Genomic DNA, 71,709 nt, shown 5'->3' on the forward strand with positions numbered 1-71,709 from the left:
GACTTGGACAACGGCTTGGATGGTTTCGGGGCTGGAAAGGTCCAGAGAAAGGTTGCAGGACGCGCAGACAACGGTGGATGGGCAAAAAATTCTGGTAAATGGGCTCCGGGCAAGTACATAAAGCTGCCAGGAAGAGCTGAGCCGCCATCATGCAGCCGTCGAGGGTCGAGTAATGACAGAGTCCGAGAGCGAGCGAGAGCACCAGGAAGGTAGAGAAAGTGAACGAGAATGAGAAAAACTCGGTGGGCGATGAAGAGGCGATGGTCCCGGTGGCGGTGGTGATGAACCAACAGCGAACGGCCTAAGCCCACGGGAACAAACGCGCACACGAAGAGGAACGCAGCAAACCTTTACCGGGACGAACCAGCGCGGTGGGCCGCAGGTAACGAACGCGGGCAAGAAAATGGCGTCCGGGAAGAGAGCACCGGGGCTGGATGGCGAAAGGGAACGAAGGAGCGAAATGCGCCGGTTAGCATTTACCTTTTACCGAGCGAGAGAAAGCTTCGGCGAAGATGGAGATTATTCCCATTTCCGTTCTCGGCAGGCCAGAACGCCTCTGTGTGGCTGCCCTTGCGAAGGTTCTTTGTAGGTCAAAGCAAGGCACGAAAGTGGTTGTTGGCGTTTTCCCGCGACATCCGCGGTCTCATTCGCCATTTACGGATCCACGGCTTAGAACTCTTCGTGGAGGTTCCAGTCTTCGCTGGCGTTGAAATCCAATCCGCGAGTGCAGAGCGACGCCTGTCCGACCAGATATGCAGGCCTCGGGGCTCGTTTCGCCCACGGATTTGGCACTTTTTCCGCCGTTTCCACAGCCGCCGGTCGTGGGATTGCTATCTCCGAAATAGATCAGTTGGAAATCCGCACACGAACACGAATCATCAATCGCGATTAGAACGGGATGCACATGAAAAGCGTGTGTGAATGTGGTTCCGCACACCGCATGTCGGTCGGATGAAAGGAAAATGGAAAATCCGGACTAAAAGGAAAACGATGCTACGAAGAAGAAGTCGGGCGTGAATTTACCGTCAAACGGCATCATTCAAACGCAAGACGAATATACTTTTTCGAGTGGTTCGCAATTCTTTATGTTGGGGGTAAATGTTATTATGTAAAAGCTTACTCTAAAGTAAAAGTTGAACCATTAATAATATACTCTGGCTAAGTGTGCCGATGAAACCTTATTTAACAAAAAAGTATCAGCGGACAACAGTTATTATCATTTCAATTTACAATGTTTACATTAAAATTAATTTACGAAAAGGAAGTTCACTTGAAAATAACAATCACATCGATCTAACTTTTTAATATAATTTTCTTCAGTAAATTCAATTATGCTACTTGAGGATTCTATGATTTTGAGCGACTGTGTTTGTAATCAATTTTGAAAAGCTTCTTGTATGTTTTAAAGAGCACTCATTTTACCAGTGTTACTTAACCGGCTCGCTCAATAAAAGCGGCTAACAATGGGAAAACGGATCTACGTAATTCGAATCCGTAATTTTTGTTTAATAATTAAATTGATGTTATATGCTTCTATACTTTGCAAGTTAATTTAAGTTCACTATTCCTATACTTTAGTTTATGGTTTTGTCGCTTCTATTAACAGTTATTTTTTAATATTTCAACTGATATTCCATTGCCATTCATTGTTTAACCTCATCGTAAACCCACCCATCACTAGCGCACTCTATCTAATTACATAAAAACGGCGCGTTTAATGTTTTGAAATGTGTTACCCCATTCGGTTCCGGCAACATTCCCAGTGCCGATTCCGGCCCGGTCGGTTCCGCGAAAGTGTGTTCCGTAAAATTCGCGAATAAACTGTAAATCAAACGAGCGGCACGTTCTGGGTCCGCTTCTCGTTGTCCATGTACGCGTGTGACTGTGTGTAACAAAAGCAAAAAAGCAACAGACACAAAAGCAGTGCCCAGGAGGAGGCAGGAAAGGATGGAACGTCGGACGGCGCTTGGTGCAAAAATAAACAAGTTTCTGCAAAACTCGTTGTAGAATGCGGACGCGAGAATGGGACGGGATGAAATTAAAACGGGCACCGGGCACGGCGAACGGAAGAACGGAACGGAATCGAGCCCGAATCTGTGGGCCAAAAATATATAAAAATATATAAACAATATAAAAAGGAGCGGAGAGGATAGAATTGGCAAATGGCAACACGAATGGAAGCGAATGGTGCTACTTCCAGAGTGTTCTGTATGTAAGCGCTGGGCCGGGTGGGATGTAAGCATAGGGCGAAGGAGCAACGATTCCGGGGCGCACTCCGCGGAACGTGCTGGCCAGCTAATGGAGTTTTGCTGGATGAAAGGGTAAAACTGGATCAGCGTGGCCACCGGGAAGCACACGCTGCACCGCCGAACGATGTGGCCAAGGAAAGCGTTGGCCGTTTTTGGCGGTGCGAAAACATGAACGCAGTCCAAAACAGGGGAAAACCCAGGTAGAAGCGTCATTTTTTAGAATCGCAAACAAGACCGCAGCAACATCAGGGCTCATCAAAAGTGAGCAAAGAACGTACAACTTTTAGAAAGTAGCTAATTACGATGCCTACGGCCGCAGTAAGAAACGCACGAAAGTGGACGAAATAAAAAAACAGCAAGAGCAAAGCTCATTACGTTGCAATAAAATTATGACATCAACACGACACGACTATGTACTTGAATGGTTTGGTCGAAAGAACGAGCAGGACAGTGAGAGGCATGAACATGAACAGCAAAATTGGTACAAACACAAGAAAGCGCAAACATTAGCACCGAAATCGCACAAGCCAACCGTTAAGACACGATAATTAAAGGCAAGCAGAAGTAAAAAGGAACCAATTTCGGATAGTAATGGATCGAGTGCAGAAAAGAAACGAAAATTTTTCGCAAAACAACATACGAGAAAATAGCGAAAATAGTCGGGCCAGCTATAATGGCCATTAAATAATGGAGCAGAAGAAAGCGAAACGGGTGCGAAAAGAGTGAAAACCATCCAACCTGACAGAGGCCCAGAGAACCAGAGAACCAGCGAACCACAGAGACCGAGAACGGTACTTTGCGCGAAGATGTGTGTGAGTCCCGGGGCGCGAATAAAACCGCGTGGCCAGCGGCGGCCGGGTGAAGGAAGACGATTGTTCTTGGGAATGCGCCGAATCAAGAGGTGGTGGGCAGTGGGAAAGCAGGGAAAACCAGGTAAAGAGGGCGAAATGAAATGAAAAACGAAAAGAGCGAAACGAAAACCACCACGAAGAGGAAGCGGAATGCTGGATCCACACGGCGGGACATAAAAAGCTACAGGAGGAACAAGAGTGACCGAGAGGGACCGAGCATAGTGCCAAAGAGTGGTCGACTAGACTAGAGAGAACGAAAGCGAGTGAGGTTGCGAATGAAACAAGCGGATGGTTGAATGGCGTAGTTTGAGCCCGCAGGGTGAGCATACATTACAAGGGGCCATTGGGTGGTGATGGGAGAAGGCCGGGGTGGTGGCTGGCGACTGGGGAATTTTCAAGGACAAAATGTTATTCTGAAACGCATCAACAAATCCCGGTACAGACGGTCGGTTTTTTGGTGTGCGTGCGCGTGGATTGCGAAATTCGAAATGTGTGCGAACGGCGGACGACGGCGCAAGAAACCACTAGTGTTGGGCCCCCCCGAACTTTGCGTACCGTTCCCCGCGTGTGTGCCGCGGACGAGTTTCCAACCCGATTATGTCATATTGCGAGGGACGTCCGCGGGAAGACACTCGAGCGAATTCTCCAAATGAATCATTTGCCTCATCGGGGCTCGTTTGCGTGTTCTGGTCTGAGGTTCAGTTTGATGGGCGGCCCAGTTGTAGGCGTCTCTCGACTTTTAGATGACTACAACAGTTTTCTATTAAATCTTGGTCTTTTCTAATTTTCATTAAATGTACTAGTGCCCAATTGAAGCATATTTTGAACCATAATTAGTGATAGACACATTAATTCTTTGATATCAAAAACAAAATGGATACTGTAAAATAAGCTGCACTGTGAAGAGTAAACCTGTACTTTTAATGGAAACAAATTTATTCTAATTGGGAAGCTTCTTTTACTAGTGATAATTTATTGAAATCAGCTCTCAGAATTCGTAGATGTTACAGCATGAAACTTGTCAATACAGATCAACATAAGCAAGCATGAAACCACAATTTAAAATAGCTAATTTAGATACACACATTTAATGCAGAAATTAATCGAAACAAATCACATGCAAAAAACTAAACTGCAATACTAACAGTAAATTGAATAGAAACTACAAAACCATGATAATAGAGACATAAATAGTCGTAGAAGTTATTATATTCAATCTAAGAAAGTAATGATTGTATAATATGCAAACAGTACAAGAAACAAAAACAACTGAGTGACCAATTTCAGCAATAGATTGAATAATAACTCAACGCAAATAAACACTAGTGGCTAAAGAGTGGAGTGAACCTGTTTCTTCGGCTCCGAAACGAGCTCCCAAAAATCTAAAGAATTTTTTAGCTTAGAGTTTTTTGGGATGCGAAAGGAGATTTGTTTGTGTATTACTTGCAAACTTGAAAAACAATCAATTCTGAATATTATTGTGACCTTCTAGACCGTCTGAAGGAGAAAATTCGTGAAAAAAGGCTCGGTGTGCAGAAGAAAATAATCTGTTTCAAGAGCATTTTGACAATGGTTAAATGACAATGGTCATGAATTTAAGTTCGAATTGTTGGAGCATCCACCGTAGTCAGTAGATTTGGCCTCTAGCGACTTCCATTTGTTTTCAGACCTAAAAATATCATACATGGAAAGTGTTTTTCATTAAATGATTTTCAATGATGATGATGATAAATGATGATGATGTCATAACAACTTTGAAAGCGTATTTTGCAGCCCTTCCAGATTCGGGGATAGAATTTATAAATAGGAATCTCGCTGGAACAAGTGCATTGATGTTCTGGGAGACTATACTGAATAAAGCGCATTTCAAACAATAGAATTTTTTTTCTTATAGAACCGCAATCCTTATTGAACAGCCTGGTAATTGAACAAAATAAACATTGCAGTAACTAGATATGAAAAGGTTTCAGAAGCGAACTTTTCACAGGTTCATAAACTTTGTTTCAATTTGGTCGAAAGGTAACCCAAAAATCCCGGTTCCATTGCCAACAGCCAACAAAAGCAGAACGTGGACCATTTTATCGAGGAAGCGTAATTTTTAATACAATTCGATCGCACGAAGGCACAACAACGTCCAAAGTGCAACGCTGCCGGTTGGTGGCAATGGTAGCCCGATTCGGAAAGTGTATTCATGTTCGGAATCCACTGCCATTCCCCACAAACCCTGGCCGCCCCGAAGTGTGGCTAATGATTTTCGATTTTTATCCCTCAACCTGACGCGCAGTCCCACGCCCGCCCTTCCCGGAGGATTAGTCTCCGGTGCCGACGGTGTCCGGTCCGGTGTCCGGAAAATGCATCCAAAACCCCAGCGCATCCCGCAGCACTCAATCCCGCCCTGGGATCCCTGGGGCTGTGGATTCGCCCGTTCCACGCAATGCGCGCTGCAAATTGAATGCATTTACACAATAACCATCATTATCGCAATGCCTGCAGTCATGCACACACAAACATCGTTTCCCTTTCCCCCTCGGTGTGTGTAGGCATACCTACACTGGCGCGAGGGGATGATTCCTGATACCGGTTCTGTGTGCCATCAGAATCTCATCAGGGCCCGCGGCCGAAGGAAATGCATATGCCGCCGATGCACATCCGAGGGGTTGCAATAATGCTGCCGCTACTGCTGCTCCCGAGGCTCCTGGATCAGGTTTGGGGCGATTAACACGTGCGTGACGCTGGCCGGCGCTGGCGATGAGGCTGCTGATGATGACGGCGACGGCGGCGGCGATGCAGCTCCGTTGCACTCGACTGCACCAACTGCTTCGCCCGCTCGGTGGGTTCTCGGTGGGTTTTTGAATAATATTTTGTTCCTCCTTTGCCGCCTCCGTGACCATCATTTGCGTGGCCGTAAATTGCACTTTTGCGTGATACGATTTTCGCTTTTCGTTTCCATAAAATTAGGCAAGCGTTTTGGCCACAAGTCCGCATCCGTGGACCGTTCGCCAAACGGCGCCAACGATATTTCGAAAAGAGATAGGGCGCAGAGAACTGCACCATAAAATGCACCCCAGGCATAGGGTGGACCAACACGCGGACGCACGCACGCATGCGGAACCTGGGAAGCAATCGGTTATCGTCATCATTAGGGGGCAGTTTCGCCACCCGTTACATAATGGGGCCGCCCACCCCACGGGGAGGCCAAAAAAGTGGGCCCTGCTCCACTGCCCTCATCCCGGTTCCCGTTTGGTCCCGTTTTCGGCCACGCCGTCCGGGGACGGATTCGGTTACGCTTTCACGAGCACCGGCAACGCGCATTGCGTTGCACATCGCGGTGCATCCTTTCGTGCTGGTCGTGGGCCCGGGGCCGCGGTGGTCACTGTGGCGTACACGCGGCGTTCCGTGTCGTGTCGGAAGAAATGTGAAGAAATTCGAAATCGAAATCCCGCCTGCTTTGAATGGGATTCGTTTTCGTTTCCACAGTGATTGAATTTCACTCGGATTGTGGTCCACAGCCACAAAAAAAAACAAAAGACTAATGGTTTCTCAGGTTCTCAAGGTCCGACCAACAATGAGCGGGTGTCGGTGATGCAAATGCGAATTAATGTTGCTCGCTTTGGCCGAAATGGAGTCGTGTGAAACCGAGCCAAACGCGTAGCAATGCATCTTCTCTACGCATCCAAAGCCACTTCTTAAACTCTTGCGCAGTTCGGTGGGATAGAATCATCATCGTCACGAAAGATAGGTAGTGTTCGTCCGAATTGATATCACATTCCAGAAATTAGCAGAAATCATTTGCGAGCATAACGAAGTTCGGTGGGCTCGCATGTAAGCATAAAAATGACAAATTAGGTACACTCTTTCGTACGGCCGCTACCTTAAACCAAACCCCTAGAATGAACGCACCACAAAAAATGGAAACGCGTAAAAAGATAATTTCGAATTCAGTCCCCAGATGGCGAATTTCGTGCGCCTTTTCATAGACCTTTTTTTACGAGCCCAAAGCGTCGTGCAGCGTATTTCCTACATAACGCACCATACAACGTTTTATCTAATCGTCGTCCTTGCATATTAATAATCTCGACATTAGGTGTGCACCCCCGGGATCGCCCAGCGTCGGCTAGTGCCGGCCAGTTCTAGCCTCCCGGTTTAGCGCTTCCCCCCATTGTTGTTGTCGCGACTCATCAACCCGGGGCGACGGCGCACGACGAAAGTGAAAACATAAAAATCACATTTAAAAATATGCATAAATCGTGCTTGGGCCGGGGTCGAGGTTTGCATATTTTTTTGGTTTCGTGTCTCCATCGACGACAGCCCGAGGGTCGCGGCCAAAAACGCTGCCCAAACCCGGCAGCGTTGCCGATTTATTATATTTTTTTCATTTGATTCGCTCGGCAAATTTAGAATACGTTTCAGGTCCCGGGTGTCCGGGTTCGTGAATAACAGCGACGAGGTGAGCACATTAAAACGGACGTCTGGAGTTTACCGGGCGTCAGTCACGAGCTCTCGGGAGGGAGGTGAACTGTTTAAGGGGTTGATTAGGAACACACTATGGAGTGCTCGGGGTCCATCAAACAGCACACCGAATACAGTGCAAAACATAAGCATAATCTCAACTTAAAATGCGTTCTTCGTTTCGGTTTCTATCTTTGCTATAGATTCAAACGGTGCCCAGTGTTGGGTCTAGTTTGTCGAGAAAAGATTACGAAAATGTGATGAAAAAACATCACGTTTTTGGCACCAATCATCATTTCCCATCTTGGAGGTCCAAATGGTCAATAAAAATGGATTCCAATTATCCTATCGCTATTCCAACAAGGTTAGAAAGGTCTTGGAATGTTAATCGACGACTTGGGAGCACTAATTTGATGATTTAATTGAGGTGTAGCTCATCAGTTGATGTTGATGGTCGTCATAGGCGGTTTCAACGCTTTCCCGATCCGTTTTGAACATTTTGTAGCAATGAAAAATTTACTCAAATGATGGACTTGAAACGACGAAAAAATGTACAAAGAATCAACTTTTAGATTACCACACTTTTAGACACACAATCCATTAGGAAGCTATTTGCTTGTCACTTGCTTAAAATAAGGATTAAAGATATTTTCCATACCCAGTTCTAAGCAAATTAGGTTGCATTCTGCCAATGCTGACTTCCTTACTGTATCTTAGAGTTCTCCATAATAATAAAAAGTAAGAAGCGCATTACTTCCGTAATAATAAATCATTTGAAGCGATATATAAATAGCTTTAATTACATAGCCCTTTCAAAATCATTCTATTACTTAAATTAAAATTTTAAATTGCGTGTCCAGGAATCAAGCTTCATAAATTCCTAATTCCATCGACGTGAATGAATGAAATTTTCTTCATCTTTAATCAGTTTAAAGTAGTCCCTTTATAATGCAAAACAGATTTGAAACACTATTCAACTAATGAGCAAATAGGAAGGAAATCACCATCAATATAGGTTAAAAAATGGGTCCCGCATTCAGATCCCTAAGCAAATTGTATTCGGATCCCCTTTTTTGGCATGTTGGATTCCAGCATGAAATAAGGCACAACAATCAACACGAAAGAATGGAACGGCGCAAATGTAGCTCGCGACAGGAACAGGAAACTTAAATAAAAGTAGAAAGAAATATTTGACAGCCGAGCGAAAAACTAAAAATTGCGCACGCCATTGCACACCATACTTTCGGAGGCGACGATTTTGAACATATCGTCCCCCCCGAGCCGGTCCTCGCCGGACTCGGATCCTTCCGTAGGCGACGTCCAAGCCCCTTGGTCCTTTGGTCCGACCCATAAAAGGGCGCACTGCGGGGACAACGCCGTGACATGACAACGGGTTTGGGGCGCCGGTGACGAGACGCGAGGTCCCGGCGCGTGTGCGTGTGCGTGTCTGGCAGCGACAGGATCTGTGGGTGGGTTTCCTTTTGGGCCAACAAGGGGCACTTGTTTGGACAGGACTGGAACCGCCGCGGTGCGCTGCGCAAGCGAAGGAAAGAGACATAAATCAGAACGGAGCGTGAGAGAATGAGGGAGATAGAGAAAGAGAGAGCGAGAGCGAGAGAGGCCCTAAACATGAGATAAAGGAAGCATGGTTTGCGAAAATCGATTTTTGCACTTGAAAACTGGTTTTCCCTCACCGGCGGGCATCCACGATCTGCGCCGTTCGAGTTCCTGGCATCGCGGAAAAGGGGTCCCGAGGTGCAGCCGGGTGCGCTGCGCAGGCGAGGGACGATTATGTAATACATAAAATGCTTCTGCTGCTTCTGCCCGGTTCTGGCCCCGTTGCTGGTGGCTACGGCTTTTTACGGGAAGCCTACCGGTAGGCCACGGCGAGGGAAAGCCGGGAGATGCGTGCGCCGCTCCCAGGAGTGGCGAAAAATGTTGCACTCCACCATCGTCGCCACCGCCGGAACCAGCTGGACCGCCGAGCTGCAGCCGCGCGTGGTCTGCTTCTACTTGATCCCTCTGCAACCCACGGAGCGTTCGCTCGGAACTCGGCAAACAACGCCACATTCCGTGGACCGTGTTTGGTACCGTCGTCATCGTCGTCGTCGTTGGAGCGGAAGTTGATCTCTTGTCGCTCGACCCGTGGCTGTGTTTGTGAGCGTAAGAGAGCATAAGTTTCGTCCCCGTGAATTGCACAGCGAACTGACGCGGTTTTCGGCGTAACCACGGCGTTTTCCACGTACCACGTTGGTTAATAAGGGCTTGCACTAAGTAATGTAATTATTGATTGTTGATGTATTTTTGATACAAATCACCCAATTTGATAAATTTAAGAGGAAGAAATTAATGATTATTAATTAGCTGTAAGAAAGTGCAGAGCGATATTAGCAGCAATTCATTGTTTTGCACTCAAGTTGTTGCTGATATCAGGTGTTTTGCGTCTTTTGCATGGAATCGGTGTAGCGTGGACGAATGATTTACATACGATCGTGCTCATTGATAATTTTTATGGTTACGAAAATTCTAGTAACAGCTGAATGAATGTTTAACGAGGTTTGATTGTTATTAGCAGTTAGATCAAATCGAATGATGGGCAAAGTTGAGTTCTTAAGCGTACTACAAACACATCTAAATACGGGTTCCAAATCTTTTATTTGCAAGCTGGTAATGTGTTTTTTTAACAGTTTCATCGCGTTGAAAACGAAGTCTAGATAGCTTCACATCAATATCTCTCCATTTTGTTTCTACATTATTTTATTTATACTAACAATGAATAGTCGGAACATCCATGTATAGCCATTGTTTTTAAAATGTAAAAAACTTCTGATTAATTATACAGATTAATTAAGCTATTCAATTTCTTTAAATTTCTTTTTCTTTAAATAGCAAAGGTAAATAAAGTAAAGGTAATTTGGTATTTTTAAAAAGCAGCACAATAGAAGCAACTTGAGACATTTAAAAAACATTAATGTAAGCATGACAGTATCTGATAAAAAAACAATTTGCGTTGTTTGTTTCTGCGCACTACGCTAGCGTGATTACTCATTGATCCACATACCGGAATGACTTATTGCATACAAAGAGTAGATAATGTATTGGAATCACAGTTATTTGTACGCAAAGTTTTTTAGCGAAAACATAAATGCAAAAGTACAAAAATTCAAAGAAATACAAGAAGAATAAAACATAAATTAAATGAATGATTTTAAGTAAACCGATTATTCCCAAAATAATTCAAAAGCACAATAAAATATGCAATGCAGGCAAACCGTTTCATAGATGGTTTAAGAATGCTTTTGGGGAACATGATTATTCTAAAACTTTTCGCAAAGAACCGAAATAGAACACGATTCTCTAAATTATGAAGCAATAGTGTTGGTGATACTTTTCCGAAAAGTGGATTTTAAACAACTGGAAAGAAACCATAGTCCATCCTTTTGGTTGCCCTTCTTAGGAACGGCTCGGCTCATCGCTCGTTAGCTGCGTGGTTGCGTAAGAAGACGTTTCGAAAGGACGTTTCCCCATCTTCCGTCGGCCGTTCCGACACGTAGCCTGCACAACTAGAATCGTGTCGCCCTAGCTGAAGTCTAGGCCTCCCCGAAACACTAAATCACACTCCGAGCGTTCGGGGCACGCGTTCTTAAAAATAAAAGGGGAGCCAAACGGCAACGACGCCATTCGCGCCGGTCTTGTCTGGTCCTTCCGAAGGCCTCAACACGGGACTTTGCGTTGACATTGGAGCCAACATTAGGGCTGTTTTGGGGTGGGGTGGAGAGGCTATGTTTTGTGGGGCGCTTTCTTCTTTCCCTTTTTTTCTCCCGACCACGGAGACGTTGTCTCACTCTGCCATGTCCTTTCGCAACAGTTCCGCTCTACGCCGCATCAAAGTGGATTCTGCGTTGCGTAAGAGTATGACTATATGGACAGCTAGCGACGGGCAGGTGCGTAGGATGTTTGGGGATCGCCCGACTTCTGGCAGGTCCTGGCGGCGAAACCTGACCGATGGCGTGTGGGCCTGATGGCGCTGTTTTGCTTTCGTCTACGACGCCGCCGCGTGTATGTGTGGTTTTTCTAGGATATTAATTCCGATGAAAGGCTCCATTCATTTACCGTCCCTCGACGCCCCTCGACGGCATTGTCTTTGGCGTGCGATAAATTACACGCAACCTTCACTTCCGGTAGGATACGAAACTAGTAGCGAAACGACGAAACTCAGATGGTAGTGTCTTCGGACTGGACACTGGTTTGAGGTCGCCGCCGTTAAACAGAACGTTAGGCACCGGCGACTGACAAATCGGTGGCATGAGTGGCAGATGGCACCGCCGGCCTGTGGGCACGACAAAAGTCACCTCTTCTACGGTCTCTACCGCCGTCGGGAAGCGAAGGAAGAGAACCAGAACCGGGAGGTCCGTCGCGAAGGTGGTTCGAGGTTCGAGTCGCGAAGCAGTAAGTTATGGGGCGTACTTTCACCAAAAACCACAGGCAGAGGCCGGGCCGACGAGAACGAAATGAAAAATGACTCCACGCACCGAAAAATTGCACATCCCAGCGGAGCGGAACGGAGTACCAATTTTCTTGCGGGCTCTCGCTTTTCCGTGCCGGTAAAATGGAAAGTAGAAGACCGCAGAACGGCCGAGCAAAGGTGATTCTGTGATTCGGTTTCGGTGGCGTTTCTGGTCCGCTTGCTACGAGCCCACGCTCGGCGGCCGACGGGAGTGTTCCGATTGGTTGGTTTGGAAGATTGGGCCCGAAAAGATTTTTACCGAAAATCTTCGACAGCGATGGCCGGGATCGGCAGATCTGGCGAGTCACGGTGCCCTGAAGTTGATGCACTGTTACACGATGCTGCTGCGTTCTGTTGTCTTTTTTATTGAAAGCATATTGAGTTTGTCTTGATTGAAATCAGTTGCACTGATCAGTTAAGGAATGTTGATTTAACTGAAGTGTGTCGATTCAAAATTCGGTACACAATTCTTCAAACATAACGGAGTGTAACGAGCGCGGACTTGGCATACTTTCGACTACGAGGTATCGAAAAACATAAAAGGTTGGGCATGGAACATTTGGAACTAACGTCCAGCAAATAACTGTTTTGAAAGAGAAACCAAACGCTATTTTGTATGATGTGTTACCACATACATACTTACATGCCTTTCTCCTACTTACTCACTTTTTTACTGCTTTACTTAATTACTTTCTTACTCATTTATATACTTTGTTACTTTCTTACTTATTTTGTTTCCTGATTACTTGCTTGCTTTCTTATTTGTTTACTTCCTTATTTACTTACTTTTTTACTTTCTTAATTACTTCCGTTCTTAATCACATACTTATTGTATAGTGCAGGTAATATTCAACGATTTCAACACTAGTAGTACTTAAAAAATAATTTTAAGTACTCATTGTCAACTAGTAAAACACATTTTGCAGGAACACATTCAAAGCCGCTCTTCATAGATGAACGAGTGTAGGCTTCGGACTATTCCTGTCCGTCTGCCCAGATCATTAATTGATTTCGTCTGATTGCCGCTGTGCTGGTAAATGATTTTTTCAATCTTCTACGCTCCGCTTCAATCAATCTTGCCTGTTTTCATCATCATCATCATCGTCATCATCCTGATCATCATCTTAGACGTCGTCTTCTAGCTGCTGGTGCTGCCACGTCCAGTGGCGATTTTCTAGTTCTCTTGTCCGGCCCAATACGATCTCGAGCCCTCATGTGCCTGCCGAGCCACCGGCTGAGCCGGAATCACTATGATGTAAGCAGCACGTTTTCCGGTGCGCGGTTCTACATGAATGATGCTACTGCCTGTCCGTCGTAGTTTTCGTTTTCTTCGATTTCCTCTTTCACTCTCGCCGATTCGTGCATGTTTGGTTTTTTGTTTTGCTTTAACATTATAGCTTGTTTTTGCACATCATTTCGCATTCTACTTCGCGTTTCCATTCCGTCCTTCTAATGATTGTCCGCTTGTTCCTTGTATGCGAGATCGTGCGGGCACCACAACGAAACGAAAACCAAATAAAAAAAGTCGAAAATACCGCCAACCACACCGCTGAACGTGTGGCGTTTATTCCAAAACAAAGTTGGCCTTGGAATCGCCAGAAGAAGAGGGCAATCCGATGTTCTGTCCCGTCCCAGCTGTCAAAGTAGAATGACATTGGCGCGATCGGGCGCGAGGAGGGCCGGTTTGCTGATCACTATCGGCATCTGTGCCATCGTCGTCGAGTGTGTTTGTGTCTGGATTCTTGAGGCCGGAACCCACGGGAAGTGAAGGCTCTACTTATTGCGAAACCGCGAACAAAATAGCTATCAAAGTTCTCCACACACGGTGCTTCTCGTTGCGTCACGAACCGCGAAGCAAAATCGAAAGGAAACCGGTAAAGAATGTGTGTTCTGGCGCGAGCTCTTCTATCCAGGTTCTGTCCAGGTTCTCTCGTTCTCTTCGGTGGCTTTTTATTGCCTGATGCGATCTTCACCGCAACAGCCCAACTACGGGCCGCATTTAGCCTGCTGGCCTGGTTGCTTTCGCACGGTTTTCTTATAAGAACTTGCGCCATCTTCGTCTTCTTGCAAGATCTTGAACTTGAAGTTTCTTCCTCGTGGTGCACGCAGCAGCAGTAGACACACGGTTCCATTTGGCCATCTTGCTTGCGTTCGTTCTTCGCCTGTGCCCGTGGCTTGGTGTGTCTTGTTATGCTGGCAGACCACGCACGCCGTGTGCAGGAATGCTCGATGTAGACTACTTTTTCTCCACTTCTATACTCTGCACTCTGTTATTGTGTTGTGTGTTGAGTTGTGTTGGTTATCCGTAATTCTTCTTGCGCCGTTTTTCCTTCTTCGTTAACCTTCGTCTACTCTTCTACCCCTTTCGTTTGATCGTTTGATTTGTTCATGCTGTTTTTTTGTTGGTTCTTTCGCTTCCTCTGCTCAAGCTGCTTCCTCCTGCGGTTTTCTTACGTTTCTTCTTACTGTTGCTTCTCGCTGTTATACTCCACTAACTTCGTTCTGCGATTTTTTTGGGCTAGTTTTCGCATTGCCTGCATATTGTGCAATCGAGGTGTGTTTCTTTCTTTTCTTTTTTGCTTTATAGCTCCATAATGCTCTTCTGTTCCTTTTACCTACTTTGGCCACCACGATCATCTGCTTTACGCATCGCTTCGCAGTGTTCGTGAAAGCGAACACAATTTCGGCCCGTGTAGTAATCGAGATAGAACAGTTGTGATTCTAGTAAAAGTCATCACAGCTATAGTATTTTGTGGGTTTGTTCATTAAAACTGATTTAACGTAGAAAGTAGTTCAAATCATAACATTGAAAGCCGAGCTCCATCACAGAAACTAATTTTTTGCATAGTAAAATGTTACTAGAGAAGGAAGGGATTGAAAAGGGCGAAAAATATGCCAGAAACAATGTAAAATGTAGTTTTGCGTGACTCAAGGAGTATTTTGCGAAAGGTGAATAACGACATATAACATTCAGACGTCCACCGCCAAAACTAACTTTAGTATGCACGCCACAATGACATTGTTAGGGGTATTACGTGGCACGTTCTGGCTGGCAGTGCGTCAAGCACAACGCAGCACAACGGAACACACGTGTACGAACTTTTTCCGAGGGGGGCCTGCGATTCGGATCCTAACCTACAATTATAGACCATTCCTCAACCGGGTGGACCCACCGTTGATTGGAGTTTTAGGGACAGGCGGTCCTGTTTTTCCGCGACCTCGCGCAGACACCGAATAGGGAATGACCAAGCGAGCCCACGCCGTGCCCGAGCGGTAGGAACTGATGCGCTAAATTACAAAATCTTGTTTGGGGATAATTATATAGCACCGGGGCAATGAGAGGTGTGTTCTTGGATTTTCGGGGGATCGGCGGCTTACATACGTGTGTTTACTATTCCTGTTCACAGTTTCGGCCACACTGTGTCGGTGCCCATCCTTGGTCACCATCATTTCCGGGGTGAGGTCGCACAGCATAATTCTAATTTTTTCGATGCCATATCTTCCACACAACAACAGCATAAAAAACGCCACAAAACCCTTAGCACTAATGATATAGCTTGCCAAACAGGGAAGGTCGCTGATGGTTGGCGCATTGTTACGCTTACGAATGCATTTTGTAACCAGTTTTTGGGGGGGGGAAAGGGTCACTTTTGCCTCATACGCGAATGACGTGATCGATGGCCGTAAATTTTGGGCCGATCCTGGTCCGTGTTGGCAAATGGAATTTTCGTTAATACCGAAATCATTTGGCCGATGGCGAGGAAATGGAGTGTGAAAATCCACTATGCGTATTCCAATTATTTATTCCTTCGACCTAGGTGCAGGACAAACCTAAAGGGTGATGAATTATTGTTGCTGCAGTCAACGACTGTGAATGACTAATTGGAATGAAACAGTTTCGAACAACAAACGTAGATAATAATTGTATTTACATCATATCTGTTTGAGCAGTCTGTCAGAGGTCAGCAGTTTTTTTTTTGTAATATTGGGTTAGTCCATTATCCATCATAATATTGAGTTAGTCCATTGGTAATCCAGAAGTAATCAGGCGGATCTTGGGAGATCAGGCACAACAATAGAACAATTCGCGCGAATCTGCTCATATGATTTTTATCGTTCTTTTAGGTGATGAAAAGTGGTCGAAAACAATGGTTTAGGAAAAGGTGATGGAAAGGTTCGATTTTAACGAAAAACGGTTGATTATCAATCAAGAAAAATGGTAATTTACTGTATCTAATACAGATACAATTGTATTCTATCGATATTATACGTATAATAATCAGGTATTTAGCTGTCCTTTATCAAATGTAAAGGCACAGGCAAAAAAACAAGAATCCTGTCCATGGTACGGAATGTTCCCACAGTCTTCCAGGCTGCTATTATTGCGGCTCCAACATTGGTGCCAGACACGAAGAAAAGGCAGTTTGATTTACAATCCTCGTTCGAGGACATTTCAACATTTCCTAGAAGTTTCGGAAATTTATTCGAAAGGTACGCATTCAATCAATACCCAAAATAGTTTTATGATTATAGCTCATTTGAAAAAATGCGAATCATTGGTTCTGTAAATCAAAAAAGTGCGTGCATATTTTTCATAGTTATGCTAATCGACAGGCTTTCGTAAAATGGTTCCTCTGCCTCCAACCGCTCACACAAACCGGCAAACTGTCGCTCCCTGTTGCTGCCTTTGTTGCTGGAGCACCTTTCGGATTTCGGTTCGCCGATTGGCACGGGTTTTTTCCCTATAAATCAAATGTTTACTGCGATTTCCCAATAGATAAATCGACGCTGCCCGGCAACCGACGAGCCTTCCGTGAGCCCACCGGCCTGGCAGGTACGGAGCACGATTTCAATGCCATCGTCAACGACGAACCTTACCGAACGCATGGACCGGCCGGCCCCAAAACTTGGGTTTGGAGCCCAAATCATATGACCGGTCGCGTCGCGGCATTAGTCGCGCCAAATTGTGTGCGTAATGTGCGTACCCGGTGCGGAAATCTTCGCGTTCGATTCGGATCTCAAAAACGCGTAGAAAAAAGGAAGGTCCAAGGTCTCGCCGGTCTCGTGGGTCTCTCTGCCGGCCGTCGGCTGGCATTTTATGGGAGTATCGTGTTTTTTTGTTAACTTGTTCACTTTATTTCCCCGGGGATGTGCCGCAGCCGTCTGTGAAGCGAAAAATCGCGGCCACGAGTTTAGTGATGTTTATGCTCTTATGGTCCACAGCGGCAAGTCTGCGGCTTCGAGGTTCCGGCATTCAATCGAGCGAACGGTAAGGGTCTTAATGGTCTAGAGAATAAAAGTGGCTCTTCGCCGGCGTCTTCTTCGATCGTTTTCGGTTCTTCTGGGCTTCTTCTGTTCGTGGTCCCGCTTCGCTTTCGGGGCGGCTGCTCGGGTATAGTTTTGGGATTATCCACCACTAGTTGGGCCACCCATTCCGCTGTTCGTGCCGCACCACCGCCACGCCACGCCGCCACGTAGCGCCGTCCATCATCATCGTATGCGGCGCGTATGTTGTTCGTCCCGGCCCGCAACAGACGGGCCCAAAAGCGTTGGCAGTGCTCCGGTGAAGGACAAGGAAGGGCAAACTTTATGTTCTGCCGCGTGCTGCTAGGGTTTTGTCGGTCACTCCTGCTCTTCGGGGTTGTTCGCGGGCCGCCGGGAATGCGGCCCGGCAGCCGGCAGAGCGGACCCGGTTCAATTTTTGCAGCTTGATGAATATATTAAATTACGATCGAAGTGAGGAGCGAACGGGGAAGAACCGGGCCACCGGGTGCCCTTCCCGCGATTCCTGTCACATCGGATTAGACGGAGTCCTTCTTCCGAACCACACACACGGCATACGGCAACGTTAACATTACCTCAAAACCCGGTCAAGTTTTGCCGTCCACTTTTGGTCCAGGTCTGTTGCGCGAGTGTGTTTGTGAGATGTTTCGGCTACGGTACATGCCGTGCCGAGGGACACTGTTTCCTGGGGCGCCAGAGCGGTACAGGTTGCCACCGGGATAATTTTGCAGTGAAGCGAAAGCACGAAAATATGATACCATTTGTGGCGTTAGAAGGGGTTGCCAAAGTTAAGGAACGGCACATGCAAATGTGGAAGAAACGTAGCTCAGGTATTGGCAATTTTGAGTAACGTTAGAATCGAACGAAGGTATTCGTATCGTTGTTCCAAAAATTATCCAAATAAATAATAGTTTGACTGCTATAAACTTGTTTCGACCAAAATCCCCACTCGAAGGGTTAAATCTAATTAAACAACAAGGTACTCCAAACTGCGTTGTTGGCGATTTGCGAGGAATTTTCCGATGCGAATATGTTACGTTTTAAATTCCATCAAGAAGACCCACGCCAGAAATTAGCATGAATGGCACTCGGGTCGTGTAGGGTTTCCCTGGAACACTAATTCCCTTGCTCAACACACGACACGATGTTTACAGTTAATTTCCTGTTTCGGTTCATAGTTCCTGCTCGGTTTCGCCTAACTAAAGCAAAGCTCGTTTTTATTGCTCCATGTTACGTAACTGAAAGAAAGCCTGGCAATGCAGTAGTTTTGAAGGTTTTAATTGTCTAAGAAAATTTGCATCTTCATTACTCTTACAGCAACTTTCTGTGCTATGAATTATTGAAATATCTTAACATTTTTGGCATATTTCGTTTATTCTTTTTTCATTTTAAGCTAATCTTATATTTGTTGCTTGTTTGTTTGTTCGACAAAGCATAGTCCAAACATACGATATGAGCAGTATTTGATAACGCAACATAAGTAACGAATATTTGTCTAATGTTATTTTACCAGTAACAGTGCATAGAGAATCTACTGTAATAAGAAAAAGTGATTCATATCATGACCAGTTTCTAATTGTTATTGTTTTGCTGTACAGCGGTAGAAATCGATGCAAGCGAGTTTCCTTTTGCACAAAAAAACTATGTAAACAATAGAATGTGTTGATTAATGATTTTTGATGGCAAAATAACAGCTGGAGACTTTTCGCGGAACAAATCTAACGGCCGCTAGAAATATTTTGCCCAGTTTTCTCGGTTGCCCTCCGGTTGTTGAAAAGACGAAAAGACGTAACAAAAATCAAATTTCATTAACGCAACGTTCATCAACCGTGTTCTGAGCGTGCGAAGCACCCTTCCGAAAGTAATTACAAATTAATTACAACGCTCGCTCTATGGCCCCTCCGCTAAGCTTTACATGGGCCACGATGTCCTCGCGTTGTGCCTTCGGCACTTCACTCCTTTTGACATGTGAATATCGAATAAACAAATATTGACGAACTTGCGTGCGACGACGTGTGGCATGTGTTCCCGAAAATTCGCGTATGTTGTTGAATCGCGGAAACAAACACACGGCCCGCTTTTGCCCCGTGGGCACCGTTCTAAAGACGCTCATTTGAGGACTCTTTTGCCGGCGAAGGGAGTGTTTCAATTTCTTCCCAACCCAAAGGCGTCAGCCCTTTCGCCGGGCTCGCCACGGCTCCCGGAAGGAATATATTTTCGGCCCCGAAAATCGGTTCTAATCATGCGGCAAACCAAGCTGCGGAAGTGAACGTTGGTCGTTCATAATTCACAGTCCATCCTGTCGCCGATAGTAAGAAATCTAATCCTTTTTTTAACCCTCCCTCGGCGTTGGCGCAAGATTTATCGAAGATTTTGTCCTGCCTCTCGGGGTGGTTCGTGTCCAGTTCCGGTGTTTCGCTGGCCATTAGGCCGACGGGTTCCGCCTTCCCTACGGCGGGTTCTTATTCCCGCTCCCGGTGGAACACCCGGTGGTTGCCGGCTAGCCTAAGCCGTTTTAATGCAGTGCAGTTAAAGTGATTTACATCACCGGCCACAGCTCGGTAATGGTCGGTCGGTCCGAGGCAGTGTGCTCGATTTGCCTGCTCCGGATCGAAGTAGTACCGATGCGAGTCGCTAAGCAAATGGACACTTAATTTAACTGGTTACATGGGATTTTCGGGCTGGTCATTATCTAAATGGTTACTAATGGGTTTCGGGCAGACGGTTATCAGTGAAGGTTTAGGGGCAGCAGCGATCCTTGCGGTGGTTGTGATAATCTTTCGTGGCCGCGCAAATCAAACAACTGCCCGAATCATGCGTGGCCGATGGTTTACTATCAGCTCAAAGGAGATCATTTTCGTTGGTCAAAACTATTATTTTTTTCAATATTATAAGAACGGACAGAGCCGTATTAGCGAGCCACATATTGGTTGTAGTAGATAAAAAAACAAACTTGAAATCGAAGAAAGCATTCCACATAAATTATACAAATTCACTTAAATTATATGTTTTCATTAATCAAGGCTTAAAAGGGTAGAAGCTTTCGAAGGACATGAAGTACAACAGAATTCTTTGATTACCATTAGAAACACTGACATTAATGAAATGGAAATTTACGGTTGCAAAGCAATTAAACAAATTTGAAATAGATTGGCACAGCATTCTGCATCATCATCCTAAAAATATTAAATGTTAGTTGAATCATGAAATTGTATAATTCGTTAAATATTGCAAAGGTCGTTACGCATTATGTTAGAATCATAAAAACATAGCCCACATCGTGGTCAAAACGGCATCCAGAATAAGTAAAAATAAAAAAACAGCCGAAGGACCAAATGGTGGAAATCAAGGTAACTAGAGTTTAAATAAACACCTAAGGACAAATAGATTAATGCAATTAAGTGAAGTATTTGAAAGTTGGAAATTCAAATTCGAAATAGTTCAACTGCTTGTCGAGCGACCGAGAATTGCACAAGATTTTCAAATCTTAGACCTAATTTATACTAAAACGAACTTTATGGAAGCCAGAAACTAAAATTGTGGATTTATTTGAAAAAACGAATTGAGTAATAGTCTAAATTTTGTTCAGTGTGTGAGGTGGAATACAAACACTCATAGCTCGACAACAACCACCGAAACGGGGAGAAAGAAGCACGAAGGAAGCACGATGATTACGATCAAAACAAAGCTGCGCATAATAATTTTCGGAAGCGAAAATTACTACTTCAAACCACCGGGAAGAACAGGCTGGCTGGCCGGGTGGCGAACAAGGACTTCGCAAAAGGAACGATCGTGTTACGGCCAGTAGTTTCGGCGTTCCGAGATCGGAGGGAGCAGCCGTGGTGCTCCGCAGGGTTTCGCTGGGTTTATTTTTTATTCTCTTTTGCTGGCAACAAGGGAAAGCGAATACATTGCGCTTTTCTAACACAGAGACCTACTTTTTGGCGAATTCGTGAGCTTCTTACCGAGGGGGGTTGCTCTTTGTTGTAATGCTCTTCTTCTGTTAGGAAGCATAAAAAACACCAACAAAACAACAGCTTTGCCACACACACGGCACGGCACGCGGTGTTGTAGATATGTTGCTGTCAGAAGAATCTAACCCATCCTATATGCTTGACTGGGCACGGGCATCTCGAAGAAAACCTGGGGCAAAAACAAAACGACGCAAAGCCTTTCATCGGTGCAGATGCTTCTAAGCCGCCAAATTCCGAGCATAAAAAAATACTGCACACACACATACACCGATGCACATCCGATGGCTCCTGGGGCTCCGAAGGGATGTGTTATGTAATTTGAGTGCCCCGAGGAGCTTCTTGCTGATGTTCTTTTATGTTTTCGTCCCACCTGGAGCCACGGTGGGTTCACGCCCAGCGAAAGGGTAAGGCGGTGACGGAGGTTGTATGCTGTTATTTGGGCAGAACCACAACAGTTGATGACTGCCCAGAGGAGGCGCTTTTTATAGGTTTCTGGAAATTGGGTTGTTGTTAAAAATAGGCACTTCATGACGGGGAGGTTTTCTAAGAACCTCGAGCGAGTCTTTTGTTTTGCCCACGTAATAGGCACAGGATGCGCGGCTTTCGAACTCACAACAAGGCTGCCGGAACATTTCCGCCAGGCCAAGCGCAACCTAACATTAATGCTAGTAACGTCTTATTTGTTTTTATTTGGCTTCGATGTTTTTTGCCTCCTTGCTCGACCGACGAATCTTTTGAATGTATACTCTTGACCTATTACATAACTGCAAACAGTGGATCTGGAAGCAAACTGGAAGTTTACTGTTAGAAAAACGGCCCAGTCCATTTCTCTAAGATTAAAAAATACGTTTGAACCATTTTCAAACACGTTTTGTAGCACAATTATATTATGTGGGAAAGGCTTCTATGACTGTTGAACAACTCAAAATCTCAGGGAAATTAAACGGAAAAATATTCAAACCTTGTAATAAAATTCAAAAGCCCTTAAAAATAATTAAAAAAACATGTACTATCTAAAATAATGAATAATGTAGTGACTTCATAATAACAAAAATAACTTATAGCTACAATGATATTATTAAAATATGGTAACTTAATACGTAGCTTAAACTCAAAAATAAAAATACTGGCTTGTTTCGAACGTTTTAAGTTGAAATTAGCTGTTCGTTTGTCGCTTTCTGTTCGATTGTAAAATAATAACAAAAAATGCTTTAAAAACAAATGATAAACCGAGAATAGTGGAACAACTTTATTGTAATACGCTGGAGATTCTCAAAAAAATTTTTTTGTATAAAACTCGTTAACATTTAACATTGGAGCAAAGTTAATTACTATGAAAAGAATTACTCCGATACAGTTGTCACGAACCACACGTCGATATTGAGGAGATCACAGTTTCCGTATTGGGCTGACCCAGTTCTAACCCTCCACCGTGCAATCGCTTTCTTCTTCTGGTCCATTTCAGTTCCTCACCTCACACCCGGCGAGCGTAAGTACTTGCCGCCGGCCGGAAACTGGTCCAACTTCCGTCCTTTTATTTACGTCGCCTGCAAAAGAAAAAATCAAGCAAAATCCTGTCCCACCGCATAGCACCGGGTGCCTTCCCGAGGCCGACAAGTTTTCAACCCTCTTCGTCGGCCGGCGGTCAGATTGACCGGATTGCTCGTCGCTACTAAGCCTATCAATGCCGATGCCGGCCAACGGTTTGTCGGAAATGTGCGGATATTTTTATGATTTATTCCAAATGCAAACGGGAAATGGACAAAGTTTCCGGGCCTGCCAGGACGTCCAGCCGGGTGGTGCGGAAACTGGTGGTGGTCAGAGCGAAAATTAATGTTTTATTTCCCCACAACGCCTCCGCCGCCGATTCGATAAAATTTGGCGCCCAGCATGGCGGCCTCGCCAAGGGATTGTGTGCGGCGTTTATGCTACTTTTATGTGTCTTCCTATGCCGTTGTGATGGCATCGATGATGCGGACAGCGCTGACAGTGATCACGACCCATAAAAGGATACAGTGCCTAACAGTAACAGTGGGAAAACTTAAAGACATTAGAGGCGCACCGAATTGAGATGCCAACAATCGGCAAGATCATCGATTTCCAGCGGCCAAGGAGTGTTCCACCTTTCGGGGTGTGCCTAGAAAAATTGCCTCAAGGGCCCCGCCGAGCTGATGGAATGACCCTGGCGTATCGTAATTTATTCAAAGTTCTCCATAAATAAACCGGTTGCTTCGGGATGCGAGAGATTCCGCCGCTACAATGAAGTCGTTGTTCCGCAAGGGATGCGTTCCTTATCGCTTATTTATTCGCTGGAGACTCTTTAGCCATAAATGTGGTCTCAGAAGCTGGCGGCGACAATTTCCCTGCCTCAGCGAGGGAATACCCAAGGCGTGTGCGTGCGAGTGGAAAACTCTGACCGTGCGCGGCTCCTGGAGGCCGATTTTATGGCTTTTTTATGCATCGTATGCAGATTAAGAACGTGTTGCGTTGAACTTCTGGCCTGGCCCGGACTCGTGGCTGGGGCTAAGGTTAAGGAAAATTTGGTAAAACGTTTTCGGCTACCCGAAAACTGTAACACACTCTAACCACTGATTGTTGCGGGGTTCTAATGGGTTCTCGGCTCTCGGCAAGGATATCGCAGCGCCCCTGGGTATGCTTAGTATAATCGTTGTTTTGAGGCCGCCGAAAATGAGCACCGGAAAGCGGTGACTGGGGACTAGTTTTCTTCATCTCACGCATGAACAGGTTAATGTAGCTGTTACGTTACGTTTTTAATGAACCACATTTGTGTTTAATATTTCAACCGTGTTTAATCCGAGCGATACGAAAAGGCATTCTTGAAACCGACGACCACTACACTTGGATGATGATAAAGTTAGTAAAATGTAAGCTTTTATTTTCCATTTTTTTATCTCTTTTTTATAATTCATAACTGTTCCACGTAAGTTTCCTGATTCGCAATAATACTAATGCCAAGCCCTCTGAGAGAAACTAATTTCGGGGGTTTATTTGTTTCGTTAACAACCATTTATCATTTAATTTATTTTACTGTAATATTGGTCGATTGAAGTAATGTACATTGAACACGTGAATAATTGAGTAGGCAAGCATAATTATTATGCTTCAGATGTATAATACGTTTCTGATACGCATCGTGCTGTAGTGTAACGATCGACTAATAAAACGCTCGACCGGAACATCAATAAAATTGCCAAAAGTCCAATAATGTACTTATGTTGCCGCACTGGAGATTAAAGGATTTTTAGCGGCGTACCAAACACCCTACATTTGGGCTGTAACGTGCTTTTTTTCGTTTGTATTATAGAGCCTTTGAGCTGTAATCGCCCATCATTCGGCTCTTTCGGGCTGTAACGTGCGTGATCCTCTGGGGACGATCAAAACAGATCAGCAATCAAAATTGCTACACTTGCGCCTAAAGTTATGCTACCACCGGAGCAGGTGTAAAGCCAAGCAAGAAACTGAGCTACGTCGGAGCTCAGTTTCTAATGGGGGCCGTGCAAAGCGAAGGAATCTGCAAACCGGTCAGCCCACCGACACACATACACGTATCCTATCAGCACGCTTGTTTTTATCACTCAACGCCATCAGTCACCCGGCCCGCCGCCCGAAGGAAATCGTCCCTTTCCGTGCACCATGCTTCCTGCTGTGACTTTTATATCTACTTTGGTTATGCTACATTTGTAGTAAATCTCATAAAATCCCGCTCGGTGTGCCCGCCCTGCCCTGTGACCGCAACCATCACCACACGGCCCACCCAGCTATTGCCATGTAAAGTTTTCCCCAGTGGCCCGGACCCCCACCAGTAAAACTGGCCACCCTGCTGGGCTCCCTCGAGCCATCATGTTTTCTTTTTTTTTTTGCCTCTTCCTGCACGTTTCCGCCGGGAAAACTTCTCCACCACGTGGGCTGCACGTTTTCCAAACAGCAAGAACATACGCACACTAACGGGCAAGGCCGGTGCCGGCCTTTTATGTTTATTTATTGTTATTGCTGGTCCCGTTGGTACCAGCAACGACGAGAAATCCGGCCCGAGGGATGACCGCACAGGATGGCGCCCAGCCCGGCCCGCAAGGTCAATCCCGGGCACCGAGTTCCAACACCCGGTTTCCGTTCCATAACTTACTGCCACGTGGGCTTCGGCGGGTGTGCTGGATGAAAGGTTAGTGTCAATCCTTTAACAATAATTCAAGAAAAACAGACCGAATAGTTTCATTCGGGCTACCGCTCAGCGTGCGGTCACTGTTGGAGTTGCATCGGAAGCGAAACCCCTGCTCTAGTGTCGGTTCTACGGTGGGGTTGAAGATGGACCCCACATAAACTTACCCTCCGCGCGTGGAGTGAAACCGAAAAGGGATGTTTCTCCATCACTGGACGCCCAAGCAGACGAGATAAGTGGATTAGAACCTTTGGGTTTTTTTTTGTGCCAGAAGCGACCAAACGGTTCCTCCCGGAGTCCGGCCCGCAGAACAAGGCCCCGGGAATCATAATTTTAATTATTTTTCCAATTACACCGAAATATTTAACGAGTCAATTCATGTCGGCACGGTCCGGACATGCAACCCTTTTTCGGTCCGCTCTTCAGTCAGCAACGAAAACAAAACATTGGGAAAACGAGAGACGTTTTCCTAATTTGTGATGTTTCTTCCTGGTCCTGAGACGGTGGTGCTGGAGGTTTGTTTTCTCTCCCGAGCCTGGGGACCTGCGCCAACAACAGACATTGCCCCATGAGCCCAATCTGCCGGACGCTTCCGGCCAGAATGCCAACTGCAACCGGTCCAGCCTACTAATGAGTGATACATTGTGTTGACGCCGCGTCGCTGTCGACGTCGGCGTCAATGGGTGGCTCAGCGCGCTAACAATGGCCGGGAAGCGTGACCAGGATTTTCCGCCGGCCGTTGGCGGCGGATTTTTTACGCTCTACTCACCCAGCTTGATTCCAATTTTATTTATTGCCCAAGGCGAGGCGAAACACGCGAGAGAAAAAAAATCCATTCCCGTCGCGCCACGCGCACAACCCTTTGCTCCTGGGGGGGGTTCACCCATTTGACAATCGAAAACTGTGGAAACTGTAATAATTTGCGTTAACAATTCTCGGTTCGGGGAAAATGGGACAATGGGGGGGTAGTCTTCCCAGCTCTGGACACCGCCTCAGCACTTAATTACAGGCCAGGCAACGAGTACGGTGCTTGGACTTGTTGTCGAGTTTTTCCCAAATCCAGGGATGAGCTTCGGCTCCGGCAGAGAAGGACAACGGCACACTTTTAATTAGCCCCGTGAATCACCGAATTGCTGCACCGCACGCGATCGAATGAAAGTGACAGTTCGTGCTGATTTGCGCACGAACCGGGCGTGAAGAGCCCGCGATTTTCCGGCCCGCTTTTATAAGACGAACCGTGGGACGTCGGTACGGTGGGTACAACTCTGAGCTCTTAATCATCCGAAAGGAGGCCCGTCTGCCACAAAGTTTGCCGTCAACTTGTCGTGGAAGCGAACCATTTGAAACGGCTCCGCGGCTCCTAATCGGTTATTAATGCTGTTGCGCCAATGCGCCGTTACAGTGAGCGCCTCGTGAACCCTTTTTGCTTCGTTGGCGCGTTTTTCCAGCGAAGCATAACACAAATGTCCTTGAAGGACCCTTCTCTCACGCGCGCACGGCTTCTTGCCGCTAACCGTATTAAGTGGATACTGATTAATCGAGGGGTCCCTCTACTGACAACCCTTGACGCGAATATGCTACAATCAACCCCTTTTGCGGCTATCTGCCCACCCACACACGTGCTGCCGTGCGCATCCGGAGTGACTCCGAAGCCAGGATTCCCACGGCCTACAACCGGAATGTGTTCGTCCATTCGTCGTAACGCGCGAACGACAAGTGTATTCCCATTACTCACTTCGCTACGACAGTTCTTCCCTGGCCTGGCGAAGGCAGTATAAATCACAATAAAAAACGTGCAACGTGAAAGCTTCGTGAGAGGCTCGCGATACGCACGAGCCGCCGCGACCGGACGCACGACAAATGGCGGGGCCGAGGATCGATTTAAATACCCAACATCTTCTATCGCGAAAGGATTATTTATCTTGTACACGCTGCTGGGTGCGCCATTGTTTCATCCTATTTGGCGCCTTCATGATGGTGTAATCACTTTCGCATTATCGTCCCTCGGTTCCCGGACGACGCTCCGCCGTTCGCGGGGTGAGATAGATGAGCGTGTGTGCTGATGGTCCCATGTCTCGCCGAGCCCCGTGAGCACTCACTTCACTGCTATTAATTGAAAACACTTAACATAATTATTATTTGCCAACAGTGGACCGGACCGGTTACTACGGGCGTCGGCCAGGATCTAGGTAGGATATGTGGCGATTGGCGACCGAAAAGCTGATACGAAGATATTTTTAATTAATTTTTGGGACCAAACGAAGACCCGCTCGGGTTCGGCCCGTTTGTTAACACGATTAAAATCCGTTCCGTCTCGTGCCGCGCAGTGTTTGAAGGGATTATAACCTGTTTGCTTTAGATCGTGGCGCAAGCTATCAAAGCGATGAATGTAAATTGAAATTATCATATCGATCAGAGGTCCGCTCTTCACATGAATGAATAAGAGATTATTTTTGGAGTATTTATGAAATTGTTTGGGAACAGATGTGTGTGATTTCATATAAAAATCATAACGCAGGATTAGAGGCAAATTACGTCTGACGCAGCGCAACTGAGATAGCACAAAAAAAAACTTATTAATCGCAAGTACAACATACTATTGTTTTTTTTTACAACATTTACACAGAAAACCAAGATGGAGCGTAGCGTTTAAAATGTATTACATGTGCGATATTGTGACTCTCCCCATGTGTACTCTCCGTGTTAGTGGCGTGCTGTTGGCGACGAGGCTCGAAGCTCTAACAACGCATTTTCGCAAACATCCGAAGCTTGTAGGAAGTGGAACCGGTTCGTCGGAACCCAGCAATTTGCTTGTTTGAAATGATGATGGTGACGCATTAGTTAGTATAAATCCATCACCCTCTAAGCACCGCGGTGTAAATTACGGGAACTGACTTGGTTTTCTTGATTCAATTTCGGTTGATTTTTTGTTTTTTGTAAATAAGTGTACGAAAACGAGGGATAATTTTAATCACTAAAAGGCTGGAGTTCATCAACACAGAAAACCCTAAATATTGCTAACTTACCGACAACGAAGGATTCCCGTAGCTGACGCAGCCCACCGCGCGCGCACATAGCGGATTAGGTAGGGCCTCTATAAATCATTGACCTAATTTTCGGTGCAAAACGAGGACAGGCAGTGTATTTCGGAAAGGAAGTCCGCGAGCGCTGATAGCAAAAGGAAACATAATTAGAATTTGTACAAAAAACGGGCAACGGGTTTGGACTGTGAGCGATTGTTTTTCGGTTGGGCTCTTTAAAAATTTTGCCTAATACAAACCATAAATCACTCGTACTTAGTTCTCCGTTAATGGTGAATTTTTTTTGCAGTTTATAAGACTTTCCTTTACCTAGCCAAGGGTGTGTAGTCGGGACTGTAAAAAAATTTTCTAACATTAGCTTCTCTCCGTGAGTAGGATCCGTCAGGGGAAATATGAATTAAACAGCATTTATTCAAATTGCCTTCTTAAAAGCGCCTCTAGTGCTGTTTGTGTTATGCTTCATTGTATACTAAAATAAAAGTAAGAAGACAATTTTTTTAAGATACTGTTATTGTCTTAAATATTCTGATTTTAATATTTCGAGGAAGAATTGAAGGGTCATCTAATGGAATACAGAAAGAGCTGAAGAAGTTCCGCTGTCCCACCGCAAGACCTGGCCGTATATCAATATGAAAAATTACGACGGCAATTAGCTTGCATTTCGTCATTCACCGTCTCAAAATGACGAACGTAATCCGGGTGGAGCAGTTTTATACTTACGAACCGAATTCGAACCTGGCAGTGTTAACAGAATGACGCCACAATCGGCTATAGTCGCTAAAAATGTGGGAATTCAACAGTACAACTATCGGTCGTTGAAACTAACTCGCGGTTATCCAGGAGTAGTTTCACGTACAGAGTTATTTAGAACTGGCTACCTTAACGCACGAGATGTTTGTCTAAAAGTCGATTATATAAATTATGGAGAATGTTATTAAAAGAAATAACAGGACAGTACAAACTCCAAGAATTGAGGTTCACTTCATCAACTTAAAATAATATACAAGTGTCCTCGGAGGTACATAGTTTTGGAAACCTCCAAAAAGTGGTCACATTGTGTGCTTATAAATATTCTGGATAATGCAGCTGAATCCCAGCGCAATGCACGCAGCAGACAGGTGGGTCACCGCGTCTGCGTGACCGTGCGAATCTCATACAGTTTGTTGTGGTTTGTATTCTTCCCAGACTTCCCAGTAATTGTGGGAGCGTACCTCTCCACGGAGCCCAGGTGTCAGTTCATCAACCGGTCACAACGGTGGCCACCGTCGAATATTCAACCGGATCCCCGCGGGGACGTGTGATTGGCGCCGACCGTTAGACGGGAATTCGTGGACTTCCCCCTGGGCATCCAAGTGTGTTCGTGTTCGTTTGTCCATCCGTGCCAAACTGCCCCGTACAGTCGAACAGTGTGATCGACCGCAGGTCGGAAGCAGTGCAAAAAACTGGTATTGCCGCGAGTGACTCTATCGGCGTTCTTTAGCCACGCGGCGCGCGAGAAGGCACTTTCGGGCAGCGACTGGCGTTAGTAGTCGATCGACGCTCGATCGTATCGGATCCAGATCGGCCACTAGCTCTAGCACTTTATTGCGTGCGGCTCGGCAAGCATATACTTGGATTCCACGCGCTGCGTGTGTACGGAAGGACACAGATTGGACGCTGAGATTAGGAAAAGGCCGGAGTTGTCAAGGGTGTTACCGAAGAATGGCCTTCCGCGGAGGTTTTCTGCTGTCCGCGCTGATCGGTCTACTCGTGCTCGGTGTTTCTCATCAAGTGCAGCGTAAGTGTAGTCTGTAGAACCGCTGTGAGTGCATTCCCAGTGAGATCATGTATCTGTGACGGGGCCCCGGTTGGGACGTTTGCTTATTAAATTTGCACAGCTGACAAGCGTTTGTCTGCTGCCGTATGGAAACCCGATTTTTGGAACCGCGTCAAACACGCACACACCTGCGGTTGTGTCGCAGCGGTTCAGGCATGAGCTCGCAACCGGTTCCCGGGTGCCAATATGGTTCAGATGTTCCATTAGTACGCACCAGACGTTATCAACCAGACGGTGTGAGTGTGTTTTGATCTTCCGCAACGACGCAGACGGGAAAAAGATCAAGGGCAAGAGCAGGCGATAACAGGCTCCGTCGATTTTGGGAGTCGTGTTTTGCATAACACACGGTCCACCGAATGTTTCGATTAGACCCGAATGACCGACGACTACATGACGTTCCGTTCTGACACTCCGTACCCTCTGTTGCTCTTGTATTGCTTCATTGCAGAATGTAGGACCCCAACGCAGCTCGCCGGCCGGTGCATCTCCATCTACGAGTGCGAGAGTATACTGAGCTACTTCAACGGTCGCTTCCTGAGCCCGGAAGATCGGCTGTTCCTGCAGCGCTCGCAGTGTTCCGCTCTTAGTGGCGCCACCGGCCGTCAACCGTTCGTGTGCTGTCCGACTGACGGAGCACAGCCCAACGTTGGGACAACCCCCGTCGTAGTCGCCCCGACGGTCCGCACGACGGCCAGCCTCGACGCGCAACTGATCGGTGGTTTGCTACCGAATCCGAAGAAGAACGAATGTGGCGTTAGTATCGGAATGCGTATCTATGGCGGTGAGAACGCGGACATCGACGAGTTTCCGTGGCTGGCGATGATGGAGTATCAGTCGCGGAAGGGTGAACGGAAGTTTAGCTGCGGTGGCACGCTGATCAACGGTCGCTACGTCCTGACGGCGGCCCACTGCGTCATCGGGGAAATCGAGCGCAAGGAAGGCAAGCTGTAAGTAACTGCACCGATCGACTGTGGCGACGAGTCTAATCTCTCTCTCTCTCTCTCTTTCGCTGATCGCCCGTTAGTGTCGGCGTTCGGCTGGGAGAGTACAACACCAACACGGACGTGGACTGTGTGCAGGAGGAGGGCGAACAGATCTGTGCCGATCCACCGATCAACGTCGGGGTGGAGACGATCATCCCGCACCCACAGTACGACGAACCGTCCCATGCGCACGACATTGCGCTTGTCCGGCTCGCGGAGACGGTCGCGTACACGGACTTCGTGCAACCGGTTTGTCTGCCCCTGGCCGACTTCCGCCCGTCGAAGACGGGTGACGTGAACTTTTTGACCGGATTCGGACGAACACTCAAAGGTAAGTGCCGGAGGGCGATTCCTGTCGATCTCCGTCGGAACTAATTGGCTTGGGGTTCTTTCGGGGTTACTTTTAGCAAAAAACAGCGCCATCAAGCAAAAGCTCGCGATCAAGGTGTACGACCACGAGCGGTGCCGGCTAAAGTACGCGGAGCAACGGGCGGTGATAACGACGAGCCAGATCTGTGCCGGGGGTGAGTTCGCCAAGGACTCGTGCCACGGTGATTCCGGTGGCCCGCTAATGAAACTGCAGACCGTCTGGTTCCTGGAGGGTGTTGTGTCGTACGGAAACCGATGCGGGCTCGAGGACTGGCCCGGCGTCTACACACATATACCGGCCTACATGCCGTGGATACGCAGTAATATCGTGGCGTAGCATTAGGAGATGCTACCCTGCCAGAACCAGTGTGACAACCAAATGTGACCGAACAAATGCGTAGATAGTAAGGGACAGTACGTTTTAAGGATGGCCCCTCGCCGAAGTAGGACTAGCACAATTGACCACTGTGACGTTCTCACAGAATGTTGACTAAATAAACTATACAAAGTACAAGGCTAAAGAGAGAGTCCACGATCTGTTACTCACACCAACAAAGGTGATCGTCAGGAGTTGCAATTCAAGGATTGCCGTATTGCCATCCGAATCGCATTATCAACGGTCTGGTGGCAAGGCTGGGGTGTTTGCGTGAATCGCAAAACAAACACCCGGACCCGTTCCGGGTGAGCTGATTGCAATCTGCTACGACGTTCGTTGCGCCTGTGAGACTCGAATCACTACCACACAGGACTGCGTGGACCGCAGAAACCAGTATTGAACCGACTCACCTTGAGCGGGCCATCGGTTTCAATCGCAAGGTTCGATCACATTATGTAGCCCGTCGAGTCAGTCGATCGGTGTCCATCTCCCGGTCCAGATCATGTGGTTCGCGGTGCTGCTACTTATCGGATGCTGGGCCAGTGGGTCGCTCGGTCAGCAGGACGGTTGCCGGACGCCGGATCACCGCGATGGGCGCTGTGTGCCGTTGGTGGAGTGTAAGAGTGTTCAGGAAGAGTTTTTCCTCACCGAACGGGTGCTGAGTCAGGATGAGATCGATTTTCTGAACCAGCTGCGGTGCGCCACACCCACGATGCCGGTGACGATCTGCTGTGCCGATAACGTGACGACCTTGAAGCGGAACGTCACGGGTGGAAGCCGGGTGGATCTGCCGAACCCGCGAGCCTTCGAGTGTGGACTGGATTCGCTCGGTGATCGGATCGTCGGTGGTAACGAGACGGACATCGACGAGTTCCCGTGGTACGCGCTGTTGCAGTACGAGTCGAAAAAGGGCGAACGGGCGTTCAAGTGTGGCGGTTCGCTCATCAACGGCCGCTACGTCCTGACGGCGGCCCACTGCCTGGCGAACCGGAAGCTGGACGAAGGCGAACGGCTGTAAGTATACGATCGGGGTTCGGCAGCATCCTGTTCCACTGTAGCCATTTCTTTCCTCAAACACAGTGTGACGGTGCGCATTGGCGAACACGACACGACCAGCGAGCAGGACTGTAACGAGGAGTTTTGTGCCGATCCGGTCCAGGATTTTGGGATCGAGAAGGTGATCACGCATCCGCTGTACGAGAAGTATGGCAAAACTCAGCACCACGATATCGGGCTCGTTCGGCTCGATCGTGACGTCACGATGAACAACTTCGTCTCTCCGGTGTGCCTTCCGACGGTGGACTTTTCTCCGACCCGGAACGGGAACGTTACGGCCGTTGGCTTTGGACACACTGGGCGCAAAAGTAAGTTCGTCCGAAATCCTGTACCTCCTCCTGTCACTCACGCTGTCGTTCCGTCTCCACAGAGCACAGTGGGGTTAAAATGAAAGCATCGATTCCGGTGTACGATCAGGACGAGTGTAACAAGAAGTGGAAGAATGTGGAGATCATCCCGCAACAGCTGTGCGCTGGTGGACTGTTTGGGATCGATAGCTGCAGTGGGGACTCCGGGGGGCCGCTACTCACCCGACGGTTGTACTGGGTCCAGGAGGGCATCATTTCGTACGGGAACCAGTGTGCCCTGGAGGGTTGGCCCGGTGTTTACACGCGGGTGTCCGACTACATTGAGTGGATTAAGGAGAAAATTCGGGAGTCGTAAGGCTGACAGTGAAAAGGTGATCGCGGAGCCTTGACCAATAAAGGCAATTTATCTCAACATAGCCAGGTGTTTCTTTGGTGTTTCCGTCGTTTTCATCCCAAAAAGTGCCATGTTCGAGATGACATAACCTTGTCGGAAGTCTGTCTAAAGTATGGTTGAAACTCCCGAGCTCTTAGAGGTGCCCCTCGTGGGAACGATCGTCGATCCAGTTCACGTCCAATCAAGCCAGCAACCCAGGGAAGCTTGGTCCATGCCCGAAAAAACCGAAACACCAAACAAACCCAAGAGCCTTCCCGATACGGTTTTATGACCTCGCTAATGTCCGCTTCAGTAGTGATGGGGCCACCCCAATTCTAATGTTTACGAACGCGATCCCCACCATCCCGTGGGGGGCACACCAACGAGCGTGACCCAAGTAAAGTATGCTCGTCGGGGGCCAAGGTTCAATGCTGCTCTTTCCTCGCGTGGTGCTCGGGAAATACCTATCTGCTGCGTAGGTATTCCCGGGCGGGTATCAAGATCAGGTTCAGGTTCGCCGTCCATCACACGAGTCAGTTTGTCATCGTAAATCAGCGATATGTTGTGCCTTGTGTCGGAAGGTGTGTTGTGGTGGCCGCAAACGAAAACACATGGAGCCATCCACGGGAGCCCCGTGGAAATCCCTGTACGCAGCGATATGAGTGCCGCTGGGGCCATAAACACCGTCGCTTTTGCTAGTGTGTGAGTGTCGTGTCGTTATCAGCCATATCATCGGCCCGCGGAAGAGCATACGTGGTTGACAAAGTGTGTGACCACATCTCGATGCCGACGACTTAGACCTTCCTCAAGCGGAGCCTGTGCCTGTGTTTCGTTGGGCCAAAACGTCAGCTCGAGCTTTGCTGCGGCGCGAGGTGCTTCACATCGGCTTATTTGCGCACGGCTTACCACTCACGCACACACTCTTGGGGAGGTCTCACGATCGCGATCGCGGTCACTGCCGCCGCGCGCAGCCTGCGCGGCGCGCGTCGACCAGCTGTGTGGTCACTCATCCCGGTCGTGGTCGTGGTGTGTTGATTATGTTGACGAATCTCTCGCGGCACACTTGCGCGCACGCGGCCCCAAGAAGCGCCCGACGAAGTGGAAACGACTTATCAGCAACCCGGACCCGGCCGCGCAGTTCTAGTCGCCCACGGATAGTGCTCCCGACAAGATCATGGCTACTGAGGCGCGATCGCTACTGCTGCTGCCGCCGCTGTTGCTGCTCTGCTGTTTCGTCCCGTGCGCTGTGGTCGGTGCTGCCATCGACACAGGTAAGAGCAGAGATGAGTGCCGTCGCCGCCACCGAGCGATGCGAACCATTTCCGGTGTGATGCTGCGCCTTTGCGGGAGAGGCATGCGCACAGCTTCCGTCCTAAGCCGTCCGTCCTTTCCTTGCAGAGGAGGACCGACCCGTCTGGGACACGGTGGAAGTGTGCGCCATTCCGAACGAGAGCACCCCAGGCGAATGCCGACCGGCGGCCGATTGTCCGGCGTTCGCCAAAATCAATGACGTTTCCAGCATCGCCTCCGTCGAGCGGTTCAGCTTCATCAAGCAGCTCCAGTGTAACGGCACCGACTACGTACCCTACGTATGCTGTCCCCGCGGTAGCGGTTCCTACGTGTAAGTAAGCCCGTCTTGTGAAGGCCCCAGGGGAGTTCCGGGACTCCATGGTGAACCGAAAAGTACCCCCCGCGCAATGACGCAAACGTCGATCCGTCCGGGGCCTGTCTTAAGCCAACCGTAATGTAATTAGTGGCGGGGACTTTTTTGGAACCACCGGCAACATCGCGGCTCGGTAGTTTTGTCGGGCGCCCTGGGCAGCAGATCGGCTGATCGTCTAATCAGGCGATCGAAACACAGTGGGTTCTATTGATTGGTCTTGACAAATGGGCTGTGCAGAAAACACGCATCGCGCCTCGGCTACGTGAGCGTGAGAACCACCGCCAAATGTGACGCATATCATCGCGAACCTATCGTTATTAATTCTGAATCATCGGCCAATGGTCGGCAAGAATGGCCAGGCAGGCAGACACCCTGGCGACGGCATCGAGTGACGCATCTCTGCTCTGCTAAACCCTGTGCGCCTTCTAATGAGCCACACGATACCAGAATTTGATAGTCAAATGGAACTAATAATGCGGCCGGACAGCCGGCGGACGGTTCCAGGCGGTTCTCTATGACGTCTGCAGTCACCGGGTCAGAGGCCAGCGGGGCAACAGGGATCGGGTGCATTCAAAGCAGGTTACTGTGGCTGACGTTCACACCGAAGTACGCACGCGGCTCAAGGTCGTGCGGACAGATTGAAGATGTCGCCACCATCGTAATGGCTGGCGACATAAGGTCCCGTTCGGCCTCACAGCCAGCCGGTGATAAGCTCTGCAGTTTCGGGACTGTGTGACCCTTTCATCTGTCATGGACCTTATCACTCTCTCTCTCTCTCTTTCACTTTCTCACTAGGCAACCGTACGTGAACGAGACCATGGTGGCGAAGAATCGCATCGCTAGCCGGCTGGCGTTCGACGGGGACACCTGCGGTCTGCAGACCTACGTGGCGAAGATACGCGGTGGTCAGCTGGCCGAGATCGACGAGTTCCCGTGGATGGCGATGCTGCTCTACGAGCTGGGTAAGCCCGTGACGGGCTCCTTGGGGATGGATCTCAATCGGGGAGCTTCTGAGTAGTTTCTTGTCGTTTTTTGACAGACAATCGTCCTCTAACGCAGGCCTGTGGAGGCGCCCTAATAAGCCGGACGTACGTCGTTAGCGCTGCCCACTGCGTGACCGGAAGGAATCTGGAGACCAGCAAGGGCAAGCTGTAAGTTTCGGTTCTGTCTAATCTCATCAGATCCCCCCAGAAAGGTCACCACGGTGTGTTACGCTCCTATCGCCACTCCATCTCTCCAGGAAGGTCGTGCGGCTGCGTGAATACAACGTACACACGGATCCGGACTGTGTGGTCGAAAATAATCTGAAGGATTGCTCGGACAACAAGCTGGATCTGCCCCCGAAGCAGATCATCCCGCACCCGGAGTACAACCCGGAGTCGAGCCACCAGCGCAACGACATCGCGCTCATCCGCATCGACCAGACACCGCCGTTTACGGACTTCTTGCGCTCGATCTGTCTGCCGGAGTGGGACTTCGAGAACAGTGGCACCGCGGGCAAAAAGCTCAGCGTGTCCGGCTGGGGCCGAACGGACATTTGTGAGTTTGTGAGCATGCAGATCGGCAAGCCATTTTGTAACGCCTTTTTTCCTCTCTAGTTGCCGAAAAGCTCGGTCCAGACACGTTGAGTCCTATCAAGTTAAAGCTAAGCCTGCCGTACGTGGAACGGGAGAAGTGCAGCAAAACGTTTCGCCCGTGGAACTTTGTGCCGAGCGAGGGCCAGATATGTGCCGGGGGAGAGCGGGCTAAGGATACGTGCGCCGGTGACAGCGGGTCGCCGCTGATGAGCTTCGACATGAAGCAGGGCCGATGGTTCATCACCGGCATTGTTAGCCTGGGCGTTCGCCAGTGTGGCGTCGAAGGGCTGCCCGGTGTCTACACGAACGTGTTCCACTATCTGCCCTGGATTAGGATGTACGTGAAGTGACGCTGGATCGAAAGAGTTGGTGGCCAGCGGGCTGCAGTGTGGGGTTCCGATGTTTAGTAAAGGGAAATAAAATGTATGCTTCGTAACAGCTGAAAGCGTACTTTCCGGCCAGGAATATCCCGTCGCGAAATAACCTTGCGTGTGTAACCTTGCGTGGACGTAGCATGTCTGACCTTTGGGCTGGCCGGGCTACTGACGGTGCTGGCCTGAAACGGTGCAAGGTCAGGTCGGGCGCAGCGTGCTAATGAAATTGTGTGTTACTCTTCCGTGTAACCACGGCCGAGTGGGGTCACCGGGGCCGAAGTTCCCGCTGGGTGGCGTTTCCCAACGATGTAGGCCTGTGCTAACATAATCCTTCCCAGGCCATCGTCGCTCCGTTTCACAAAAAGTCGCCTAGGAGCTAGGAGGTCTCATGGTGTAGCATCGCCATAAGGAATGGCAAAAAGTAGGTTAAATCTTGGCAGGAACTAAACATTGTCCGATACGAGAACAGCTGGATCGCTAACCCGCCCGTTGAGGGAAAATGGTTTCTCATGATATATTGGATTTGTTTCTCGGTTCGTACCGATCGTAGGCCAGTAAAGTATAGTGTTAATTCCATATTATATGCATATGCGTATGCATGTTAATTCTTATGAAGCATCCAGAACTACTTTCGATAAGTTTTACAGCATGATAGTAAAAGAGTAAAATTTTCAAATTACTTATTCTTACAGTTTACGAAGAGGGTGGAGTTTTTGTTTATTAAAACATTAAAATTTAAGTAAAACGATAACATTCTACGTGTAAATTGCATAACTTTGGGCGAATAATATTTTTTTTACCAAAACTTTTGTAAACAAATAACCTGTAGAGTGGTTTCACCATGAGCATAAACATGCATTTGAAGCTATGTTCTTGTGGAATTGGGCGATTAAGACCCTCTCTCTGCCTACGACAGATAGTAAATCTTCCTCTATTTGAAATAGAACGTCATTCAAATTCTATTAATTTATGCTTAATTCCAAATATCCATTAACTGTGCCTGCTACGAAATGGCGAAACGAACAGCTTACCGCCGTTACTTCACTTAACCGAATTAACTGCCTCGCCATGGAAGCGTTCGACTTTCTCTGGCCGACCCGTGAGTCTAAACATTGCGTATGTCTAAACATTGCCAACGAGCGTCTCGCAACTGTAAACACCGCTCAGTGAACCCTCAGATTGTCTATTTTTCAATTTCAATCAAAACCTCCCGGGCCCGTCCGTCCCTCACGTCTTCGCGTCTCCGTGGAGTGTGTTTGGCTTCTTGTTGGCTTTTTTCCTGTTACTCACAAGATTTTCCGGATATTCCTTGACGGGCGCCGTAATGCGTCACTGCATCGGATGGGCGGCCGGATGGTCAACTCGGACGGGTAGTGGGTAGTAAGCATCTCTTCATCAGGATGATTACCGCGTGTGCTGAGGGGCTGACCGCAGTAAACGCAATGTCCAGCCAGTAAGTTCCGGTTGCCGTGGGTACGCTTGACTGGAGTTTATCGATTCTCTCGTCAACAAAACGGACTGAATGGACCGAGCGTGCGAGTCCGGGAGCAATCGTCCTACCGACATAAACGGCGTCCGGAATGGGACGAAACGGAGCAACGGGAGCTGAAGGTAAATTAATCTAGATGAAACCTTTCGACGAACCGACTCGTGCAGTCCACTGTCCACTAGGGGGGTTTGCCGAGGACGTTACGCTGCCCACCGTAGCCTAACAAGATGAAATCGACTTGTCCTTTCCCTGGAGGCGAAGAGAATAGAAAATACAGCCCAGAAATCCGGTACGCACAGTGCGCTGTCGGTGAACTGTAATTATGTGTCCCCCGTGGAAACGTGGCGCTCGAGACGTCTACACCTGCGGACGGTAGGGGACGTGCACGGCGGCAGTTCGCACGACAATGCTCGGGGGAAAATGTCGCAACGTCGTTTTTCCAATCAATTTCTCACGATTAGCACCGACGACGACGCTGGCTGGTGAAGCACATCCTTGTGGCCGTTTTTTTATTGTCCGATCCTTCCCCAGGACAACCGAAAGACATTCTCGGTCTCGGGAGCTTCCCCATCGCCATCATTATGTTTCATTTACTGGAAATTGGTAATGAATTAGATGGGCCTGTTGGACCCGGGCTGGGCCAGACGTCAGGGTGAGCCCAAGAGTGCTAAAAAATGGGCATCCTGCAAATGGTCACGTGCCGAGCCGTGGCCCGAGGTTGAAGTACACTACGCTGCAGGGCTCGCTGATGAACTTCCCGGACTTCCCGGGCCGGTCAACAGCGGTGTGGCGCGCAGGTTGAGATTTCCAACAACAGGACCTCTTCAGACCAAAAGCAGATAGGAAAAAATGTCGAAAAGCAGCTCAAAAAATTGGGAATCGTCAGGACTTCGAGTGTCTCCGGAAAGGTCGAAAGGGTCCGGCGCTCAAGTTTCCTGTACAAAGGCCTCCCAATTGTTGCTTGCTTCGGCGCTTCGTTATGGCTCCGAAGAGGCAACAGTAACCAGCCCGAAAGGGGATAAGTTTACAGTTGAACATAATCCATGGCCGCTGAATGGGCGGAACCGGATTGGTACAGTTGTCTAACTAAGTTATAAACTAGAGTCGGATGAATGCAAACGCAACTTTCAAGTCCGGCCGGCAGCAGCAGGGCATCCTCCAATTAGCATCAATCACCGTGCCTTCATTAACTTTCACCAGCGTGAGAAAACCCCGGTGAGTAACCGTGAGCTGGCCCGGAAAGAACCAGTTGCAGACGAGAGCCTCGCAGCATCCTTCGGGAAAAGTTGCTTCGAAGCACTGTCCTGGAAGATCTCTGGCCCGCGGTCGGCAGCTGACCAGTTCCACAGGGTTTCTGAAGGAGCAAATTTGATAAATTTAATTACACCAATAATCCTCTCACGTTTCACAATACCACAACGGGCGCAACAGCATCCGCGAGCCTGGGCTGAGGTCGCTGGGCGATTGGAAAAGTTACGCCACTTTCCTCGACATCGACTCCGGGGTGAAGTTTGGCGTAGAAAAGATCAAATTACAGCTAACGAGCAGCGTCGGTCGGTCGGGAGCAGCGACGACCGACGAGAATCCTCACGGTCAGCCTGCCGACCGAACGGGGTTCCTCGGGCATTCGGGGTCCATTTCCTTTTTTTCACCACCAGCATCCTTACGTGCGCATCATCTTTCAGACTTGGCTGAAAAGTGGCTGAAAAACACAGGCAAGCTCCTTAGGGGTTATCCCGGCCTATCCGGGGCTTTGGTTTGCATTTTAAAACGGGTCCGTCGCGCGGTTGCCAAGGATACGCGGCTAATGTCCGAGATAACGAGATCAGACGCACGACGTCCGACACCGCACACATGCCGATACCATGGCAACGTACGGGCATAAATTACCCGCGACGTAGAGAAATATTATTATGATTGAATTTTAGAACTTTCATCTCGGGATCCGGACCCATTGGCCGCGCCAAAGGGATAATTCTGCTCGGGCAGACAAAGAACCGTTCCGCTGATTATCACCCCAAGCTCCAAGCTTCAAGGGGCGATTGGTTTAGAGAGATTAAATTCGATAAGATATACAAGATGTCCACGGCACACGGTCGGAGCAGTTCCCCACAGTTGACCGTAGGAAACACAAAAAAGAAGTCCTGCTCGCCCTGTATCATGTTCACCCGTCGAGCCGGAGTGGGAAGACAAAAAACACGCAGGATATTCGAGGGTGCCCTCGGCACACCAGTTTGGGAAGGGTGACCGGGGTGACCAGTTACACCGGATTCAATCAGCGTGAACGACACAAAACTCCTCATTCTACGGCCTCATTGATTTACGGCCATGCTGCTTCTCTCCGGTGGGAAACGCTGCGTTGGCTAATGCTCCACGGTAAATAAATAGAAACGCACCAAGAACGCCACTGTCTCTGCTGCTGTTGGTTCGGTCTTGACGATGGTACAACGATCATCGACAGCGGCCTGATGTGCGTTATTTTTACAGATGCTGTTAATCGTACCGATGCTCGCCATATGATCGCCCGCCCGGCGATGTTTGATATCGCTTTCGCAATGGGCGCACTGCACGAACTGAGTTCCACGCTTCTGGCCGGATGATCTGGTCCGCAATTAACAATACATTACTCGAAAGGCCCGACGATTGTGGGCTGGATCGGTGGTGACTGGCGGTGGCGCTCGTTGGACATTCCGCTCATAAGGTTTAATTTTAGCTTCCGCGAACCTTTGGGTGACTAGCGTTGCCGAAAGTAATGACGGGAGGCTGACTAGGTCCAATTTCGAATGCTACGGCGATTGACTCAGCTCAAGGGAAGGGTTTTGATTTGAGAATTAAATCTCCGTTGATACAGCAGCCGGTAACGCCCGTCTAGCAGCTGGCAACGAGTTCGTTTCCTAAGACCAGCATGATGGGGGGGATTGACGCGGGACCAACAACTCTGCTCGGTAAAACCACAACGTTACAGAAAGCAAGAGAGATCAACATTGTTTCTTGCGCAGGGCCAGACCGCTCGGCTTTTCTAATTGCCGGATAAGAAAAAGGATTAGATGAAAAGTGGTTTGTAGTGTGGAACTTGCAAGAAAATGGAACGGTCATAATGCCGCCTTATTTTTATTTAACTTGGAACTTTATTAGAAATAAATGCTTGATTACATAAGAGTACAGAGATATTCCACATTGAGATTGCAGCTATTTAATATGTCTAAGGTATCAAAATGATTAAAGTGAAAATGTTTCGATTTAAACCAATTTAAATATTGTATGTTATGCCACGTATTATTGAGTCTTTTTATCCTACCTACAACTAATAACTAACAACATGCCGTCTTCGGGTAGCTTCGTTCTCTTGTTACTTGTTTCACAACCTTGACTAAAACAAAACAATTCCTTGAAATTCACTGCATTCGTGGAGTCTTGGTCATATGAAGCAGCCAAGTTCAATTAAATACTTCCCTTCATGATCCTGGATCTCCGGCACGTTCGCATCAAGGGTTACCGCTGCCATCGGATTGCGCTGTTTATTTTCGCTGCTTCTTCATCAATGAATTTCCCGTCGTCCGATGCCAAACGTCCGGTTGCCGCGGTTTGTCAAAGCAACACGCGCGACGTAGCCAGCGGCCGCCTCGAGGACCGAATTTTCCGTGCTCAAGGGGCCCAGTACCATTCACGACGCGAACGCGTGCGGCGGCACCGCGGAGTGCTGTCCGTGGTCCGTATTTTTTCCGTTCTTCTTCTTGTTTCGACAAATGGAGCTCGTCGCGACCGCTGCACCGGTGACCTTCGGTGGCGTCTCGCCGGCGGCCCACCCCGCCGAGACAGCTGATCGTGAATCACGGGCCAACGGCCACTTAGCCGGCGGCGAACCGAAGTGTTACATCTGTGGGGATTTGCGGTTCGGCTCGGAGCCGGAACTGGACCGTCACCTGGAGTGGCAGCACGCCGGCGAGCTGGTGCCGTACCGGTGCGCACCGTGCGGCTTGGACGGGTTCGTGCCGATCCGCTCGATGCGTGCTATAAATAAACACTTTGCCCTCCACGACGTGCACGAGCGGCCCCACGGATGCACGCTCTGTGCGCTGCGCTTCCGCTCCGGGCGCAACCTGCAGTCCCACGTTCGCCTCTACCACGCGGGCGGTTCGCGCAACGTCAAAACGTGGCCCAACGGCGTGGCCCGTGCTTCGGTGGAAGTGTCCTCCTGCCAGAAACGCCGCTCCGCCGTCGCGGGGGCTTCCCGCCGCGACTTCCAGTGCGTTCACTGTGGCGCCATCTACAGTGCTCGGAGTGCGCTGAAACGCCACGAGAATACGCACACACTCGGCGTGACGTACGTTTGCCGGGAATGTGGCAAACGCTTCGCCAAACTCGACTGCCTCACGCAGCACGCCAGGATCCACAGCCGGACACGTCCGTACGCCTGCGAGCTCTGCGGCAAGACGTTCATCCAGCTCGGACACCTCCGGATCCACATGCGCCATCACACGGGAGAACGACCGCACGTCTGTGGCATCTGCAATCGAGGGTTCCGCCACAAGACCGGCCTGACCGTGCACGGTCGGAGTCACTCCGGAGTGAAACCGTTCCGGTGCGCCGTCTGTGGCACCAGCTTCGGTGATGCCGGAACACTCCGGAAGCATGGAGCCGTCCATCGGACGAAGGACGCAGTGTAGCGCCGGGCATCGGGGAGCACTTCCGACGGCACGTTGCACCTATCAGCTGGGTACGGATGAATGCGAGCAAACGACACATTCTGGACCAGCGCCTTCCTACGACCCGATTGTCTCAGCAACTCGTTAACAGTGGTTCTAAAAATAATGGATGACCATATAGCCGGTGTGTAAGGGCATAAAAATGAGTTTTAATTATTTTTCGCAACCAATAAGCAGAACGAATAATGCGCTGGACAAAGTTGGGGATGTCTTAGTCACCGTTTTTTTAACGACTAAAACCTAGTTTAGCTATTAGGTAGGCAAATTAATTCGTGCGATTTTTTGCCGACATTTGTGACCTAACTTCTTATCTTTACTAGCTAGAACTTGTTATTTCTATGAGCTAACCAAAGACCCATTTTTCAATACTTTCATAAGAAGTAAATCCCATTCTCGCCGTTTTATGGCCAAAACTTTGCTTTAAATGCATTAATTGTTAATAATGGGATTGTCCATCAATCATTTCATTAGGTTTTGAAAGCTCAAAGTACACCACACCTATCATATCCCACCATATGCACAGCAAAACCGTTGCGCAATGAATATTTCGCTTTGGTTGCGATGGACCTGGTTAGGTAGGGCTGTTTGCGTCTAAAATTCTTGTAACAACTCCTCTTTTCATCACGAGTGACGATTCGGTACAAGAATCTCTTTTATGTGCCGTGCAAGCATTAGTGAAAAAGTACTCCCCGCAAAAACGCTTTACCAGGAACAAAACTTGACATGTTCAAATGCTTAAAGTAAGTGTTGTATGCATTTTAACAAAAAAAAACCATACTGCGTTAAATGCGTAATGACAGTAGCTATGATACACCTATTTCATAAAAAAAGTGTTAAATTTAGTGAGTCCATTCTAAAACCGCACGAATTAGTTTGCAGACCTAAAATATTTTTTGTGTGACCAACAACACAGCACATCAGAAACAATTCCCAAAGCCATCCACGACTAGGTATCACACTCTACACGGGGTTGGTTCGGGAACTACGAAACGATGTAGTGGCATTTGCTTACAAGCAGGACCAATAAAAAACCGAAACCGAACCACACAGCTGATGGACACGATCGAGCTCAGAAGCCAGTAATAAAACCCCCTGCATCCCACCGGCAGATGTGTAACGGATGTTTTCTGTGTCCAAAGGCATATTTGTCAATGCCGGCCCCATAATCTCGTATAGACGGTCAACGGAAATAACCATCTCACGGTCACCCTCGCCGAGGCGACGTTGGATCAGTGCCATCGCATCCATTAACAAACGAGACGTTGACGAATGCTAGCTGCATTCGCCCCGCGAATCCGGTATTGCAGATCACCTCGGCGCCTTGGCTTTTTGGAGACATTGGTCGGAGTGCCCCGTAAAGCGGCCAATGTTTGCACCGTTCGTTAGAGGATCCGAGCGGGCGACGGTCGTTGATGTTTACACGACTTCGTTATTCGATTAGCAGGATTTCTTCGGGCCATCGCGATTCATCGGGGATCACTGCTGCTCGATCAGCTCTCGAGAGTCAACCGCACTCAACTGGAAACGTTTGTAAATAAATTATCGTGCCAAAGGTTTATCGTAACTCTATTTTCATGAGTGCCAATTTGCATTGGCAGCCGGCTTCCTTTTATTAATACAGTGGAACTCCCCTCGAAACCAAAAAGATGACAAATGATCAACACCTCCTCGGCTGAACCACATTCGTCCGGCTCCGGCTCCCGGCTAGGAAGTCTCTCTAACGATTATTGCCGCATTATAGGCCAAAGTGCATGATGTCGTGGTAACAAATTACCGAACGCTGGTCGCACCATTTGCATACGCACCCGACTGAAGAGAGCGATTATGCGATCCGCGCACCCTTCGACTTGCGTGAAATCTGGGGCAACAGCTGTTTTTCGCGCACGCCGTTCGCGTATCAATCGGGTCAGTCAATTTGTATCTGTCAACCGTCAGCTCGCGGATTTAATAAAAACCCGGAAGACGGCAGTTAGAGCTCTATTATTCGTCGATAAATTAACATAATGCACTCTGGCAAATATTAACTTTCCGTTCCGTGCGGCGACGGATGGCGTCCGCTTTAACCCGGACGCTTCCGGACCGGGGAGTGGATCGAATTTTGTTTGACGAACGAGTGCGCATTTTTTTTCCACCGCTCCATCCTCTTGGTGTATCCGTTCTAAACGGAGCGCTCGAGTGAGTGCGCGTGGTCCATTAACTTGCTGCCCGAATTTCACCGATTACCATATTGCAATTGATTTTCAATAAAATATTCATTAATTTCTCATCAACGGCAGTTACGGAGGCGCCGTGAACATGTGACGAGCGGATGTTGCGCGGATGATGTTCCGGACCGGAATCTGAACCACGGCACAGCGAGCACCACTTTCCCATTTGGGGCCCCTCTCGGCCCGTAATTGCTCGATGCTTCGATAATCATTTTTCAGGAAATTAGTGCCACGAGGCGAGGATGAAGAAAACAAATGTTGCCACCTTCTGGTATTACGCAGGCTCAGGCTGAGTAATGTGTTTACTCCACATTATCCGGAAGCGGATCAAGGAACCTTTCACCGGTGCGAAGCAAACACCACGTGGAAGCGGTCGGGGCAGTAGTAGTTAGTGGCACTCGTGTAAATAAAAGATGAAAACGTCATGTTTTCCACAGTGATTTGGCTGGCAAACAGGCGAGCAACGCAGCATAAGTCCCTCTCCAAGGGCACTAAGGGAAGGCCGCAGCGTGAAAGGCCACTTCAGTGAAACAAAAGCCCTTTCACGCTCCTGTGGCTCCTCACGAGGGCTTTCGCTGTCCACACGGCCGGGGGGCACAAGAAGAAGCAAAAGAAGCAGAAGAAGCAGAAGAAAGGACACTTCACACGACACGGTTTCCTGCGTTTGTTCGCACTTCGCCATCACCTCGGAATCACCGCTGGCCTCCGGTTTGATTTGCGACAGCGCGGGGAAGTGTCCTTAGCGTTGCGCTTCAATAGTCCTTTCCGGATGCAACGAAACAGTGAAAGAGAGAGAGTGGGGAGTTGGAGAGGGCCCCATTCGACCTCTTCGGGCCTGTGCCACTACACAGGACGCTAACGATTTCTTTTTATCTTACGAGCGTCGCAAATTACGTCAAACACACACGCATAGTCCGGGCCGGGCCGGAGCAACAGCCGATCTCTTAATGGCCGTGTGTGAGTGTGTTTGGAAGATGAAATAGTACTTCGAGGATAACGAGGACAAGTGGACGGTTCCTGACCGGCCGCGCTGTGAAGTTTGGCAGCTGACGATTTACCTTTATGTTGCTGCCAACTGTCTGCCGGCGTACGCATGTTTATGATGCATTGAGCATGTAAGGATCTGTGAATATTTTATGATACGACTAAACGACACGTTATCCTGATTTCGGGAGCGAAAATGTGTGGCTCTGTATTATTCTGGACAGCACTTTTAATATTTACAAGGGGACCCAGGCGCCCTGAAGAAAAGTTGCCGTATGGAAGCATTGCATAACTTTGGGAGTATTTTGGAATTTCGAAATTCGAATTTAAGAATTCATAGGTAGTTAAAAAGATTCTTTAAAATGCTTCGGCAATTTTATAATTTCAACATTCTGTCCTATTACTTTTAAAAGATTTTTGTTGAAGTCTCAGTTTGTAGTTTGAATTGAATCAATCCAATGCCACCATAAAAAGCACGTCTGATAAGCGTAATCAATTTTAACGTACGGCAGACACAAGTTTACTCACAGATAACATTCAGCCTTTATGAAATTTTGCGAAAATAGCCGCACAAAACCCGAAACCCTCGATTCGGGGAACACCCCCAAATCGTGATGTTATCGGCATGTTTACCTCTACGCTGTTTCCTAGCCCGTGCGTGTCCTTCTTTCGATCAGAGCTCCTTTCAGCAGTAAACATCCGTTTCCCCGTAATCAGCAATTTCGTTTGTTCGATTGAGTGAGTGGTGTTGACTTTTTCGGAAGGAATCATCCCAAAAAGACCGACACGAAGACAGCAGCGTGTGGTGGACTTTATTGAAGTGGTTCTTGAGTTATGATTATGCCTGCCCCCCATCAGGCAAATCCCTTACGTTAGGAGGTGGAACTGTCGTCGTGCTCACGTTGCTCGTAGCGAGGACTGCGCCTCCCATTATCAAATGCGGACGACATCGATTAGGGATTAAAATGTGAGTGGAGGAAAGATTAGACCTGACAGCCGGGACAGGCAGACAGGGCAGTATCGCACAGAAAGACAGGACAACGACGGACATGGTGCGCTTAGGCTTTCCTTTTCGTTGTACTGCTGGGCTGGGCCGGGTTATCCCTAAGCTACTTGAGTCATAGGCTAGAGTTTCAAGGTCCTTGTCCGTCGGTTTCAATCGCGTTTTCCTTTGTCTGGCCCATCCATGCGTTGTGCGTACCTGGGCGACTTCGAACATCTGCCTCTCTTTATATCCTTTGGCCACCGCGACAAGAATCACTGACCGTTACGCAGCTCGCGGTTGCTGGTTGGGCGCGCAACGACTCATCTGTCCGCCATCAATCACGCGAAGTCCACGCATCAGTCAGTTCGGTTGGCAGCTGGTGGAAGGCGCGAACCTCGACGGGTCCCACGGTAGTTCGCCTGTTATCAAACAGTTCGGACACTTGAATGCTATTAGCAAGATGGATGAAGCGGTCCTCCAGGAGCCCGGTGTTAAAACGTCTCCAGAAAGGGTCAGTCTCGGTAGTCCTTCGGCTATTAATAACATCATCAGGTCAGTGTCCTTTCGGAACGGTGCGGAAAGTGTATCCTAAACACCCGGGCCCGTGGGCTAGGCGACCAGGTAATGTTGTGACGGTTTTAAAGGATAATTACTTTAGAAGGGGCGCTCCGATGGCGTCGACCCCGATTCCACGATACGTTGAGACGAATGGGCTGACTTGTGCCGCTTCATGGTGCAATATGTTTTGATGTTTGCGTGTTAATATCGTGAAATGCGTCCTCTGGGGTCCCATCTGTTCCTGGGTCAGCCCGGGTTAGAACGGACCTTGAGAGAAAGGTCCTCCGAAGCTTGTTTGCTGTCGGGGTTCTACCAATAAAACGGACAATCAACAGAGCATAATGTGTGTCCTGTACCCTCGTTGGGACATTCGAAGGGACATCCATTTCCGATACATTTAATGACAATATCGATGAGTCCATCAATAATCATTTTCACCAGCGAGAGCGAGAGACCGCGCCCATGAGAACAATAGTCCGCTGACACCGGCCACTTGAATCTCGATCGCAAATAGAGTGTCGAGCGGCTGCTTCTCAGGTCCGTGCGGTACCCCTAGTTTACACCGACGAAACCTGCGGAGAGGACATCGATGAGAACCCTCCCTACTTCTGTCACTGCTGTGATTGTTCCCTCCGGTGCTGGAGCCCTCCTCGGAAGGACTCCTAGGCTCCTGGGCTTTCCCCGCGACTTTCACCCCACGGGACTGGGCTCTCGGGAAGGCCAACTGCAGCCGTCAACCGTTTAACTGTCTGCCATAACTTGATTGAGGGGCGATGATTAATTGATCACAACACGGTTCGCAACATTCGCCACCGAGGAAGCCGAAGGCCAAAGGCCCTGGGCGAACTAGAAATCCTGTGTCGTTCGGCTGTGGAGGGCACAGCGACCCACGGGACTGCTGGCACTCTCCCATGACGAGCTTCGTCTGAATCCCTCCCTGAGTCGGTCGCGAATTGCCAGATTCGCGGATTTCATTCCATTTTTCTGCCGACGTGGTCTACAACAATACACGACTCGATACATATCTTCCCGGATTTGATGGCCGTGGCGGTGTGTATGCAAAATTTCATTCCAACCCCGGGCGCACATTATTGCCTCGGCACTCCCCGGCTCAGCTCCTCGGATCTAGGCCGGATCAGGCGGGGCACCAGCAAGGATATTGAAATATTTTAATATTAATAATTTCATCAATCCCGATTATCGTAGGTGCGTATCGGTGCCACGTCGATAGCGTCTTGCATTGACGGCGCAGGAGCCGTCTACGTTCCGCTCGACGTGCGAAGGTTGACGACAGCCGACAAAAAAGCGTGCGAAATACTTGCCGCTGGATAGCTAATCGCTGGAAGCCATCCGGAGCCGGTTGGGAAGAGATTAGAGAAAGTCACCCTGTGACATCGGGGGAAGTGTTCTGCTGGTTGCTGAAGGCAGGCAGCAAAGGACGGTTCACTGCACGGGCATTGAAGTTGTGGAATTTTTCATTACCCATCGTGGGATGAAAGGGACAAGGTGGAACGGGCGTCAGGATATCCGCCGCTAGGTAACTTAATAAATGTGTGAGTTTTTCGTTATTGAATTAGTGAGTTATTAGCACAATGTAAGAACGGGAAAAAATGCGTTGCATTTGTGGGTTCGGCATTATTGAGGAACAAGTTTGATAAAAGGGCTCATTCGCCAAGTTTTCTGGAATCGCAAAACAACCCAAAATCAAAATCAAAATACGAAACGAATAAAATGAATAAAAATGAACGAATGAACAATAATAAACAAATTTCGGACCAAACCAAAATAGCATAAAAATAACTACCATCCTGTAGACTCTAGCAATAAATAACAAATAAAATACCTGTATTCTAAATTCTAACATGAGGAGACAAAAACAAATAAAGTGGAAGAAAACAATGACAAGTGACAGCTAACTTTTACCTTCAAAGAACAGAAAAATTTAAGTAATACGAACTTCAAAATAGGAATTAAAAATTGAATGAAATGTTTCACACATAAAAAAAAACATTTGTGTATTATTACGAACTAGAGCGGATTGATAGGAATTGATGTATTTCCCATAAGAACCGAGGGATCGGTTCAACGGCAACGAATGTTTTAACAATGATTCAACATAATCTACTGAATCGTTTTCCGTAAAAAATGTGCGGTTAAAGTACAGTAGAATACATTTTTAATTATAGGAAAAAAGTACACAATGAAAGAACAAAAGAAGAATAACCCAGAATACTATACATTCATGACAAACATTAATAAAAATAATAGAAAACTTAAGAAATTTTAAAAGAAGGAACATGAAGGCAAATAGAACACACCATCGAACTGTAAGTAAACTTGAGGCTTGCGTTATTCTTATTATGTCATTAGATCATCAGATCATCTCGGTACGATTGTTGGAGACTACCATTGATTTAAATAATGCTTTAATTTAGAACTGGCGTTGCTATCTTAAGTTCGGGACAATGTGCATTGTACAGTGTGAATCTAATTTAAATTAAACCCTACAGCTGATTAGCATGAGTTCCGTCAGTGATGGTTTGTATCATTTCCGAAAAATACAACCGCTACGCCCATTCAGCCCATAACCACCACGACGTTATCTTGTTCCACTTGATGACTTCATAATGCCAAATCAACAGGGCCAGAGCTGCCTGAGCACCCTGCAAGCTGTGGTTTCCGGATATCCGGATGGCGGACCTCAGGCGTCACGGCGTCGGCCAGGGTTCGGGCCGAGTCTGCCGAGTGAAAGTGATTGATAAGATTTTCCGCACCGTTGACAGCGCGGTCCCTTCTCTCGGGCGCGGCTCAATACAAAAACCGTAAAAAAAACACATCGAATGCCAACTGTAACAGAGCCACGCAAATCTCAAGAGCCCACGGGTGGATTTCGTGCGGGCCGCTTTGACGGAGTAATTAAAGAAATTTACATATTAAAACATGCATGCGACACGTCAAGCCACCAGGACGACGGTTGGCTGGGTAGCCCACCGACCAGCAGCAGGGCAGCAGGCAGGGCGACAAACGAACGCATAAAAAATAAACATATTTGGGAAAATCGCAGCCAAACCGCAGGCCGCGAAGGTAGAGAGCGGTGTCACTTTCACCGACGCGCCCGTCGTCAGTCATGCGATAATTGAATTAAGTGGAAAACCCTTTTCCCGAACGCCATCGTTGGGTTGGGCCGTTTCTGATCTACGATTAAGGCGGTGGGTTGTGGCGCTTTTTTCACCACTCACTTTTCGGGTGTCACTTGATGGCTGTTGATTGTAACGCAATCACGTTCCTTGTTCCAGACAGCGCGCCTATTAGCAGAGGTTATTCGCCGGATGGGGATATTGCCGTGCGGTGCCCAGTGTTTGCCTTTGATCTTGGCCGATAATTTCGGGAAATCAAAACCGGGAACCATTTAGATAACATTGGATAATTAAGTGAAGTAACACGCCAAAACGAAAGCATCATTTATCAACCAACGCGGGGTCTGGGGAAACATAATAGCGGGAATTTATGCAAGTTGTCGGGCTAAATGATCAATCATTCTGAAGACGCTCCTGGGAACCTGGTAATTGATTTAAACGGTGTGAAAAGTGTTTAATTGTCTCTGGTGGGCACAGCACGGGTAAAGGTTAAAACAACCAGCCATTCATTTGCATCAGATTAAAGACTTTCACAGTGCCTCAGCCAAAGTGCCCAAGCATTAAAGAATGCCGGAATTTGTTTTTGGTGTTCCGTGACACATAAAGAAAAAGCTAAACAGAAAAAAATACTTTCCCATACCGGGAATCGAACCCGGGGCTTCCGGTTGTGACCCTTCCTAACCACTAAACAATACAATATGAGACCCACAAGATACAGCAAAACCACCAGAACCAGGTTCCAAAGGAAAACTCGAACAAATTTCTATTTTACATTATCTTAATTTATAAGAGGTTCTTATGTAAAATGTTGCTATAGACATGAACAGTTTCAAATATCAATCTCCCACAGTATTTCAGTAAATATGCCGAAGATATGACCAAATACGGTCACCGCACGGACGTAAACCGGGAACCTTTATCCCCCAAGCTTACCTCCTTCGATAGCCGGTTAGGTCTTCTTTCCATCTAAGGCAGCACCGTCTCGGGCTAGGAGAGAATCAAAATTATTGTTTTACGCTTGTTTACACCCCATAAACATACAGTTTATGAATCGTTGAATGGAACTTTGCTCGAGCACTTTGGTACGATGCCGCGAACGCGAAGCGTTTGCCTAGGCACCTAGGAAGTTATGTTTGGCTGGTGAAAAATCATCGTGCCAGATTGTAGAACTTCTGGCGTAAACTATCGGGCTCCGGGTTCGGGAGCAGGAATCCGGGAGCAGATTATGATTACGAATTTATTATTTACACTTTCTTTCCGGCAATTCCGCCAACGTTTGAATCGAAACCCCCGGTGCGCAGCAGACGAAGAATCGGCGAGTGAAGCGCCGAACAATGACGGAATCGATGAATGCTGGACGACCGGTGGAAATCCGTAATGAAAAGCCCTTCAGCACCGCACTTAAGACGTTAATAAATCTACCGGCGGCTGAGCGAGGCGTTTCAGGACCCTGCGGAGCGGCGGAGTCCCTTCGTTGGTTCTTCCCGCGGGGTTCTTTCTTTTTGTGTGAGTCGCTGTCTTGTGGAAGGTTTTACCATTCAAATTCTTTTATTTCGGTCCCTTCGCGCGAAGCGCCGCGCGGACCTTTTTCTTTTGGCCATCGGAGATTGTGGAGTGGTTTTCGGCGATGCCATTGAGCCGGAGCCCGAGGAGCTGTTGAGCATTGAATTTAAATAATAATAAATCGTCATTCAATATGAGAGAGAGAGAGAGAGAGAAAGTTGCGCGACCCAGCGCCATTCTTCTGGGGGTAGCTTCAACCCCTCGGTGCCCGTGTTTGGTGCTTTCTTTCGCTGAAAAGGGTTGACTTTCTTCGGTGGCCACCGGAGCTCAACCCCGGCGCTGTCTAGAGGATCGCGAATAAAGAAAGCCCTCCTGCCCGGGACTCTCGAAGTCGAACCCAAAAACTAGTGCCGCGTCGCGAGTGTGCGCGAGTTTCAATAATTTATAGATTTTGATTTATTCATTTGCATAAGAATCCGTACGGCACCGGTGAAAGCAACCCCAAAAACCCCGCGGTGCGCTGGTATTTTCACGCGGCATACGGTGCGCTGCGGTGGCGATGTCAAACGCTTTGCCGACATCTCGCACGCAGCCTCGAATTCCGATCCGCGAAACAGACCGCGCACGTGAACGCTGGCGGCATCCGCCAAGCTGTCGGAGTTCCACGGGCTCACCGCAACATACCGGAATCGCACACATATCGTGTGGCGCACGAATAGTGAGAAACTAATTTTCACAGCTGTCGTATGCATACGACAACGCGTGTCGTGGGGCGCGCGAAACCGGCCTATACCTGCCCGTTTGCGGAAGCATTTTCACAATTAAACCTTTTGAAACTGTCACAACCTTCTGCCTAAATGACGTCGAAATGTAAAATTTGGGGTGCGTTGTTTAAAGGAAGTATCGAATCCAGTGGAGCGACGTGTTCCTTAGGAAATAGAGCATATTGGTGAGTTAAAGCGATATTCTGGACGAAACTCTTGGTATTTTCAAACACATTTCCTGTCACAAGGCGATAAAATTAACGAATGCGTTGCATGCTGTGAAATAAAATTTTCCTGTATATTTTGCAAATTTGGTAACTGCGACTAGTGATTGCTCCCAGGATTTAACAAGCATGTTCCATTTCCAAGAAGGTTAGCTCAGCTAGAGAGTAGATTGCCGAAACTGAGACATACTAGACTGATCAATAAGTTATGCGCTTCAATAAGAAAAACACAATTCTAAAGGTTTGAAATGGCCACCCTTCACATCCATACACTATAGTTCCGATGAGATTCCAATTGATAAAATTCATATTTGAAGTGAAAATCTAAAATACGCTTCTACCGCTGTTATGACCTCATCATTTGGTGAATATCGCTTTCCTCGCATGCTACTTTTTTGTCTGGAAACAGACGGAAGTCGCTAGGGAAACTTAACTAAATTAACGCTAAAATGACGAATGGAGAATGTACCACCATAACAAATTAAATTTAAGCTAGTAGCACCAACACCCGCTGATATTCAAGCGCATAACTAATTGAGTAACGCAGTATTTCGAGGTCCAAAAAGAAATCGAAAAAGTTTGAAAATGATAGCTGATTTCATCTTACCACCTCACCGTAAAGAATAATCGCCTTGAGATGACCTTAATGGGTTAAAAAGGCAGCGTTTCTCTAATACTACTGTGTTCAAGAAATATGGAGAACACACTTATAGCTAGAAAAATCTTTTAAGTAATTCCTAGTTTGTCTTCATTAGTTAAGTGGGTTTTAGGAATAGTCTTCAACACATTCTTCGTTTCGATTCCCATCTCTACTATAGACTGTAAAATTAGCCTTTTTACTTTTTATTAGGCCTTTTTAGTTTAACCTAATTAGCCTTTATTAGGCCTTTTTAGTTTAACAAATAGTCAGAACTAACACGGTGCTAAGTCAGGCCCACAAAACGATAATCGAGGACATCTGGTTACCGTTATTTTTCGTCCGCCGTAGGACATCCGGCAGGTTAAGTGTTTCCTTCATCAAACGAATGTTCGTTAACAATTCGAGTATTGCTTTAGCAAACTTTCGAAATTCGTTTAGTGGTTTAGATTGGATCTGTTTGATCCAAAAAGATTTTCGATTACATTACATAATGCCCCAGCAAATACGGCATAAGAACTCAGCATATAAAACTGCCTGCCTGCCTGCCATTATCTAGGCCTGCTGTTCGCCATAAGAAAGGGGAATCCCTGTTGCCACCCGAAAAATATCGAGCGGAAGAGCAAATGACTACTTTACTGTACTTTCGCAATGGGATGTAATTTCCGACACGTGGTTTTAATCGAGTTTTGCCAAAACTGTCGTACCGCTGCCCGCACTACCCATTTTCTTGCGCGGCACCGCTCGGAGTTATCTCCGAGTCGCGCCAAATTGAAGGATGTCAATTACAGCGCCGAGCGAAACGCGCGGAGGGACTTTTTGGCAATGGCATGGACGAGAACTGTAACGCGAGGCCACAAGAAAAGGGTTTGCCGGGCTCGCATGCAAACTATCGGTTATCGGATCGCTTTCGGAAGTCCATAAATAAGGAAGGAGACACACAAATCGCTCCTTAGCACGCTCCTTTCCCGTCATTAGGGAAGCGGCTCCCAGCTCATCGCACAACCATTTGGGCCACGTTCAGCCGCCGCCGTCGCCGCCGTGCGCCGCGATGGATCGTCGAGTCACTTTATTGCTATTTATTTTTACGATATTGCCTGTGCACGCTGCGAACCGTGAGCAGCTCGCAGCAAATGTTTCCGGTTTGGTGCGTGAAGCTCGTGCGTGCTGAATGCGGCACCCAACCGGCCGCGCACCGTTTTGCGCAATCCTTTTCGCGGACGCGAAACACGGATGCTGCCGCTACCGATGAAGGATACCGGAGGCACCGAGTGGCTCCTAGCGGAATGGTTTCCTGTGCGGAAGCAGGCGACGTGCCCGGGGTTCAAAAGGTACGCAATATCCTTCAGCGGATGCGTAATTGCTTGACGGGACACGGGGAAGGGTTCTATCCTTCCAAGGACGATTGTGATTTTTGCGAACACCGTTCCGCGAAGGTACACCACTCTTCAGAAGCCCCGTCTCGGTGGTGCGGATATTCTCCAAACATTTTTTTTCCTTCAACTTGCACCGGGTTCGTTCGTTTGCGTCCATCGAAATTCCCCGAGGAGATTGTAGAGTGGATATGATGGGTGTATCATGTGAGGCTGATGTAATAAACGATGTTTCATGTTATTGTTGATTCATGTACCTTGTGGCTCATGTTCTAAAAATGGAACGCACGAGCCAACTTACGGTGAAACAGATATCTGCTTTGTGCAACAATTTTTACAACAGATTGAGACATTGTGTCCCTCCTTTTTCTGTTTAGCTGTTTTCAAAGAATTCAAGCGACGAGCGCCTTCGAGAAAGCGAGAATTAGTAATGTTACAAAAATCATAAAATAATGGTCAGAATCGTTTATTTAGAATTAATATTGAAATAATGTTTCTAATATAAAACCAATTTCAACACTTTATGCTATTTCAAACAAAGCTAAACCTGATTGAAAGTAATTGGTCGTCCAGTAATCAGGAAACCAAGACTATAAAATTAAATACTAGAGTGAGCTTCGACCAGGAAAAAATTGAAAAGTAGCCAGAATTAGTCAGTGCCAAGTCAGCCATTTAGTCACCCAGGATTACAATTTTAGATTATCGTGGAAAAATCATCAAAGCAACATTTTATCTGCTTTTTTCTGCAATATCCCTAGACCGATCCGAAAAGTTATGTTCGTTTAGAAACTTGTTGAAACATAAAATCGGTTGCGTTTAATTCACCGTCTGATGCTGAATTTCTGTATAAAAATGTTATTTGACAACTTTCTTCGAGCAGGGTTTACCAAGAGCTAACCACCGGAACCGAAGAGTCGCCAAGTGAAGAGTCGAGAGCCGGGATTGGCTTGTAAAATCATAAAACTTTTCCCGCTAATTACCACCGGGACGCACTACCGGCACCACCATTCGGTGTCATCCATTTGGGGCAGCGAACACCACGATGCGATTTTACAGCAGCTCCGAAATCGATCTGCGACGAGTCATCCTTCGACCCGATGCCCGAAGTGAGCAGTGAATGGAAGCTTCTTCCGTTCATCGCCGTGGCAGGAAATCGGTGAAATTCCACCGGAATCTCGACCGGATGCCGGCGCCGGGGCCAACAAAGGAATCGCTCGGCATCGCGTAAGGACGTCTCGAGCGAACGGCGTGCTACAATTAACGACCACAGCATTCGCCCTCGTTGACACGCCGCATCCACGTCCATCGTCGCAGTCGGGGTCACCGGACCCTAGACCAGAAGAAATAAAATAGACATCTCCCGATTGTAAAACCCGATCCGCAACATAAAATAATCGAGCATTGCTCACCAAGAACCGGCCGGGCGGCAAATCCTGCCGAACTTTGATCCACTCCCTTCCTTCCTGTCTCCATCAGCCATGTCGACATCCGACAGCAGGGTTTCCTCTCCGCTACCATCCGGCTGCCAGGAAGAAGTCCTCAAAAGCGTGGTCATATAAATTATGAGTCGTTCATGGCACGGTGAACATAAAACGAGCGCGCGAGCCGCAACTACGCGTTTGAATCCTCATTTCTTCTGAGGCAATAATCGATTCCGTTTTTTTTGGATTTCAGCAGCCCAACCACATCGCAAAAAGTGGAAGTTCCGAAATTCCGCTGAACTCTAGCGCTCTGGGGTGAGCTGACAGAGGATATCGGTCGCTGTCGTAGTGTTGGAATTTATGATTCGCGCCGCAGACAGGGAATGCTCCTTTAAACCCCGGGCAAATCTGTCCCGCGAACGGTGTCTTGAGGCGTAATAAACGTGTCGATTGCGCACCGGACAAACTAGCGGACAGGCGGAACATCCTGGAACGATGAATCCCTTCGGGCGGGGTCCAGTGTGCGCGATAAATTGACTTTTCGCCAGCTCGCAGCTTGCAACCCCTCTCGAGCCGAGGCCGAAATAAATGACTCAATTTTGGGAATTGCAGCGTCAAGCAACTCCGTGCGAAGGGACCAACGACGAGTCCCATATGTGTGGGGTTCCCGCTGGGGGCAAAGGTGTCACCGGGGGCCGAGAAAATGGGACAAAATTTATTGACAACCGACCGAGCTACATCCATATCGGTCGCACGGTCGCCAGCAGATACCCGGCACGCCGATAGCCGAAGTTAGGCACAACTGGTGCACCAATCATGCCGAGCGGGTGAGCTGAGGGCGAGCCCGCAGGTCCAATGCACGCATAAACACACATTAGTGAAAGTGTAAGTCTTCGCCCGGCGGGCGAAAAGTGCAATAAATAAGCGAGCAAATTTGATTACACGGCCCTCGAATCTCCACGTAGGATAAGGATTTTTCCTGCTGATGTCAGACGTCGGCCGTCAGGAGCCCTTGGGTTCCACAAATCCCGACCGGCCGGCCGGCACAATGGCGCGCACACACGGTGTCCTGGCCCATCCCGGGAAAGTGCGAACCCGTGAAACCAAAAAAAAAAAAAAAAAAACAAAACAGGACATTATTATTTATTTTTATGGGCTGGCGAAAAGATTTATCGGTTCAATTTTGCTAATAGATTTTCTATTATTAGTTACTGTTGGCCGGGAGTTTTCAGCCCCGGGCCCGACGTTGGGTGTGACGTTCTGTGTCTGCACTCCTCCGAAGACGACCGCAGATGGATTCTTCACCGTCCCGGACGCCGCCGGTGTCGGCCGGAAAAGTTGCTGATTGCCGTTGTTTTATTGTCCTGGCCGGGCTGTCTTTATCTTAATGGATTCCAGGACGACTACGCTACGACTCGTCTGCCGTTTTGCCGTTTAGTGTTTGATTCGATGGAATGATTTGTTGCGCCCGAGGAGGCCACACTCCTCGCGCGGGGCCGACTCGTGCTTGTCCGGAGGAGAGTGTTTCCGGTCGGCCGGGAGCGATTGGTCCGGGGAGTTCGATTCCTTGTTGACAACATTATTGAATCGCGTCGTACACGCCGATTGGAACGGGGCTGTCCTTTGCACCGATGTCCTGCGGTGCGGTGACCTACATTTCGGCGCACCTCATTGCCATCGCCGGTCGATCCGCAGCTCTAAACCCTGCAATTATGCAATGCAAAACCCAAAAAACTGGAAAGCAACAGCAGGATACACATTTGGCACGGTGGGGCACCCTTTTCTCCCGCCCTCCCGATGGCCAGTTTTCATGTTTATGCCGCAGTTTTTTAAAGTTTAATCCTTTTTTCGGAGTAGCTCGTGAAAGGGGCACCGAGCGTTCTCCGTGGCGTATCTCAGGACGGGTGCGCGATCAAAAGGAAAAGCCGAGCCGTACCCCGGCCCGACCCGGCCCGGCCACTGCAAAGGAACAGTTAATCCTTTTTTCCGTTTCGCTGACTTTTGGGCGTTGTTTTTCCCGAGTGCGCTGCGTTGCCAAATAGAGGGCTAACAATGATGGAGAAATAAACAATGTAATACCCTGTTTATGTCGTCCCATTGCGTGTACCTTTCTTGCGGCGCCGGCAAGCGTCTTTGAAACAGTAACGGGAGCAGTACGGGAAGGGTGAGTCCAGCTGTTTGTTGGGACTTGGTCCCTCGGACCAGCAAGAAGGAGCGACAATTTTCTGCGCCGTCGTGCGCCACTCGTTGTGCAATTTGGAACGGCGTATAAATAATAATTACCGCGTTGTGCCACTGTTTTGCTGAGAATGCAAATGCAGGCATTTTAAAGACACCGAGATTTGTGTCAAGATTTCCACGAGAGAGTTTGCATAACACATTTTATAAATAGTGTAAAACGTTTCGAAGGTATCAGATATTTTCTCTTCTTTTGACTCCAACAAAGAGACCGCTGTTCTAGTTTATTTTCCGTGAAAATTCCAAAGAAGCTTCATTTTTAATTACATGGATCATTTGGAGTTTTCAACATTGGAACGATTCTTAAATTATCAACTTAAATATATTATGGGATATTTTAACAAAAACGCACGGACTCATTGAATCTGTAATAAACATAAACATAAACTGTAATCATAAACAGGTTCAAAATTCAACAGACAAAAATCAAATCTTCAGTAAAAAAATTTTAACAACTCTGTGAAAGAAAGATAATAGTTTAAAGCAGCTAATGAGTTACTAAAATTGGCATACTGTAGTCAAAAAATTTCGAAACAGTTCGAAATGTTTTAGAATTAGGAATAGTCTACAACACATTCTTAAATTCTGCTTCTAAATATCTCAACTATTGACTGACTGTAAGGAATCGACGGACCGGCTTCTTCACTTTAGTGAATAGCCAAAAATCACATGGTGCTAAGTCAGTAACATACAAAGATAATAATATGATTTAACACTTTGACATTGGCCAATTCACTATACAAAACTATAAACAGTGAAGATTTTTTTCTCAATTTGGTGGTAGAAGAATATTTCCAGCGGATGATCACGCGGAAGGATTTATTTAATTGTCCTTAATATGGGCTTTCTCCACGTGGGTGCCATTTGATCGAATAATTTTCCCTCTAAGCGATAGTTAACTGTTGATGTTTTCTTTACAGTGTCAGGATGTCGCCCTGTACAGCTGTCGGAAGGAAGGCAAATCGTGCTGTAAACGACTTCGAGTGACGCACGTTGTAATCATACCGGTGGTACCAGAGCTTCATTTGCGTATCGAACAGCACGATGCTCACTATCCATCGATTCAGCCAACGATTCCCACTTTCGCATTTGCCGAAGTAAATATTGGAGCCTGTCATTTCCGTCCGCCAGTAAAGATGCCCAGCTTACGGCCGAACCAGATGGCACCGGCATAACAATAATGAAATTGGAAATATCGCCCGAACCAGAGATATCATCAGCGGCACTATTACCTCCACACGCATGTGTCCGCATCCTTTCGCGCTCTTGGTTTGGCGCTCCTGCAGCAAGGACCGTGGCGTGGCGTATCTAATAATAACGATAAGTTATTTGTTCTTCATCGCAAACAGCACCGAGTACCGAGCAACGGGGAAGAAATTGGGCCGTTGGCGCAAGTAATTCGAAAGCAATGGTACGATGGTTCAAATTTCATCCATTCGCCGCTCTTCAGGCAGGACAACGTATCCTTCTCGGCAGATCGGCCGTGGCTGGTTCGATCCGCGTGAATATTGATAGGCAAATATTTGCTATTCATCGGATTTATTTGATTTGATTTTCGTGTAGTCTCGAGGGCTTCTCGAGCCGGGCGCCCTTCGGCAAGCGGTTGCTTCCGAAAGCCTTCATCGAGGCGGCAACGAATGCATGCATTAAGTGGCAAATCAGTTCTCCAACTCCATCCACCGGACGCCGCGGCGATATGAAATTCAATTTACGAATCCAAACCTGAACTCCTATCCTTGGGCTTTAGGTCGTCTCTGAGAGTTTTGACGTCCTTTGTTGGAGTCCTCAACGATAATGTCCACGCTCAAACTTTTGATTCTGCACTTCGACTCAGCCAAAATAATCATCAATCGTTGCAACTGTCACCGCCGAGCCACCGGTGGGGCCGCCAACCCGGGAAATCACAGTCAATTACCTTTCGGCGGAAAGACGCCAACCGAGCTGGAAAGGGTCGCTTCAAATTTCGCAACTTCGTTTTTTATCTTCGGTCCCGGGGGCGAAAGAAAGGAGAGAAGTTTTCCCACTTACTTCGGAGCAGAAAAAAACCATGTCGCGAGCTCGCAACGAAAACCCATCATCGAAAGAACGCCCCGGGAAAACCCGTCTTGGCCGACGGCGACATGACGGCAAACGGATAGCATCTCGCAAACCATTATCGCGTCACGGCACGCACGGTACAAGTGCTTATGACACAAATCGCGTGTGAAAAATGATGCAATTTAATGCAGACGCGCAAAGCCGCGCCAATCCGCTGGGAATGCTGGGACGTGTGGAGGACACACAAAAAAGTCCAGCAGAATGACACTTTCGCTGACGATTTGCGTTTGCAGTCAGTTTGGAGCCCGGACCCGGCCCGTTTCAGGCAGCACTATTTTTCTGGCGGCCCTTACTTTCGCACAATTTCACTCACTCACGGCCCCGTCCGGAAACCGGACGAAGGGAACAGTCATTTATATTCATCTAACATGGCGGGAACGGTGGCGCCCACCGGTGGGAGGCATGTGCAAAAGATGGCGTGCGAATCTGATACAAATCTCGAAAGGATGACAAATGATTCGAGCCAATTCGGGTGCCAATACGGTGCATGGTGCTAATGGACACGGTGCAGTTGGCGAGTGAAATTGAAAACTTTATGAACATAAAATGAAATGTTAAATCTGATACAAAACGTAAGGAGACTCAATAAAACATACACTGCATACAAATATATAAGAGTAATAAAAATACTCTAGGATACGTAACACAAAAGTATGAAACAAGAATGAAAACAAAAAATAGAATTGTTAACCAAGAAAAAAAAACAAAAAACAAATAACCAATAAACGCCAATCGTAAGAAGTCCTATAATGTATCAATACTAACTAAAAAATGGAAAATCGAAATGTGTGAAATTAAATACTGAATATATAAAGTAAACTGCACAAATGCTTCTTCCATTTTGCACCGGTTTGTATTGTCTTCCATGCCTCGACTTCCTTTAAAGCTGTAGCCCCAAACACAAGAAGCATGAGTTTTTATCATAAATATCAACATTAACACGACTGCATTGGAACTCGAGCGAGTTGTATCTTTTGATCCGCGTACAATTCATAACAAAACAATCGGAACGCTTTTCCGATTCGTACCCGGTAAGCCGGACCAGTTTTCGTGTGGCCGGAAAAATTTCAAAACCGGATTACGATGAAAACGGGTGCCAGAACACTGGATGGCGGATTGGAAACTGGTGGCAATAAATTTCTCCCTGTAACCACCAGCTTCGATCCGAAGAAGAGAGCCGCGTCCGGTGTACGGTGCCATTTACCAAGCCCCGAAAGACACCCGTGGTATTGCCGGGAAAATTCAACTCTTAGCCAGCCGGCGGCTTCTTGGAGGTTGATTACATATTTTTTTCCCTCGCTTCAGGTTCCTGTCCATCGCGGATCATCGCGTCGCGAGGAAGCGTATCCTGTCTCGTCTCCGGGCGCGGCAACTCTCGCGCTTCTCGCGGACGCTCGTTGAACAGGGTGGAGTTGGATTTTTTTGTTCTGGTCGGTGTAGTTCCATTCAAAACGCTAGAAGGGACCAGCTTCACCCCTATTGCCGAGGGTAGACCGTGCGATTAGAACGCAACGCAAGGATCCGGTTCTGGCCCTCGTTCAGTGCGCGCTCGATTGTAGGTTACTACCGAAGAAGGAATTCCGCTGAGTGGAACTGCCGAAGAAGAACGCCCAAAAGTCTTGGGCGGTGGGCAACATAGCGACGGTTCTGTGCGATGTTGAATGGAACGAGGAATTCGAACAAAAGAGAGCTACCCAATCCTTTTTTTTGGCTTTCGCGAATCCCTTAGGGGGTTTGAATGCGTGCTGCGCTCTGCGCGATTTCATGGCATCTTTTTATGGCATCGGACGCAAAAAATGGGAGCGCCTCCGATGGCTGCTTCCGATGGGTTCCGATGCGCGGCTCACCTGCGCGGTTCCTTGACCCGCGGGGTTCGCGGGGTCGGGGCAAACACATTTGCATACGGACACCGGGAGGTTAGACAACTTTCGCCCGGGCGCCGGAGTTCGGGGTGGTACTGAAAGTGAATTTTTAATTATAGTTCCCGGCAAAGGCGCTCGGAGACAGGCGCGACCAACTCAGGGTAGACCCCGGTATTAGCAATCTGCCGGAAGCAGGACACAGCAAACCGGAGTGCCGATGTGTGACGATGAAATGCAGCGACTGAGGCTTCAAATTAGAGTGCGCATTGGGCAATGAAATCGATTTCCACCGTAATCCGCTTTTGCGTTCCATTCTGTGAATTTCCCTGTTGTTTATTTATCAGTTTTCGATTTGTTTCAAATTGCATCACCCCTGGTTTGCTGCACCCGACCGGGAACCATTTCGGCAACAGCGAACCTAAACACTGCGTTCCGGTGGCTGCACGCGAAATCCGAGGGATTAGCTTTCAGAAATTGAAACAGAAACCCTGCGAGTGTTTCTGCCGGCCGCAGTAAGCTGATGGAAAAATCTAGCGACCTCGGGGCCCGGAATGGCAAATTAACCGAATAACGATTCGAATGATTTTAAACTTCGTCTCTCGGTTTTTGATCGGATTTTAATCTTGCAAATCTGCAACAAGTGTGGCTATCAGGTTGCGGGCCCCGAATGGTATTCGCGAACCGTGATTTTGATGAACGATTGGTAATCTGATTAGTGTATCTAACGCTTCGATCGATTCAGGCAACAGTATCTGTTTCTTTAATCGTTTGCAAGTTACAGGAAAAAAGTAAAGCAGTGAAAATCTATTAAATACAACATACTGGAAAATAAAGAATACTGAACGTTTTTTCTACTAAATTATTTAAAACAATATATTGAGTTAAATAGGTCCTAAATGCTTCCTAAACCATTGTCCGTATCCAGCAAAGTTATGATGTTCGACGGCAAAATTAATACAAAAATTACCAAAGGTAATATTTTCGAAAGATCGGTTCTAATTTAGTTGAGAATAACTTAACCCGCGCAATTAATCGCTCTCAAAGGTAACCGCGGAAGTGAAAGGATTTGGAACCAGTGCACTATGGGGAAAAGGCGAACATTAAGCGATTTCAAACATTGAGTGCGTATTTATCGTTGTATAAAATGCTAAGTTGTATCAACTAAATGATGAAAGTAATAAGAATTGGCCAATTCATTTCTGCGTTTAGTGAGGTCCTTGTTGATATGTGATATTCCTTAGACGCGTTTACAATGCGTTGTGCATTATCTGCCACCCTATTGATACTAATACCAGCCGGCCAACATTCCAGATAGTTCTTAAGAACTGACTGGAATATTTCGTCAGTAATGTCTCTTCAAACTTCTTAATATCCATCTTAAACTTACTCGAGTGAAACATATTTTCCAATGCAATCAGTATACACACATAATGTTATTGAAACAAACTAAATATTATTATTATGACACAGAAGACAAAGTAAATTAATTACTTGCTTCCTTGACAGAATGGTTATTGGGATTTATCCAAACAAAATTCCAGCACATTAAAAAACCGTTGATTTAATTTTCATGCGGTAAATAACTCATTGAACGATGTGTTGCCAAAAAAACCGGATGGATGAGGACATGTTTTAAAATATGTTCAAAACACCCTGGCACACCCAAACGTAACTGGCCCACTTCCGGCTCCTTCTAGGCTGGCAGTGTGAAAGGTAACAGCAGGAGCCGTCATCGGACGGAAACACGCACTCAGTAAATAATAAATTTACTTATTTACGGGCGGCCGTACGAACGACCGAGAGAGATAGGGAGAGAGGGAGAGTCAGAAAACGAGAAATCCAACTTTTCCAAGGCAGCGTGATTTTTGGCCAGCCCTTTTCGGGGCGGCCCTCTGCCACCGCGTATCTTATTATTTCGAGTTTCTACCTCATTTCACTTCGCGAATCTTTCACTTTCGCTTGTGACGTGTGGCGATGCAAAGGATAAACGAAACGGCGGCGAGCGATGGAAAAAAAACCCTCATGTACGGGGATCCAGGATTACATCTCCCACTGTGTGACATATTACGGCGTACTTACGCCAACGATAGCGAAGATCCCCAACCGGCGCGCCGACCCGGCGATATGTTCCCGCGCTTGTTCCGTTGCCACGCGGAAGGACGTGCGCCCATATGCCGCGTTTCCCCCTACACCACCGGGGGCCAGCTTCCGACTGGGCGAACATCCCGAGCACCGGGAGCACCGGGGAAGGATTAGGTTACGCAGGCTTCACCGTGCTCTCGCACAGGACACTCTCATCATCGACAGGCGCATCATCATCACCATCACCATGATCAGCATCGCCAGCCAGCTCCCAGTGGGAATAACGAGCCCGGGATTTGAAGTCGCGGCGCAACCGTTGATTGAAATTTTAAACTTTCCACTTTCTCGCCGTACGCCGAAAGCAGCGGGAGCCATTGATGGGCCCAGAAATGAAAAATAACTCTCACTTCCGGGGATCGCTCAGCCCGCGCCCGGTTGTGGCAGGTGCAAAGCCGACTGCGGAGCGGAAAGAAAAAAGGAGACACCTCTTTGGGGTGTAAATTGACACATTCGCTGCATGGCCTGCTGAGGTGGTGACAGGTTGCCAAATCTCGCGTAATGACTCCATCAACGCAGGCCTCGAAAGGGTGCGCCTCGGCTGGACTATTTGAACTTTCGCCCCGAGTTGGTGTCAAGTTTTGGGCATCCCACACTCCCCGATTCCCGGACCTGAAGGAAATCTCAGCCGACGTTCGCGTGGGCTAAGACTACCTCGGCTGCAGGCGATACAAGATTAGAGTCCAAGATTTACTGGTCTCCTCGCGTAAAGCCATCCATTGTTGCCACCATCGAACCACTGTCAGCGTCGCGTGATTTATGGTTCCGCCGGAGTCACTGGTCGTGCTTGGGACTGTTGGAGCATAAAATTTAAATAACTCCATCAGCCACTATCACCTTGTGAGCCGGGATTTTATCACTAACTGCCGCCGGAGGAGTTACACACCCTTGCAGTACAGCGTTCCGGCGTAGTCGCTCTCTTCCGCCGAAGACAAGTCGTAAAGTGTGCGCCACATTTCGCGACGATTAACGACGCTTAATAGCGCATAATATTGCCTAATTCCGGAAGTTCCGGTTCCCCCGGCGTTCGCTGATGCGAAGTCGAAGATTAATTTCTTGGGCGCTCTTGTTTTTGAGCTTCGACGAACGGCCACCGACGACCAACCCAGGGAGGCAAAACGAGGGAGAGGGGTAAGTGAAATCTGCGGCAAAGTTCCGGCAATAACATTAAAAATAAAAGTAAATTTATTGGTAATAAAAACACATTTTCCCATCCTTTCCAGCGGCGAAAGTAAATCTGTTTTTGATTTACAATACGTCGACACTCGGCGCCGGCCTCGGTGGGCCACACAGGGCAGGACATGGGCGGTGATCTCGATTGGAACGAGCCTGTAGCTCGTCCCGCGGCGCGGGGTGGGTGCTTTACAAAAACCAGCTACAGCAGTTAGGCAGGTCCCGATGCGACTAGTTTTGGGTAGGGCCAGAGAGCTTGTCCGATAAGGACGAGGATGTCGGGACCGTCTTGTGAACGCTGAGAGACAAAAACTGGGAGAATTAGTAGGAATAGCACAGGAGGGGAGCCAATTGTCGCCATTTGATTGATAATTATGACAGCAATAAAAATAAAAGGCAGTTCGGAGCTACAGTTTCCGGAACTCAGGAACTCCGTATCTCTGATGTCCGAGACACTTCTTGAAGCTATCATCTTTGGTAGCAGTTCTTTATTTATACATTTCGTTTGCTTTATCGGACGCTGTTAACGGACCAAATGCCTAGTTGATGCTGGGAATTCATCGAGTTTGGATGACATACATCGAATAACCGATGGGATTCTGCAATACTTGACATTTTAGGCCGAGCGATCATCAATAATCGATCAGAATTTTGAATATATAACTTGAGCCTCTCAGCTTCTAACCTTTAATAAGACACACTTGACTTGAGTCACAATCTATATAATGAGTATCGAATAGATTTCGTTTGGCAAAGCCAGCGTGTCAATAATGTATGTCCAGTATCTGACCCAATAGAGTAATGTGACCTGATAATCGCAGGACTCCCTAACTGGGTTACCTTTCGTCCTCTCTGGAACCCTCGCAACAGCAGCAAGCCAACATCAAGCCATCGTAGTCCTAAAACATCAACGGCGTGTCACCACCAGCAGCATCACGCTAATCCTCCCGGCGGACGGATATTTTCACTGCTCACTATCCCAGAACCGACTGGAAAAACAATAACAGGCTCCAGTTAGGTCACGGAGAAAAAGCAAAAACACCAGCGCGCGCGCTTATCCTGCTTTCCTGGCGGTTGCATCCCGACATCATCGGGTGGCTCCGAGTCGGTGTCTTCGTCGTCCGAGCGGCAAGACCCCTCCCGGAAGTGTTTCGGATATTTATACTGTTTTTTTTTCGTCAGCTACTCTCGCCGCTGACCAGTTCACGTTCACGCCACACGCTCGTGGGACTTTTTTGCGCGCCCTGCCATGCGGTGCCGGTACATCCGGCCGTGTCCTCGGCCAGGACACGTGATCCGCAGCGCCTCGGTAATGAAGTGCTATTGTCCAGCGCATCCGACGTCTGTGGTTTCCTGAGCGCCTGGCTGTCCACAGCCGTTTAGGATTAATCAGTGGTACTATTGTTTTAATTTCCGCCATTGTGGCACCGAACTCGGTGGGGCCCGCATGGTCTGTTACTGAAATGACGTTCCTTCTTCATTTTTTTTCACGCAAGACTGCACTTTTTATGCACTCAACCGATTGGCTCGGCAATGGCCCGGCCCGGCGTTCCTTGCTTGTCTTTCATCGTGTTTTAATGAACAAAGAATAAAATACTCGTCCGCCTTCGACCGGAACCGGTTGAGCGCCGCCGTGCAGTGCAGAGGGAGGGTGGTCCGTCTCAAGGACGTTTCCAGCGCTCTACATGCTGCCAGCATCCTTCACGAGCCAACCAGCAAACCCCGGTAAACGTAATCCAATAAATCTTCCTCCGCAAATTATTAGCTTTTCCATCATTATCAAAACCTCACTTACGCGAGCAAGCAAATCCAGGATGCGTCTGATACGAAATTGGGCTCGGCGTGCAAAGCGATGTTGAGATGGTTGGTCGTGTGGTAGCACGCTGGATTTCCCTCTAAATACCTTTATTATGGTTCCCCCAGTGCGGATTTCGGGACATGAAAGTATCTAGCCCGGAATTAGCTTACGAGCAGCAGACACTTGGCCGCTGATAAGGACGATTGGGCTGGGACATCAGGAAGCGTATGGCAGGCCCGGCTTCACCAAGGAGGATGCGACCAAGGAGCAGACAACGTAGTCGTCGTCCGTAGTCGCAGACGACGACGCAGACTTTTACGTGGCTGTCGAGTGATCTCATCGGAATGATAATGTATTATTATAATTTTTATGGCTGTGGCTGGTTTGGGGAGACGGTACGATTCCCGGTGGCAAATATTTGACAACGAACCCTCGGCCGGAAAAGGGGACTCGCTCGCGAATGTGTGGGGCGGTGGCGCGTCCTTGAGAATAATACGCTAATATTTGTGTTAACAATCACCCGCGCTAACGTCTTCGTTAACAACGCGACCGGAAGAGCGCGTGCTATGCGCCACCACTTGGCGCAACCGGTAAGCAGCGGTAAGATGATGAAAAGAATGTTCCACGGTAATCGAGTTTACTGGGGTACCTCCGACCGGTTGACGGCTGGCGTAATGAGCCACGGGAGTAACGATTGGCCAAACGGGAAGGACGTGTATGTAAGACGATCTTTTAATTTGACCTCGTCATTTGGCACGCCCGGCGTCGCCGGTGGGCCTATTCTGGGGGATGCCGATCGCAGATGGTAATGACGACAGTTGCCTTTTCGCACTTTCCCAAGCCGCGAAGGTCGATAGAAAAAAAATGTCGATGTCTACCCTTAATGAGGCTACAGAGGCCGGTGGGCACATTCAACTCAAGTCCACCGCACGACCCTCGTTTGCCTTCGGGGCTCGTCGACGACGAAGAGGGAACCATCGGAAAGTGAGCATCGTTCGATTTGTGACGTGGCTAATCGCATTACGGGGAACGCACGACGGCCCGAAAGCCGACGGCGGAGTTTCCCGGTCGCCGGCCTAATCGCTCGAGCGTAAGCAGTATTTCATAATTAATTTTCCTCGGATTAGTTTCCACCGAACTGAACCTGTGCGTGCGACAACCCGGCCCAGCTCGGCCCCATCCGAGTGGCGTAACGAGTGCTCTGACAGGTTATGGATATGAAAACTATGACGCATGGCTACGCTAACGCTCCGTTTCCGGTGGCGCAGTAATGAGACAACGTCTTCGACCACAGACACCCACAGGAAGCAGGCAGGAAGTTGAGTCTTTTCGGGCCGGAACAGGCCGTCGACTGCTGACGTCGACGTGACCGCCGGAGCGGGGGTTGACGTCGCCGCCAGGAGTCACTGTCAGAGTCAATCAGTGCGTAATCATCTCCAGAAAGCAGACGGCCGCGCGCGCTATCCTACGGGATTATGGACTTGACTCCTCGAGGGTGCACACAAACTCGCATGATCGATTTTAATTAGAGCAATTCTCGGGCAGCTCGGGAAGCCGCACACCAAATCGCCAAACCGGATTGCCGATAATGGCAGTGATACTGCCGGTGCGATAGTTGGCCCGTAATGGCTGAAGCCGTTTCATTAGAGTTTACGGCATTGCCGGCGGGAGGAAGCATCTTAAGAATCAGATAATTGTACAACCAACAAAATCACAGCGCACGAGATTGGATGGTACGGATCCTTTGGGTCACGTTTTGCACCTTACAGCGAACATTCCCATTAGATATTCCCGAGCAGTTACAACAGCAGAGCGATGTACTAAAACCGTATCAATTGGCATACAAGTGACGTGTTAAACACCCGTACGCCAAACAGAGCCTAAATAGCAATTTACATTACTAACATCGCCATAAGCACGATGTGGCGTCACATAATTTCAAACTAAACCACTTCTGGCACATTTCTAGTTCGATCGTACTCCCATGTTAAAATGTTGCGCCTAGATGTCGATAATCGGTAATACAAAAACAACTCCGTCAATTTTTTTTTCATGAAATACGTCTAAGTGTATGCAATATTGAAGTAGGCATGTGCTTCTTTTACTTTTTTCAACTGCAAAGAATTCTTATAACCTCGGGTCGAATCACAACCAATCATGACTGAGGCTATCAAACATCTAATGGCCAATTTCGAGTCGTTTCAAAATTGTATATTTAATGGAAATAAAATTATCGCCTTTCCTTGACGAATTCCTTATTCAATTCTTTCAAGTGAGTCCATCTTTGCCGTCTACAAACCAGCCACAGAACCGCCACTCAAAAACTATAAAGATGAAATCGGTGCAAAAAGGCGAAACAAAATTTATCACCTTTTCGGTCGCAGTGTTTTGTACAAAAAGTAACGCAAACCCGAACGGCTGCGGTCAGAGCCCCGCAGAGGAGGCGGAAAATTGGTGGAAACAGCACTTAAAACCCGAATGCTGCCAACTCATCAACGGCAGATTTTCCGCTCCCGTGACTTCCACCGGGAGCGAGGGCGAATCAGATTAATTTGAAAAAGTAATCATAAAATAAAAGAAGAAGGCAGCGAAGGAGTTAATTCGCTGCGTCTTTCGCGTTCGCGGCGATGAGTTTTATTATTTAACGTCCGTTTTTTCTCCTTCTTATCATTCCTTTGATACTTTGTCACTTTTGTTCGGTCCACTCGGTTGGGTGCATTTGTCATTCAGTCGGCAGCCCGGTGTGCCCGAAAGGACACCGCCTCATACCAATCTACATCCTCTTGTCGGGCCACTTGCCGGATGGACGGCGGGCAGGATTGGTTTTTTAATTTTAATTCCGTTTGTAATCCTTTCGAATCCCGAATTCACGAAAATAGACACACAAAAAACACCCAAAACGGTGACGAATAAAAAATGGCACTATCATTGTTGATAATTATTTTCTTTCTCGCACCATCTCGCCCGAAAAGGATGTGCGGTACCACC

General features: G+C 47.9%; 3 protein-coding genes across 3 annotated transcripts; all 3 read left to right on the plus strand.

Moving 5' to 3' along the window:
• Positions 1–30,075: 30,075 nt before the first annotated feature.
• On the plus strand, positions 30,076–37,488 carry LOC131207501 (uncharacterized). Its single transcript, XM_058200117.1, has 13 exons — positions 30,076–30,308; positions 30,796–31,294; positions 31,372–31,661; positions 31,738–32,027; positions 32,575–33,089; positions 33,156–33,439; positions 33,502–33,746; positions 34,957–35,083; positions 35,211–35,433; positions 36,271–36,437; positions 36,494–36,626; positions 36,716–37,014; positions 37,074–37,488. The coding sequence occupies exons 1-13, from the start codon at positions 30,233–30,235 to the stop codon at positions 37,400–37,402; spliced, it is 3,477 nt and encodes a 1,158-aa protein (XP_058056100.1). The 5' UTR covers positions 30,076–30,232; the 3' UTR covers positions 37,403–37,488.
• LOC131209478 (CLIP domain-containing serine protease B10-like) lies at positions 32,531–33,857 on the plus strand. The gene is made up of 3 exons (XM_058202556.1): positions 32,531–33,068; positions 33,156–33,439; positions 33,502–33,857. Exons 1-3 carry the CDS (start codon positions 32,578–32,580, stop codon positions 33,792–33,794), a joined length of 1,068 nt encoding a protein of 355 aa, XP_058058539.1. The 5' UTR covers positions 32,531–32,577; the 3' UTR covers positions 33,795–33,857.
• Positions 37,489–42,604: 5,116 nt separating the features above from the next.
• LOC131210753 (zinc finger protein 250-like) lies at positions 42,605–43,797 on the plus strand. The gene has a single exon (XM_058204046.1). It carries the CDS (start codon positions 42,662–42,664, stop codon positions 43,580–43,582), a length of 921 nt encoding a protein of 306 aa, XP_058060029.1. The 5' UTR covers positions 42,605–42,661; the 3' UTR covers positions 43,583–43,797.
• Positions 43,798–71,709: the final 27,912 nt, after the last annotated feature.

This window comes from Anopheles bellator, chromosome 2 (genome assembly GCF_943735745.2).
Source record: "Anopheles bellator chromosome 2, idAnoBellAS_SP24_06.2, whole genome shotgun sequence".
Taxonomy (NCBI): domain Eukaryota; kingdom Metazoa; phylum Arthropoda; class Insecta; order Diptera; family Culicidae; genus Anopheles; species Anopheles bellator.

What these genes read in the sequence shown, in the direction of transcription:
- LOC131207501 (XM_058200117.1), top strand. Translation starts at nt 30,233, where the DNA reads ATGGCCTTCCGCGGAGGTTTTCTGCTGTCCGCGCTGATCGGTCTACTC. An exon ending in TGTTTCTCATCAAGTGCAGC is followed by an intron (nt 30,309 to 30,795) that starts GTAAGTGTAGTC and finishes GCTTCATTGCAG; the next exon opens with AATGTAGGACCCCAACGCAG. An exon ending in CGGTGCTGCCATCGACACAG is followed by an intron (nt 35,084 to 35,210) that starts GTAAGAGCAGAG and finishes CTTTCCTTGCAG; the next exon opens with AGGAGGACCGACCCGTCTGG.
- LOC131209478 (XM_058202556.1), top strand. Translation starts at nt 32,578, where the DNA reads ATGTGGTTCGCGGTGCTGCTACTTATCGGATGCTGGGCCAGTGGGTCG. An exon ending in CACTGCCTGGCGAACCGGAA is followed by an intron (nt 33,069 to 33,155) that starts GCTGGACGAAGG and finishes CCTCAAACACAG; the next exon opens with TGTGACGGTGCGCATTGGCG. An exon ending in TGGACACACTGGGCGCAAAA is followed by an intron (nt 33,440 to 33,501) that starts GTAAGTTCGTCC and finishes CCGTCTCCACAG; the next exon opens with AGCACAGTGGGGTTAAAATG.
- LOC131210753 (XM_058204046.1), top strand. Translation starts at nt 42,662, where the DNA reads ATGGAGCTCGTCGCGACCGCTGCACCGGTGACCTTCGGTGGCGTCTCG.